Here is a 72,089-nt window from a genome sequence, read left to right on the forward strand (position 1 = left end):
TTTAAATGGATTCCCCAGCCTCACAAACTACACAGGTGAGATCCCCACACTCTACAGTATTTTACTTTTACCCAACTCTCTCTAAGTGAGAGTTCTTCTCTCTCCCATTGAGTTTTCAGAGTTAGGCAGGGTTTAACCACTCCCAGCCAAGATTTGCTGAGGCCAAACCCAGGCTGGGCTGGGGCAGCACTGAGGGAACAGCAGAGCACAGGGATGAGGGATGGGGCGTTCCACACGTGGTCGGACCAGGGCAGGAAAGGGCTGGAGATGCTGTTCCTGCTGCAGCTGGATGGGATGTTGGGATGCTGGTCCTTGGCAGCTGAGCTGTGTCCTCGCCCTGGGAAAGAGCAGCAGCCTGGCCCGGCTAAACCTGGCCAGCTGTTCAGAATGGAGCAGGAATGCACTGCTTGGGAATGCCTGGGGACAAAGAATCAGGGAATGCTTTGGGTGGGAAGGGACCCCAAACCCCCCCAGTGCCACCCCAGCATGGCAGGGACACCTCCCACTGTCCCAGGTGCTCCAGCCCCAATGTCCAGCCTGGCCTTGGGCACTGCCAGGGATCCAGGGGCAGCCACAGCTGCTCTGGGCACCTGTGCCACCTCAGGATGGTCATGGAACCACCCCGGGTCCAAGGAAAACTCTGGGACACGGAGCAGGCTGGGTGACAGTGACAGCCTGTCCTTCAGGGCAGCCCCGTGAGCAGGGGCAGCCGAGCCCGGCTGGAAGGATGGAGCTCTGGGTTTATTTTCCCTGGAAGGAGGGAGCTCTGGGTTTGTTCCCCTGGAAGGAGGGAGCCCTGGGTTTGTTCCCCTGGAAGGAGGGAGCTCTGGGTTTATTTTCCCTGGAAGGATGGAGCCCTGGGTTTATTTTCCCTGGAAGGATGGAGCTCTGGGTTTATTCCCCTGGAAGGAGGGAGCTCTGGGTTTATTTTCCCTGGAAGGAGGGAGCTCTGGGTTTATTCCCCTGGATGGATGGAGCTCTGGATTTGTTCCCCAGGCCCTGGGGCTGCAGGGGGAGGCAGGAGCTGAGCAGGAGGCAGAGCCAGCTCAGGCCTCAGCATCCCTTGTCACAGACATTTTTAATGAATAATCTTTCCCTTAGCGTGTTTCCTCCTGAGAAGCTGGGAGGCCTCAGGAACAAAATGCAAACAATGGTTATCTGCTGCTGTGGGATGCAACAGGTGCATCTGGGATTGGTCTCATGGGGTTGTTTCTGATTAATGGCAAATCACAGCCAGCTGGCTCAGACAGAGAGCTGAGCCACAAACCTTTGTTATCATTCTTTCTTTTTCTATTCTTATCCAGCCTTCTGATGAAATCATTTCTTCAATTCCTTTAGTATAGTTTTAATGTAATATATATCATAAAATAATCAATCAGCCTTGTGAAACATGGAGTCAGATCCTCGTCCCTTCCTCATCCTCAGAAGGATGTGGACACGGTCACACATCCCCCATCCCAGCCCTGCCTGCCCAGCCCATCCATCTCGGTAATTGCCAAGGCCATTAGAAACAGCAGGGGCTGCCACCTAACGCAGCGCAGCTTTTATTTACCTGCCTCAGAACGCCAAATTCAAATTACCTTCATTTGAATGGGAATGGGATGAGCGAGGATGGTCGGCAGCCAGCAGCTGGGATGTGTGGCTGGGCTGTAATTATCCTAATTGCTGTTTGCAGAAACAAGCGGGATGAACTCTGAGCACTGGGGTGTGAGGGGGCCGGACAGACCCCCAGCTAAAGCTTTTCTGACTCATTTGTCTGAGCCAGCTGGTCCAGCCTCAGCCCCAGGGTGCAATTCCCACAGTTCCCATGGGAGCTTCATTCCAGCATCATTCCAGCATCATTCCAACCCTCTCCTTGCACCAGAAGTCTTTTCCGGGCCCCCAGAGGTTTTACAGGCAGCTGCAAACACCCCTGTACATTTCTGTTCTGCCATTTACCAGCCTCTGACCAAGATTTACCAGTATTGCTCCCTTTACAGACACCACTGAAATGGGACACATCGGAATCATCTTTGTTCCCACAAACTTGGTGCATTTTAAGGACTTTGTGGCACCACAGTGATGAGTTTTCCTCGCTGTGATTGGGAACTGGCAGCAAATGGTGTTCACCTAAAATTAGTGCCCCGAGCCTCCCAATGGAGCCCTGTTATTGCACTCAGACATCACAGGATTAAATAACATAAAACTCTTTTCAGAACTGCTACAGTAAGGATTTCATGCTGTAGAGGAAACACAGAAATAATTGCTCTAGACCAGCTTTAAATGTCAGTACTAAGGCAAGCACAAAATTTCTGCAAGACCTCCCAGAAAAGGTGTTGGATAACTTGCAGAGCAGCTTTTGTCAGATCACCTGGGCTGGAAATAACCTAAAACCAGGACCTCCTTCACCTTATTGACTACCACGGTTCTGGGGATTTAAAAGTGTCATTACCTGAACTTATCCCTTGGCATTGGTATTTCCTTTCTATAATTTAGGGCAAGGAGAAGCAAATTTCCCACTCGAAGAACAAATTCCTCTAAGTGGAGGACACTTCTCTGCTGAAACATTTCAGCTCCCAATGTAACTTTTTAGTGCAGCACAATTACTTGTTTGGCAGAAAAATTAAATTTCGGGGTGGTTTCCACAGCCTGAGCCACTGCTTTTGGGATAGGGGGCAGTGACCCTGCTCAACCCCGAGTTTGCGAGGATGGAGAAGGGAAAACCAGCCTGGGGATACTGATATTCCATTGGGATGGAGCAGGTTAAACCAGCCTGGGGATACCGATATTCCATTGAGATGGAGCAGGTTAAACCTGCCCGGGACACTGACATTGCACCGGGATGGAGCGGGGATCCCGCTATCCCCGAGCAGCTCTCCAAGGTCCTGATCCCGGCTGTCCAAGGTCCTGATCCCGGCTGTCCAAGGTCCTGATCCCGGCTGTCCAAGGTCCTGATCCCGGCTGTCCATGGTCCTGATCCCGGCTGTCCAAGGTCCTGATCCCGGCTGTCCAAGGTCCTGATCCCGGCTGTCCATGGTCCTGATCCCGGCTGTCCAAGGTCCTGATCCCGGCTGTCCAAGGTCCTGATCCCGGCTGTCCAAGGTCCTGATCCCGGCTGTCCAAGGTCCTGATCCCGGCTGTCCAAGGTCCTGATCCCGGCTGTCCAAGGTCCTGATCCCGGCTCTCCCATCCCCGATCCCGGCTCTCCCATCCCCGATCCCGGCTCTTCCATCCCTGATCCCGGCTCTCCCAGTCCCCGATCCCGGCTCTCCCAGTCCCTGATCCCGGCTCTCCCATCCCTGATCCCGGCTCTCCCATCCCCGATCCCGGCTCTCGCATCCCCAATCCCGGCTGTCCAAGGTCCTGATGCCGGCTGTCCATGGTCCTGATCCCGGCTGTCCAAGGTCCTGATGCCGGCTGTCCATGGTCCTGATCCCGGCTGTCCATGGTCCTGATCCCGGCTGTCCAAGGTCCTGATCCCGGCTGTCCATGGTCCTGATCCCGGCTGTCCAAGGTCCTGATCCCGGCTCTCCCATCCCCGATCCCGGCTCTCCCAGTCTCCATTCCTGACCCGAGCAGGATCTGGGCTCCAGGGTCTGTGATGTCCAGCCCAGGTCACTGCTGGGGCTGTGGATAAGAATAACAATAAAAATAATGATCAATATCAGGCTAAAGGCAATGAATGCCCCGGAGATCTGGGCTTTGGAAAATATTGTGTGGCAGGATCCTCAAGCTAATCTCCGCACAGGACTGCAGTGCTGGCTTAGGCTGAGTGTGGAACAAATGCTCTGGCTCCTGGAAAATCTCCCTATGAACAGATATTACCAGTATTGATCAGCACAAATTAAATATCAAATTAAAGCCTCCCAGATTACTGAGCTCAGGCTTTAGGAGGCACAGAAGGAAGCCAAGGAAGATTTCCATCAAATCACTTTTCCCATGGCAGCTCTGGGGCTCCTGGTCCTGCACAGCTCCATGAAACCCCCACAGGGATCCAGGGCAGCCACGGCTGCTCCAGGAATCCCATCCCAGTCCTTTCCACCCGTCCAGAGAACAATTCCCAATTCCCAATATCCCATCCAGCCCTGGCCCTGGCAGTGGGAGCCATTCCCTGTGCCCCATCCCTCCATGACATAGAATAAACTCCATTGCATAGAAGCGAGCAGACACACCTGGGACAACACCCTTATTTTGGGAACAGATCTCTCAGTCAGTGCCCCATTCCCACCCTGGGGAACCACAGCTGCTCCTCTCCCTCCTCCTCCCCAGCTCTGGGAGGGACACCTGCAGCAGCCAGCTGGGGAATTTCAACCCAATTACCTCGGCAGGCACAAAGGGGCAGCTGTCATTAAGGTGTTGACTAATTGTGTTTCCAGTATTCCGTGTGACATTGAAAACTTCAGCAGCTTTGTCACCAGCACAAACCAAGGGCAAACTGCAGCCCCTCCCAAATCCCCCCATGCCTGTCCTAAGTGTGCTCTGCAGACTTCAGACTGGAAAATTTTGAGTTTGCCTTTTTTTGTTGGAGGGCTGTTGTAGTGTTGGGCTGTAATGCTGAATTTGAGGCTGGGGGCAGAGCTCTGTGTTCCAAATCCCAGCTCCACTGAGGGATGGGGCTCCTTTGTGCCTTCCCTGAGGCTCTGCCCTCCCTGTGGCACAGGGGACAGGGTGGGACTGCCCCAGCCCACCCCATCCTGTGTGAATGTGAGCACAAACACCCCAGCCCCTCTCTGCAACCCAGGGACCAGGACACACACCCAGCTTGGGCCCTGCTGCTTCTCCCAAACTTCCTGTCCCATGCTGGACTTCAAACCTGGATTTTGGACAGACACCAGACTGTCCCTGGCTCCTCCTGCAGGTGAGCAGGAGCTGAGGGAGAGGGGGAGGCTGCTCCTCACCCACCTGGGTGTGCAGCTCTTGAGCCCTGAACTCGGTGCCAGGGGAGAATTCCTGCTCTCCAGGGAGCATCTTTTCCCGGGACCACGGAATCCCAGATGGTTTTGGTGGGAAAAGACCTCGAAGATCAGCCATTCCCACCCCAAATCCCACCCATCCCCACCCCTGCCATGGCAGGGACACCTCCCCCTGCCCCAGGTGCTCCCAGCCCCGGTGTCCACCCTGGCCCTGGGCACTGCCAGGGGTGCAGGGGCAGCCACCAACACCCTGAAAAAGCGTTGCTGTTTGGATTAAAATGAACTTTAGGGGCTTGTCACAGAACTGTGCTTTGTGAAGCGTTGCTGTGGCTGTGCTGAGGAGCAGCTCCCTGGGGAAATCTGCATTTCAGGAAAAATCTGCAACTGTTCCAGCGCATTCTTGCTTTATTCCTGAGATCCAAGCTCCTAGTCTGGATAAGTCACTTAAGGCAGGAGAGTTTAAAGCTGCTGGCAGCAGTTTTGTTTAATGGCCCATTGGGCAATGTCAGCTTAGCCCATGCCGTTCATTGTTAATGAGCTGTCAGCTCCTGCTACCTCTGCCTCAAACACTGAGCAGGGCGAGCTCGCTGGAATCCTTCCCTGAGAGCCAGGAGGAGAGTTCAGCTTCACCCCCACAGAACCTGGGAAGGGCTGCAGTGGGAAGAGCCCTCCCAGGCCAGGCCAGGGCTCCAGGTGTTCCCAGCTGTGGTTGTTACACCAGCAGGGTTAGCAGGTTCCAAATGCAGGCCTGAGGAATTCTGTGCATTTCTGACACCCAAACCTCAGTGAGCGAGTCCTTCAGAGCACGGCTCCCAATCAGCACGGTGCCATTCCTAATTAAACTGATCCGTGGCAAACAAATCCCAGGATCGCAGGTCCTTTAAATGCCACTTGTCACACGTCAGGTTTCTCTCATTCTCGGTGGGGCTGGAGCACTCAGCCAGGCAGGAACAGCCCTTCAGGTGTCATTAAATCCATCTGGAAGTGCCCAACACAAAATAGCCTTGAGCAACCCGTGCAGCCCCATCACTGGGGCCAGCGTGGGCACACCTCAGGAGACAGCTGGGGGAAAAATGGGGATTTTTGGCCAGGAGGTGAAAGCCAGCTCTTTTCCACAAACCTGTCCTGTTTATGAGGAGGTGGCGGGTCCGTGGTGTGTTGGGGCCCCCAGGAATATCTCCTGTCAGCAATCACAGCCAGAGCTGCAGCCCAGGGAGTCTGTGCTGTATCTGGGCACTGCTGGCCTGAGGGCAGAGCTGGAAAATCCCCGTGGTGCCCACTCAGAGCTGGAAAATCCCCGTGGTGCCCACTCAGAGCTGGGAGCTCAGCAGCAGCACAGGGAGCAGAGGCAGCCCCCAGGCTGTCCTGAGGCTGGGCAGTCGCTGCTGAGCACGGACACATGTTCCAGGCTGCAAGGCAGGACGTTTTCCATTCCCATCTGTATGGCAGTTGTCTTCTGTCAAGTGGGCAGTTTGCCTTATCTCTCTGAGTGATCACAATCACACCTCCCTCGGGAGGGGACATTGCTGATAACAGCTATTGAATGTCCCTGCATGGCTGATAAGAACGACAGAATCCCATTGGGAGATGCGAGCCCAGAGGGAGGAGCCAAGCATTGCTGCCCAGATATAATCCAGGGGGAGGAGCCAAGCATTGCTGCCCAGATATAATCCAGAGGGAGGAGCCAAGCATTGCTGCCCAGATATAATCCAGAGGGAGGAGCCAAGCATTGCTACCCAGATATAATCCAGGGGAGGAGCCAAGCATTGCTGCCCAGATATAATCCACAGGGAGGAGCCAAGCATTGCTACCCAGATATAATCCAGGGGGAGGAGCCAAGCATTGCTGCCTGGATATAATCCAGGGGGAGGAGCCAAGCATTCCTACCTGGATATAATCTGGAGATTCTGGAACACCAGCACAGCTTCTCCCCTGGATTCCCGGAGGAACAGCAGCTGCCTCTCCTTCCCCTAGATCTTCAGAGGAAGAATACATCCTTCTCTACAGATCCCCCTTGCTCCAGCAGAACCACCCCTGACACTGCAGGAGGGCTGAGCCACAATTGCAGTGGGACTGCTGCCAACACCCTGACCCACAGGGTGTCAGGCTGTGTTCTGACTCTGGAAGGCTGGCTAAGAATAGAAAAAGAAAGAATGATAACAAAAGCTTCTGTGTTGGACAGAGAGTCTGAGCCAGCGGACTGTGATTGGGCATTAATCAGAAACAACCCCATGAGACCAATCCCAGATGCACCTGTTGCATCCCACAGCAGCAGATAACCATTGTTTGCATTGTGTTCCTGAGGCCTCCCAGCTCCTCAGGAGGAACAATCCTAAGGAAAGGATTCTTCATAAAACACATCTGTGACAGTTTGGGCTGGAAGGGACCTTGGAGATCACCCAGTGCCACGGGCAGGGCCCTTCCCCTTCCCCAGTGTCCAGCTTGGCTTTGGACACTTCCAGAGCTCCTTTCCACCCCTCAAGGTCCCTCCCAGCCCAGCCCAGGCTGGGATTGTGTTCCCCTCTCCCAGGGATGTGACACAGCCCCAGCTGTGCCAGGAAGGAATCCTGGGGGCTCTGGAGTCCGGGGCTGACTCACATACAAGGTGAGTCACTCTCCTCTCAGGTAGGAGCTATTTTTAGGACAATTACTCACTCCAAGTGTTGATGGTTTGTATGAAACAGTAAGGCATCTAAGTTCAGAGTAAAATATTGTAGAAGCCTAGCACAAATACCGTGTTTTCCTACTTTTGAGGCAATTGTCTGAAATTAATTCACATGCGCTCAAAATCCGTACACAAAGCTTGACAGTTACAAGAATTTAAAGCTAAATTTAAGGGCAGCATTAACAAAATCAGGGAGCATGGAGCATTCACAGGAATATCCAGGCTATGGAAGTGATTTAATAAATGTGGCTCGAGAGGGCAGCTCCAGGGCCTCCTGTCCTCACACTGCCCCCATGTCTCCGGCCACCCAAGGATTACAATCTCCTGTTTTAGCTGCAGCAGCCTCCCTGGTTTTTATAATAATAATTTTCCATAGCTGGATCTGATTCCATCATTTGGAGATAGCAAGGGAGCACCCCAGCCCTGGCCTTGAAACACCCTAAAAATGCACTGAAAATATCCTAAATTGCACTGAAATATCCTAATAAATGCTTTGAAACACCCTGATAAATGCATTATTCCCATCTGGCTCTCCAGAAAAAAAAGCAGCCATGCCAAAAGAAATATTTCTCAGGAAATAAAGCAACAGCACAAGGGATTACCTGGATGAAGTTTCCCAGAGCAGCACATCCATTGCCAAGTGCCAATTCCCATCCCAGGGCTTGGCTCCAGCAGCTCCACCTGGGTTTGTGCTCCTTCCTGGTGAGCATCCAACAGGCTGAAACACACAAGGGATTCATTTTAAAGTGGGAAGAGGCAAAAAAGAAGGAACCCAAGTCCTGGAGCAACTTTTGAGCAGATAGGAAATAAAACAAGCAGCAAAAGTCAGGCAGGAAATCCTGGGACTCAATGCCTTAAAATTAATGATTCAGAATGGCTTTCAACATTTTTATCAATAATAGACTAGGGAGGCGTTAATGACATTGTTGGCCTCTTCTACCAATCTAGCCAAATGAGAAGAGGAAATGGCCTCAGGTTGTGCCAGGAGAGGCTCAGGCTGGGTATTGGGGGCAATTCCTTTTTTCTAGAACCAGGAAGAGGGGGAGCTTTAAGATGGGGTTTATTGGGTATGGGGGTATTTGGGTGCAGAGAGGGAGCTTTGAGATGGGGTTTATTGGATATGGGGGTATTTGGGTGCAGAGAAGGAGCTTTGAGATGGAGTTTATTGGATATGGGGGTATTTGGGTGCAGAGAGGGAGCTTTGAGATGGGGTTTATTGGATATGGGGGTATTTGGGTGCAGAGGGGGAGCTTTGAGATGGGGTTTATTGGATATGGGGGTATTTGGGTGCAGAGAGGGAGCTTTGAGATGGGGTTTATTGGATGCAGTGGGATTTGGGTGCAGAGGGGGAGCTTTGAGATGGGGTTTATTGGATATGGGGGTATTTGGGTGCAGAGGGGGAGCTTTGAGATGGGGTTTATTGGATATGGGGGTATTTGGGTGCAGAGAAGGAGCTTTGAGGTGGGGTTTATTGGATGCAGTGGGATTTGGGTGCAGAGAGGGAGCTTTGAGATGGGGTTTATTGGATATGGGGGTATTTGGGTGCAGAGAAGGAGCTTTGAGGTGGGGTTTATTGGATGCAGTGGGATTTGGGTGCAGAGGGGGAGCTTTGAGATGGAGTTTATTGGATGCAGTGGGATTTGGGTGCAGAGAAGGAGCTTTGAGGTGGGGTTTATTGGATATGGGGGTATTTGGGTGCAGAGAAGGAGCTTTGAGGTGGGGTTTATTGGATGCAGTGGGATTTGGGTGCAGTTTGGGATGATGAGCTGGGGTGTTTTCTCCACCCTGGTGATGCTGTGGCTCCATGAAGCTCCCCCTGCTCAGGTGTGGGATGGTGCCAAGGACAGAGCTGGTGCCAAGGACAGGCTCAGAACCTGTCCCCATGCCCAGGGACACCAGGGCAGGCTCAGAGCTGGCGGAGGGCACCTCTGCCAGGTGGAGAAAACAGCCCCAGGTGCAGCCAGGCCCCCATGACAGGGCTGTGAGAGGACAGCTGGCCTGGAACATAAAAAGAAAAGCAGCTGTAGTCCTACTTTTGTCCTTTCTCCCTGCCTTGAAAAGCCTCCACACATCCCACACCTTCATTAGGGCTGCAGCTCATGGGACCCGAGGCCCCACTTCAGCTTTCAACCGTTCCAGACACAAATAATAGAAAATTTCTAACTCAAAAGGATAATCTCCTGTCAGAAAGAGAACAGCAGGCGCGGTGAACACTTTAAAAGCTTTGGAGATATAAAGATTTATTGTATTTCCCAACAAGCCAGAAGCTTTGATTAAAGGTTAAAAATAGAAAATAGGGATGGAATTAAGTTGTAAAAGATCCCCCTCAAAAAATAATTTTTATACTGTTGCTATGGTTCGAAATGTTTTCACAGTAAGCCTCATTTTTCCTTTTAAAATTGATCAGAATTAATTTTTTAATCGACTCATTGAGAATTATTTCCTAGATTCAGGACAGATTTTGCAAAGAACAGAAGGGTTTTGCAATATGACACAGAATCACAAGCCCAGGGTCCAATCCCAGCTCCAGGGATGCAGTCCCACCCTCCCAGGCTGCTCTGGGCACTTTTGGGGCTGAAGCTGCAGCGCTGTCCTTGGTTCTGGGGCTGGAAAGGATTGCTGTGTGTGCTGGGCTGTGGGCAGAGCTGCTGGCACTGGGTGTGGGGTGCAGGAAAGGATTGCTGTGTGTGCTGGGCAGTGGGCAGAGCTGCTGGCACTGGGTGTGGGGTGCAGGAAAGGATTGCTGTGTGTGCTGGGCTGTGGGCACAGCTGCTGGCACTGGGTGTGGGGTGCAGGAAAGGATTGCTGTGTGTGCTGGGCAGTGGGCACAGCTGCTGGCACCGGGTGTGGGGTGCAGGGTTGTGATGGCATTCACAAGGGTCTTATATTGAGGGAAAAGACGAGGATCTGACTCCATGTTTCACAAGGCTGATTCGTTATTTTATGACATATATTATATTAAAACTATACTAAAAGAATAGAAAGAAAGGTTTCATCAGGAGGCTGGCTAAGCTAAGAATAGAATAGAAAAGAAAGAATGATAACAAAGGTTTGTGGCTTGGCTCTCTGTCTGAGCCAGCTGGCTGTGATTGGCCATTAATTAGAAACAACCCCATGAGACCAATCCCAGATGCACCTGTTGCATCCCACAGCAGCAGATAACCATTGTTTGCATTTTGTTCCTGAGGCCTCCCAGCTTCTCAGGAGAAAAAATCCTAAAAAAAGGATTTTTCATAAAAGATGTCTGCAACACACGATTCTCTGACTCTGCCCGCCCAGCCTTCCCTGAGGGTTTGGGGCACTTGGGCAGGCACTCAAACCCTGTTTGTGTGCACAGCCCCTTACTGTGCCCACCTGACCCCAGGTAGGAGCTCAGAATAAATGGGAATAGAAGCCCTTACTGTTCCCACCTGACTCCGGGTAGGAGTTCATTTCCCTGGGATTATATATGTGTATATATATAATTTCCCTGGGATTTTATATATATATTTCCCAGAATAAATGGGAATAGAAGCCCGTGGGTGGCCCCTGAGGGCAGCACTGCAGCGAGGGCGTGTGCAGGGCCCTGAGCTGGCACAGAGCATCGCTCACCAAAGCTGCTAACACAGCCTGTTTTCTGCTCAGGCGAGCAGGATATCCTCACAGGAGGGCTGGGGCAGCTTGGAAATAGCAGATTCTTATGCATGATGTAATTCGCTGGAAGCGCCTGACCTTTTGATCTTTGCCAAATAAATGAGCAGCCCCGGGGAAGCTCAGGAGCTCTGTGCCCTCCGTGCAGGACAGGGCACCTGAAGGCATGAGGAGGTAAAGCATTGCTTTTTGTTATTTTCACTTTAATGAGCAAAGACTTGGGGGGAAAAACATGCAAGAACATATTTTAAGTGTTGGTCAAAAAATCCCGTTCAAAACACATTTGCCCAAAGGTTCAAAGAGGTGTCTGTGCAAGGTGGGAAATTCCACATGAACTGTGCTCAGCTATTAACTGAGATTGGAGAGAGGAGGAAAGGGATGTTTTTAGCCATCACATCTGCTTTCATTGGCCATCTAAAAAAGGTAACTCTGCTTTCAGAGTGATGCTGTGTGAGGATCTCTCTTCTTCCCAGGAGAATTCCTCGAAAAAGGAGTTGTGTAAGTGCTCCTGCCTCCCCTCCAGGTCTATTCCGAGCTTCTAATCTGACATCTAACACTGATTGGTGCCTCTTTCCCTCTCATGCATTTGAATTCATGCCAGATATAAAAGGAAATGGAAATGAAAAAAAAAAAAAATCTGGTTCTGCCTAGTCAGTCTTAGGAATTACCTGAAACATAACCCTGGTTGTGTCTGCAGGACTGAGGGCTGCATTTGCAGTGTTGGCAAAGCCATTATCCCAAACCCAAACCCTATCCCATGGGATCATCCAGTTCTGTCCCATTGACACTGGCACAGTAGCATCTGAGTTCCAAACCCTCTGGGTGTTCCTCATGGGCAGCTCCCCAAGCACTGCCTCTTCCTCCTTCACACAGCACCCAACTGACCCCAGCTCCCTTCTCAACACCACCCCACTCTTCTATAGCATCTTCTTCTCATTGGGTACAGCTGTGGCCTGGTAAAGTCAGGCCTGTTCCTCATCTTTGATAATTGCCCAGCTGCAGCTCCTTAGGGGTGAGATTACTTTCTACACCATCTTTATTTTCTTATATTCTATCCCCCTACATGCAGGCAATAAAAAACAGGGCCTGTCACCCTTTCTGCTGGACACCAGGTCCTGCTCATGGGGAAAATCCACATTACTGAGAGAGCTCAGCCTCCTGGTTTGGAAGGAAAAGCGAGATGGGAATGTGGGCTCAGCCTTCTGTGGGTGCTGCTGTCCCACCACGGCTCTGGCACGTGGGGAAAGAACCTCCCCACCAACAGGCATGGACCATGGAAAAGAGGGAAGAAGGGAAAACCAAACAGATCTGAGACAACATGAGAGGAAACCACAGGGACAGCAAATACAGCTGAGGATTCTGCCTGCTGATGATCACCCTCCCTTCCTCCCACCTTAGCAACACACAAAGAGCCCTTAAACATCAGCCAAGGCACTTTGGTGCTTATTGCTGATTTCTTCCTATGGTTATTTAAGTTACAAACAGGGCTACTGATTCTAAACCTGAAGTGCTAAAATGATTCCAAGTAATGCATGTCCAGCTCTGAAATCCTGAAGTTAATTTTAACAGTCGCTTTCAGAAATAGGCTGCCTTGTCCTGACAAATCCATGTGGGCCATATTGTGAGGAGAACTATCAATATTTGAATAAATTTTACATGCAGGCAAACTAAAATTATCTTTACATCGATTCGGCAGCAAGTGCTCCAGCAGGGGCTGGATGGAATGGCCAATAAATTGACAAATCCACAAAACAGCATGGGAGGAACATTAAGAAAACGGGCATCTGGCTGCTCCCTGCCATCTCCCATTTCCTGTTTAATGCACTCAGGCTGTGTGTGAGCAGAGCAGCCGTGGTTATTGCATCCCTGGGCTCACCCAGCCCTGCCCTGGCGCCAGGCTCAGCCCAGCCCCACGGATCTGCTGCTTCCAGAACTCCCTGGGCACCCTGTGCTGGGAACTCTGCTCCTCTTGGGCTGGGGATATTGCCTGCCTTGGGCTGGGGATATTGCATGCTTTGAGCTGGGAATAAATCCATGCTTTGAGCTGGGAATATTGCACAGTTTGAGCTGGGAATAAATCCATGCTTTGAGCTGGGATATTGCATGCTTTGGGCTGGGAACATTACACGCTTTGAGCTGGGAATAAATCCATGCTTTGAGCTGGGATATTGCATGCTTTGAGCTGGGAATATTGCACACATTGAGCAGGAATAATCCCACCCTTTGAGCTGGGAATAAATCCATGCTTTGAGCTGGGAATATTGCACACATTGAACTGGGAACATTGCACGTCTTGGGCTGGGAACACTGCATGCTTTGAGCTGGAATAATTCCACACTTTGAGCTGGGAATAAATCCATGCTTTGAGCTGGGAATAAATCCATGCTTTGAGCTGGGAATATGCATGCTTTGAGCTGGGAATATTGCACACTTTGAGCTGGAATAATCCCACCCTTTGAGCTGGGAATAAATCCATGCTTTGAGCCAGGAATATCCCACACTTTGAGCTGGGAACATTGCACGTCTTGGGCTGGGAATAAATCCATGCTTTGAGCTGGAAATATGCATGCTTTGAGCTGGGAATATTGCACATTTTGAGCTGGAATAATCCCACCCTTTGAGCTGGGAATAAATCCATGCTTTGAGCCAGGAATATCTCACACTTTGAGCTGGGAACATTGCATGTCTTGGGCTGGGAATACTGCATGCTTTGAGCTGGAATAATTCCACGCTTTGAGCCAGGAACAATTCCACATTTTGAGTCGGGAATGCTCCACACATTGAGCTGGAATAATTCCACGCTTTGAGCTGGGAACATTGCACATCTTGAGCTGGGAATAATTCCACACTGAGCTAGGGACATTCTACACTTTGAGCTGGGAATAATTCCACACTTTGAGCTGGGCAGTATTCCATGTTTCGAGCTGGGAATACCTCACACTTTGAGCTGGGAATAATTCCACACTTTGAGCTGGGCAGTATTCCATGTTTCGAGCTGGGAATACCTCACACTTTGAGCTGGGAACAATTCCACACTTGGCGATGGGAACAATTCCACACTTGGAGATGGGAACAATTCCACACTTTGTGAGCTCAGTGCAGGGCACCCAGAGCATGCAGGGCGAGGTGATTCACAATAAAACACTGAAAACACCACTTCAAACAGCCATTCCCTAATTCTCCATTAGAACTCACAAGGGCCCAGCCTGGGTTGGGATGGAGGGACCCCAAATCCCCCCAGAGCCACCCCTGCCATGGAAGGGACACCTCCCACTGTCCCAGGTGCTCCCAGCCCCAATTTCATTTTGATTTTTATTTATTTACACAGTCCAGTATTTCTAAATATTCAATTCAAGCATACCTTTGACGAGCAAAGCTCTCCATGCTAATAATCTCCAAAATATCCCAGGCTCCCTAAAATCTGAGCTTCAGGGAGAACAAACAGCACTGCTGCAACCTGCAAAAAGTTCATTTTTTTCACGCTGCTGCCTCTTCCATTTTCCAGCCCTATTTCTATTCCTAATTAAGCAAACTTGAGTGTGATCCAGAAACACAAGGAGGAGCGGTTGAATTTGGAGACATTAAGAGAATTTTAAATGCCGTGCTTTTAGCCTCAAAACTGAATTCAGGTGAGGAAAAAGTAAGTAGAATATATATTTTTAATCCTCCACATACCCCTCTATTAACCACAATTACAACACTTCAAAGCACATTAATTTCCTGCTTTCAAGTTCTCTATAGCAACAGTTTGTTGAAAGAGTTTGATTTCATTATATTATGCCAATACTACCCCGGTAGAAATTTCAATCTCTTTAGACAGAAAGAAGTGCAAAAAATTACATTAACAACAAACATAAAGAAAGGGAAGCTCTCAAGGCCTATTAATTTATGCCATTTTCCTGCTGGTTTTTTTTAAACTTTTTTTCCCTACCGGCTTGGTGCCGCCTCCTGAGTGCGGTTTGTGTTTCACAGGGCAGCAGCTGAGAGCAGGAGGGAAACACAGGAGTGAGCAGGGGGTGGGATCCAGGGATCCTGCCATACCTGGGGGGAATCAGGGCTCCAGTCACACCTGGGGATCCAGGGGGGTTCCAGGGCTCTCTCCTGTCACACACATCTCTTATGGAAAATCCTTTCCTTAGGGTTTTCCCTCCTGAGAAGCTGGGAGGCCTCAGGAACAAAATGCAAACAATGGTTATCTGCTGCTGTGGGATGCAACAGGTGCATCTGGGATTGGTCTCATGGGGTTGTTTCTGATTAATGGCCAATCACAGTCAGCTGGCTCGGACTCTGTCTGAGCCACAAACCTTTGTTACCATTCTTTGCTATTCTATTCTTAGCCAGTCTTCTGATGGAATCCTTTCTTCTATTCTTTTAGTACAGTTTTAATGTAATATATATAATAAAATAATAAATCAGCCTTGTGAAACATGCAGTCAGATCCTCATCTCTTCCCTCACCCTGGGACCCTGTGAACACCATCACAGCCACCTGCTCAGGCTTTAACAAGGCTGTGTCCACCTGGATATCTCTCTGCAGGTTCTGTATCCAGCCCAGGATCCCCAGACTCAAGAAGGATGTGGAGCTGCTGGAGAGATCCAGAGAACATCCTGGAACTGCTGCAGGGCTGGAGCCCCTCTGGAGCCAGCCTGGGACACCTGGGGGGGCTCACCTGGGCAGGAGCAGCTCCAGGGAGAGCTCAGAGCCCCTGGCAGGGCCTGAAGGGGCTCCAGGAGAGCTGGAGAGGGACTGGGGACAGGGATGGAGGGACAGGACACAGGGAATGGCTCCCAGTGCCAGAGGGCAGGGATGGATGGGAGATTGGGAATTGTTCCCTGGCAGGGCTGGATGGGAGATTGGGAATTGGGAATTGTTCCCTGGCAGGGCTGGGTGGGATATTGGGAATTGGGAATTGTTCCCTGGCAGGGTGGGCAGCCCTGGCACAGGTGCCCAGAGCAGCTGTGGCTGCCCCTGGATCCCTGGCAGTGCCCAAGGCCAGGCTGGGCATTGGGGCTGGAGCACCTGGGACAGTGCAGGGTGTCCCTGCCATGGCAGGGGTGGCACTGGGGGGATTTGGGGACCCTCCCACCCAAACCATTCTGGGATTCTCTTCCTTCTCTGCCCCTCTGCATGTGCTCGCTGTTACAAGAGGGACAGCAGGGACCAGGGCAGCCCTGAGCCCCCAGGGGACGAACAAAGACCTGCAGCACTCAGTGTCACCCTAACTCAGCAGATTAATTGGCAATGAGTTCTGCTTAACCACTTCTCCTAAGACAAGCTGGAAAAAAATTCAATAAAACTTGTGTTAAGCTGATTCCACGCTGCAGTACAAACAAAGTGTGAGCAGCCTAATCCTCTTACACCAGGGAACAGGCTCCTAAAGTCATTATTTAATAAGATTAAATACTGCAGGTCATAAAAATTAATTTATACAGCTGCCATGGTTTAAAAACTACTTGTCTGCAGAGTGGGACAGATTTCCTTGCCTTGCAGAGGCACAGGTGAGCACAAGGTGAGGCTGTCCTGGATCCCTGGCAGTGCCCAGGGCCAGGCTGGGCACTGGGGCTGGAGCACCTGGGACAGGGGAAGGTGTCCCTGCCATGGCACAGCACTGGAACCTCCTCTTTGAATTCAAACATTCACTTAAAATTGTCCCTAAATTGTTTTTAGAAGTCCCTTTCAGGCACAGAGGTCCTGAACTCCCTCCCAGCCACACTGATTTCACCAAAAAGGAGGAAATGAAAGGCTTAGACTTCACGAAGCCTTTTCTCTACTTCACCCAAACCTCGCTTAACCTTTTTATTCCTTACCCCAATTTACCACATTTTGCTCCTGAGAGCTAAAAGAGGGAGGGAAGAGAGGATAAATGCACCCATCATCACACTGCTGCTCACTCATGGAACTTCAGGTACTACTGTGTTAGTCTCTGAATCCAGAAAGAAAAAAAGCATTTCTTACGTTAAAAAAAGAAGCAATATAAATACATATAAATATATAAATACATATATAAAATATTTAATTATATCTAATTATACAATAGCTCTGTTTTCAGAGATATTGTATAATTATATATCATTAAATATGTTATTTATATAATTGTATAAAATATATATTATACTATTATACACTCTCTCTATATAAAATATATATATTATATATATAAATATATATGTGTGTGTATATATATATGTGTATATATATATATATATATATATGATATACAATAGCTCTGTTTTCATTTGGAGACACCAATCCCAACCCCTAAAACCCCAATCCTAACCCAGCCCAAGGCTGCCCCAGTGCTGCCAGGCGCTGTTACCTGAGAACACCCCCCAGCATAGGCAGAGCTCTGGCTGCTGCTGTGCTCCATGGAATCACATGGGAGGCTGGATGACCCTTCCCAACCACCCAATCCAGCCATTCCCAGCACTGTCCCTGTCCCCAAGTGCCACATCCCCAAGGCTGTGAAAGCCCCCAGGGATGGGCACTCCAGCCCTGCCCTGGGCAGCCCTTCCCACAGGTAAATAATTCCAAATATCCAACCCAGACCTCTCCTGGCCCAGCCCGAGGCCGTGTCCACCCTCTGACCCACCCCAAAGAGAAATGCAGCTCTGTCCCCAATTAAAACAATCCATCATTGTTTGGGCACCGCACATGAAAGAGCAGAGGCTGCAGGCACAGGCAGGATTCTCAGCACTGGCATTTTCTGAAGCAATATTTCAACCAGAGGAAAAAGCTTTCCATCACCTCCTGGAAATGCCAGCTCGCAGAGAAATAAATATCTCTTTTGTATCAAAGCGATTCCCAATCCCTTTGATAAATCTTACCACTGTGCAGTTGAAACAACCCCATGAAGGGCTGGAAGGATCATCTAAATGCATCTGAACAACTCTGTTTATTTTGTATTCTGGAGCACATCGTGCCAGCCTGCAGAGCTCCTCCATTACTCTTTAAAAATAGTATTAAAGGACATTTCCGTCTATTTAAATTATGTCTATTTTCATTTAAATGAGTTGCTAAATAACAAGCTCCATGCCAGCGTTATGCTGGAGTGTGTGACTGTGAGAAATACACTTCAAACAAAACAAATTAGGGAACCTGGAAATTGCTACAGCAGAGCAAGGACATATTTTTGGGCAAAAGTAAACAGAGAACTACGGCAAGTCATCAAAAATATGGTAATGAACCCCCCCGTGCTCCATGTGTGAGGAACAGCACATAAGGGGTGGCTCACTGCGCTCCTGTGAGGGCTTTATTTATAAAACAATGCACAGAGATGGCACTTTGCTTCCTGAACTGGAGAGGGGTTGAGTCCTCAGCCTTGGCAGGTCACTGGGAATTCCGAGCTGTCCCACACCATCCATCCGTCCATCCATCCGTCCATCCATCCATCCATCCATCCATCATCCATCATCCATCCATCCATCATCCATCCATCCATCCATCCATCCATCCATCCATCCATCATCCATCCATCATCCATCCATCCATCCATCCATCCATCCATCCATCCATCCACCCATCCATCCATCATCCATCCATCATCCATCCATCCATCCATCATCCATCCATCATCCATCCATCCATCCATCCATCCATCCATCCATCCATCCACCCATCCATCCATCATCCATCCATCATCCATCCATCCATCCATCATCCATCCATCCATCCATCCATCCATCCATCATCCATCCATCATCCATCCATCCATCCATCCATCCATCCACCATCCATCCATCCATCATCCATCCATCCACCCATCCATCCATCCATCCATCATCCATCCATCATCCATCCATCCATCCATCCATCCATCCATCCATCCATCCATCCATCCACCATCCATCCATCCATCATCCATCCATCATCCATCCATCATCCATCCATCCATCCATCCATCATCCATCCATCATCCATCCATCCATCCATCATCCATCCATCCATCCATCCATCCATCCATCCATCCATCCATCCATCCATCATCCATCCATCATCCATCCATCATCCATCCATCCATCCATCATCCATCCATCATCCATCCATCCATCCATCATCCATCCATCCACCCATCCATCCATCATCCAACATCCATCCATCATCCATCCATCCATCCATCATCCATCCATCCACCCATCCATCCATCATCCATCATCCATCCATCCGTCCATCCATCCATCCATCCATCCATCCATCCATCCATCCATCCCTCCATCCATCCATCCCTCCATCCATCCATCCATCCATCCATCCATCCATCCATCCATCCATCCATCATCCATCCATCCATCCATCATCCATCCATCCATCCATCCATCCATCCCCCAGCCCAGCCCCAGGGCTCAGAGTGGCCCAGCAGAGCTCCCCTGGCCAGCTCAGGACAGGAGGGACAGTTCTCCATGAGCTCTCCCCCCTGGAGGTGTGGGATTTCCGGGAGCTGAGTGGAGTAAAACAGAAACAGCCAACCCCAAGGAACCTTGGCATGAAGGCTGGGACGCCCAGAGCTCACCACCTCTGCTGCCATCACTTTTCTCCAGCTGGTAAAAAATATTGGGATTGAGCTCTGTAGGACTCAAAGCTCATGAGGATAAAGCCTGGCTCTGCTGGCTTAGGATCAGATTCGTGGAACCACAGAATTATGGAATCAGAGTTATGGAATCCCAGACTGATTTGGGTGAGAAGGGACCCCAAATCCCCCCAGTGCCACCCCTGTCACCCATGGCAGGGACACCTCCCACTGTCCCAGGTGCTCCAGCCCCAATGTCCAGCCTGGCCTTGGGCACTGCCAGGGATCCAGGGGCAGCCACAGCTGCTCTGGGCACCTGTGCCAGGGAACAATTCCTTCACTTCCCCAAGCTAAAGAAGCATCAAAGTTTCCTTTAAACTAAAAACCCCACTACTATACATCAGGAACTGGTAATTATCAAACACATCAGGAGCAGGTTAGAGAAGCAGTGCTTCACGTGAGGCACCGCTCAAACACCCCTCAAGGCACAGACCATCAAACAGCAGCCCTGGGAAGCTCCCAGGGAAACGTGCCTGGAATGTGGAGCTGCCAGAGCAGCTGGGCACAGCCACCCACCCCAGCAATGAGCCCTGGCCCTGGCCCTGGCACTGGGATTTTCATCGTGCCAAACCACACAGCTCCTCCCGCTCTGCAGCAAGTTCAGGCCAGGGCCTCGCTCAGCCACCTACTACGTGTTGCTTGGATATGGATTATTATTTCCCGAGCAGGATGTGGAATATTTTATTTTTGTACCAACGGATCTTGCTCACACGCAATCATTTGCATTCTTAAGGAGCCAACCCAGTCTGCTTTGTAACTCCTGTGAGCCCAGAAAAAGCATCCCCCCACTCCCTCTGTCTTGGGAACGGAATTTTCACAGCACACTAAGTATCTTCTGATTAGAATCTTGGGGTTTTTATAAAAATACAGCTCTGGCATGCCGAGGCACATTAGGCAAGACAAGGAACGAAGTCACACAGTAACAATGAAGGTCATAAATAATTAATAAATCTATGAACTGAGAGCAGGGATCAGAGCATGTGTGAGTGTTTGGGCTCAGGACAACACAAAAAGTGACTCACACATGAAACCACCCTCTGCCATGGCTGCAAGGCTGCCCCTCTCCCCTGGCAAAAAAATTCCTCCTAAAACACATAAAGGTTTTTTAACTCTGGAAGGGTTTCTACAAACTGGAAAGGTTTGGGTCTTTTTGCTGATATATTTCCAAAGGAATAAATCCATCCTCTGTAAACGGAAAGTGTAGGAAGTTTTCCCAATATAGGTAATTTGCATATATATTTACCCTCCAGAATATTGCCAGCTCCGGTGAGATGTAAAGAAACGATTCAATGTATGCATTTGGTGCTCTAGCCACGCCACAAATCATGTGCACTTAATTCAGCAGGGCCATAAACCCCAGAACTACAGGAGTAATCAAGAACCTACTTAACCTTTCCCCAGCAACCCTGCAAAAAGTTAGTGTGAAATATGTGACAATCCCCTAAAATTATAACGAAAGGGCAGCGAGAGAGGTGTGCTGTAAAGCACAATTGGCGTGAAGGCGAGGAAAAACTGGGAAAATAGAGGAAAAATTAGTTCTGGAGTCATGCTCAGTAACGGCTGATGTATGCTCACAATAAAATGAGATGCAGAATGCAAAACTCCTCGAAAATAAAAGCATAATTTCAACAGGATTCAGCCAGCAGGTCTGAGAGTTACAGGATTCCCGTGGGTTGGAGGAGAAAGGAAATGGAACTGTAACACAGAATCCCAGAACCTTAAAGGCTGGAAAAGCCCTCCAGCCCATGGAGTCCCACCGTGTGCCCAGCCCAGAGCTCTGGGCAGCCCCTGCCAAGGCCTGAGCCCCCTTTCCATGGGGAAAAAATTCCTCCTAAAACACATAAAACACATTTTAATTTAAAAAAAAAATTAAACCCAAGATCATAAAAAATTCTGAATTAATGCTCAGGTATATTCCGTTAGATTGATGGAATTGCAGGGCAGAGAAAGAAAGCCCCGGGCAGTTGGGAGGAGTTTTCAGCCAGACATGGAAGCTCAGGTGGACACAGCTATATTTCAGTACTTATACATATATTTATATATAATATCTCTATATCCGGATTCTTGCAGAAAGCTCAGAAGTTTTAATTTCTCCAAGATAACCCGGAGCCAAGTGCAGACTCTCCCCACACAAAGTCCTGAAGGCTTTCACCAGCAGCGTGGTGCTGTCCCTGCATGCACTTTTAAAATAAAGAAATAATGTAATATTTAAAACTGCAGCTCCTCAAAGTCAGACCTCAAATCTACACTTGGAAAATTAAATAGTTTGCCTCATCACAGAAGTCCCAAATGGTGAATAATTTCTGTCAGCCCACACGTCTCTTTTGTAGAAGAGGAGAATTAAAACATTCATAGGTATTTGTAAGGCGAAATACAGATTGACTTGCAGAAAATCCATGGCACAGCATGGCTGCAGGTGGCACTTGGAGGTAATTACTGCAATTTCTTCTGCAATTGCACAGCCAGGTCAGGGAACCTGTGCATTATTTAGTACATTTAGTGTGGGAAATGTGTCCTGCTCTCAGGGCTGGGGGGGTCTCAGGACAATCCTGCAGCCAAGGCAGAGCCCAGGGCTGAGATGCCAGAGCACACAGAGCACACAGAGCACCCCAAAGCAGCCCAGGGCACCCCAAAGCAGCCCAGGGCTGAGATTCCAGAGCACCCCAAAGCAGCCCAGGGCACCCCAGCCCCAGTGCCAGGAGCAGGATGTGCCACAGGAAGGGTGGGAAGATGGGAACAGCCACACTCAGGACAGCACCTGCCCACGGGGTTTGGCTGCCCAAGCACTCAGTGATGGAACCAGGAGCACCCAGGCCAGCTCCTGTCAGTCCCTCTGAGCCAATCCACTGACAGGCTTAACCTGGAATGGGCTGGAGAACGACAGAAAACTGTTTAAAAAATAAATAACTCGGTCCGGTGTTTGCCTCTCACCTCTGAGATACTTCTCTTCTGAGAAGTCTCCTAATTTCCCAGCCTTTCAAATTTTATCTCTACAAGTCTCCTCCAAACCTTGAACGGCAACAATTAAAATCTACTTGTTAGAAGTGCATTAGGAACAAAGGGAAATAGGAAAGGTCAGGGCTGAGGAGCTCGTGAGCCTCCCCCAGAGCAGGTAAGGAGCTGCTTTGACAGGAGGCTTCATCTCAGCTAAATAATGCGTTCTGTTCTGGAGTGGGGCACAAATGGAAGCATGCAGAGCTCAGAGTCTGGGGGTGGGTGGCTTTGGGCTGTAATTTTAATTAAGTGCTCATCCCTGCATGCAGTGCTTGTATTTCTGTGCTGTTGGAGGCAGATTTGGGGTGGTTGTGCTGCCATGCCAACCCCGCCGCTGGGAACAGGAGCAGAACACAGGCAGGGAGCCCCTGGAGCCAGCACTGACCCCCTGTGCCAGTGGCCAGCGCGCTCTGCTGTGCCAGGGCATCCCCTTGGGGTGGAATTGCCTTGGGGCAGCAGAGCACAGCCCGAGGCTCCCCAGCCCCAGGGCCACCAGCACCACTGGGACCGTGTTCACAGGGCTCTGGGGGAGAGGGGAGAGACCAGGATCTGGCTCCACGTGTCACAAGGCTGATTTATTATTTTATGATATATATTACATTAAAACTATACTAAAAGAAGAAAGGATTTCATCAGAAGGCTGGCTAAGAATGGAATAGCAAAGAATGATAACAAAGGTTTGTGGCTCGGCTCTCTGTCCCAGCCAGCTGGCTGTGATTGGCCATTAATCAGAAACAACCCCATGAGACCAATCCCAGATGCACCTGTTGCATCCCACAGCAGCAGATAACCATTGTTTGCATTGTGTTCCTGAGGCCTCCCAGCTTCTCAGGAGGAAAAATCCTAAGGATTTTTCATAAAATGTGTCTGCAACAACTTCCAGCCCTGCCCCATCTCATCCCATTTCCATCCCAGCGTGGGGGTCCAGGGGAGCTGGCCAAGGGCCGGGGCAGGTGGAGGATTTGCTCTCCATGGGTTTCCCCAAGCAGCAGCCCTCCCATGGTTTGTGGTGCCCCCAAAGCCAGGAGGAGCCTCCACAGCTGAGCAGGGCCAGGAGTGATCCCAACCTTCCCAAAGAGCCAGAGCCCAGCCAGGGCAATGTCCTACCATTCCTTCATCACCAAAAAGGGCTCTGCTGGATCCTGGTACAAGCCATTCCCATCCCAAACACCCTCTATTTCAGTGCCAAACCCTCTCCTGGGCACAGCAGGGACAGAGAGCCTGGCTGGGCACTGGGATCCAGGAGCAGCTGTGGCACAGCTGGGCTGAGGATGCCCTGCCGTGGCACAGAGAACACACAGGAGGTCAGGGCACAGCCAGGGCCTTGGGGAGGCTGAGCTGGAACAGAGCTGGGCAGAGCTCCAGAATACAGCAGGGATTGATTCACAGCATCTCCTCCATGGATGCACCTTGGGCAGCACCAGAGCCCAGCCAGGGCTGCACCCAAGATGAACCAAAATGGCCCCAAAATGCACGGCCGGGCACGGGCTCTGTCCCTGGGATCAGCTCTGCTCCATTTGCACCTTGCAGTTCATTGTCCCATCCCAGCTTTAGCCCAGGCAGTCCCACCCTGCTTGTTTTTCTCTCTGCAGCCCACGGGGTTTGTGCTCCTGGGCTGAGATTTGGGTCATTTGTCCTTGGTGCCCAGCTGGAGCAGGAATTGTTTTGTGTCCCTGCTCTGTGCACAGAGCTCAGCATCCCTGATGTGAGCCCAGCCCCACACACTGAAGCAGCACAGAATGGGAAACAGAGAAAAGCCAAACCTGAGCAGCCCTGCGTGTGCAGTCACACCCAGGAGGGGCAGGACGTGCCACATGGCACTCTGCTGACCCAGCAGCTCTCAGTAACTCACGGGCACAGCTCAGGCCTGGGCACAGCCCGGAGGGTGCCCGCTGCTGCAGCACACTGCACTGACAGCAGAGCTGGAGAGGCTGTAAATAAATGGATTTTATCCTCTCCTGTCAGTCTCCCAGGGACAACACGGGCTATTTCAGGAACACCTGCAGCATCAAGGACCACTCGGAGGGAAGAGGGACGGGAGGTGCTCAGAGAAGAGCGGGAGCTGCCACGCTGCTCCTCAGCGGTGATGAATGGATCCAAGAGCTGCCCAGCCCCTGCCCTGCGCCACAAACTGTGACAGCACAACAACACTGTTACAGACACATTTCATGGAAATTCATTTCCTTAGGATGTTTCCTCCTGAGAAGCTGGGAGGCCTCAGGAACAAAATGCAAACAATGGTTATCTGCTGCTGTGGGATGCAACAGGTGCATCTGGGATTGGTCTCATGGGGTTGTTTCTAATTAATGGCCAATCACAGTCAGCTGGCTGGGACAGAGAGCCGAGCCACAAACCTTTGTTACCATACTTTTCTATTCTATTCTTAGCCAGCCTTCTGATGAAATCCTTTCTTCTATTCCTTTAGTATAGTTTTAATATAATATATATAATAAAATAATAAATCAGCCTTCTGAAACATGGAGTCAGATCCTCATCTCTTCCCTCATCCTGGGACCCCTGCGAGCACCATCACACAACACAGGTGATTTCTATAGTGCACACAGCCTTTCCCCTTCAAAGATAACCAGAAAAACCCCCACTTTGTTCTCTCCTCACAGAAACCACTCATTTCCCAGCTCCAGAGACATGAATATTCATGGCTACAGTTTGCAGGGGGGGCTCCCCTCCACTGCATCCCAGTTTCTGAAGTGAAATCTAAACTTCTGCTAAATTGCGGACATCCAATGGATAGTTTGCTTTTAATTACTTTCCAAAGTGCTTGCTGTCTGACACTGAGGGATGCATTCTTCAGCTGGGTGATGCATTTATTTACTGCGCTGTGCTTTTGGAATGTGCAGAATGTTTATAATTAGGCTGTGTAACCATGCGAGCCTTCAGCTGGTGTTTGCTGGGTTTAGAGCAGGTTTGTTCTGCGTTTCCAGAGCAGGAGCCGCCGCCACACGCCACGAACGTTGTGCACTAATCTCTGTGCTTCCAGGCTAGGGGAAAATAAAACACTTTAAAATTCCAATTGTGGCACTGGAATGCTGCCAGGTGCCGGGCAGAGATGCCAGATCCAGCCAGGGAGCTGGGGCATGGCAGAGCTGTGACAAACAGTGACACCAGCATGGCTCAGAGGGACCCGGCAGCTCCAGCTCCTCCTGAACTGGGATGGGAGATGGGCAAAGACCTCTGTGGCATCAGGAGCACGGCCCGGGCTGCAGAAGGTGTCCCTGCAGGGGCCTCTGGGGTCCTTTTCAAGGCAAACACCCTGGGGTTCCAAAGGCGAGCCTCCCTTCCCTTCCCTGGGCTGAGCCCGGCTGGTGGCAGCGGTGGCAGCAGTGCCAGAGGTGACAGCAGTGTCCCAGCCCAGGGATAAGGCTTTCCCTGCTCTCACAGGCACAGCACAGCTCAGTTATCTCACCCAGCCCTGCCAAAGCCATTTCAGGCACACACAGTGCCTGCTCTCCTGCCCAGCAGAGGCACCGGCACCCCTGGCACCAGCCTGGCACCCTCTGCGCAGCTCCTGCAGTCACAGCACCCCACAACAGCCTAATTCCTTGCAGCTAGGTAATTTGTAATTTATATAAAGGATGGGCTCGTTTCCCTCATTATTTCACACGCCCATTATTTTTAAATTGTTCTTGTTGGTTTCTGCTCTAAGAAATCCACATTTGGTGTCAGGTTGGACCATCTGTTAACACACATGTGATTTCAAAATTCTCCCTCATGTCATCCTGCAGCAGAGTCCCCACCCATATGTGATTATCTCAGCACACAAATGTTCACTTGCACCTCCCCAGCTCCCCGTAGCAGTGTCCTGGTGAGTGCTCAGGCTCTGCGTGAGCTTCCCTTAGAACACAGGCTAAAGTGAACCCAGGCCACAGATATAACACACAAATCAAAGCTTTGCCACCTTCCCATGCTGCTCTTACAGCTGGAGCCAGAGTTATGCAATATGTGACTTTTCTGCTCAGGAACTCAAAAATTATTAATGGAATACCATCTTCATTAATAATCACTTTTTCCTCCAAAACAACCTCACAAACCCCCTCCAACCCCTCCACAATCCAGCAGGACCCTTCCTTTGCTGGGGCAGCAGCTTTGCCCCTCCTGGGACAGAGCTACTGCTTTGAGCATCCTCCTGGGAATGTCCCACAGCTGCAGGATCCCAAATGGTTTGGGTGTGAAAGGACCCCAAATGCCCCCCAGTGCCACCCCTGCCATGGCAGGGACACCTCCCACTGTCCCAGGGTGTCCCAGTGTCCAGCCTGGCCTTGGGCACTGCCAGGGATCCAGGGGCAGCCACAGCTGCTCTGGGCACCTGTGCCAGGGCTGCCCGCCCTGCCAGGGAACAATTCCCAACTCCCCATCTAAATCAATATCCCAATATCCCATCTAAATCAGTATCCCACGATCCCATGGATCCCTCCTTTGCTGCCCCATCCCATTGCAGCTCCAATCCCCTCCCAGGCACAGCTCTGGGGCTCTCCAGGATTTCCCCCTGAGCAGCTGGCAGCAGATGGAGGAGCTGCAGAGCCCGAGGGCTTGGGGAAGGGGTTTGGCTCTTTGTGGCAGGGACAAGGTGAGCTCGGGGCTGAGGGAGCCCAGGTCCCTGTGCCAGCCCTGGGGAACAGCCCCAGCCAGGAGCAGTTCCTGCAAAGCCTGCAAGTTCCAGGTGCAGGCAACGACACTCCATCATTTTCCTTCTCTCCTTCTGAGATTTAAATAGGTCAAGTCCCTCGCTCAGCGCGGCGCAGGAAATTGTACATCGCCACAATTGCGTTGCAGAATGGATAATGGGCCCATTTAAGTGTTATCATTAGAGAAACGACAGCAAAATACAGCTGGGCGAGTCCTCCCCCTTCCCCACGCACTCCTGTGCTCTGATGCCTGTGAGTTATTCCAATCTGCAGCTCTTTGCTTCCCATCACTGCCTCTCAAGCACACCGACGAGAAATTGGATTAGATGACGTGCTGGAGAGAGCACTGTGCCCGTGCAGCCGTGCTGAGCCTGCCAGTGAGCTGCACGTGTGCCCAGGGGAGGCACAGAGCCTGCTTGGGTGTGTGCAGGGATAAAACCTGCCCAGGTGAGGCACAGAGCCTGCCCAGGTGTGTGCAGGGATAAACCCTGCCCAGGTGAGGCACAGAGCCTGCCTGGGTGTGTGCAGGGATAAAAACCCTGCCCAGGTGAGGCACAGAGCCTGCCCAGGTGTGCAGGGATAAACCCTGCCCAGGGGAGGCACAGAGCCTGTCTGGGTGAGGCACAGAGCCTGCCCGGGTGTGTGCAGGGACAAAACCTGCCCAGGGGAGGCACAGAGCCTGCCCAGGTGTGCAGGGATAAAAAACCTGCCCAGGTGAGGCACAGAGCCTGCCCAGGTGTGCAGGGATGGAAAACCTGCCCAGGTGAGGCACAGAGCCTGCTTGGGTGTGTGCAGGGACAAAACCTGCCCAGGTGAGGCACAGAGCCTGCCCAGGTGTGCAGGGATAAAAACCCTGCCCAGGTGAGGCACAGAGCCTGCCCAGGTGTGCAGACACAAACCCTGCCCAGGTGAGGCACAGAGCCTGCCCAGGTGTGTGCAGGGATAAAACCTGCCCAGATGAGGCACAGAGCCTGCCCAGGGGTGTGCAGGGATGGAAAAACCCTGCCCAGGTGAGGCACAGAGCCTGCCTGGGTGTGTGCAGGGACAAACCCTGCCCAGGTGAGGCACAAAACCTGCCCAGGTGAGGCACAGAGCCTGCTTGGGTGTGTGCAGGGATAAAAACCCTGCCCAGGTGAGGCACAGAGCCTGTCTGGGTGTGTGCAGGGATAAAACCTGCCCAGGGGAGGCACAGAGCCTGCCCAGGGGTGTGCAGGGATAAAACCTGCCCAGGTGTGCAGGGACAAACCCTGCCCAGGTGAGGCACAGAGCCTGTCTAGGTGTGTGCAGGGATAAAAACCTTGCCCAGGTGAGGCACAGAGCCTGCCCAGGTGAGGCACAGAGCCTGCCCAGGTGTGTGCAGGGATAAAAAACCTGCCCAGGTGAGACACAGAGCCTGCCCAGGTGTGCAGGGACAAACCCTGCCCAGATGAGGCACAGAGCCTGCCCAGGTGTGCAGGGACAAATACTGACCCTGCACAGGGGACAAAACCTGAGCCTGCAGCAGCTTTACAGCACCACCACGGTGAGCAAAAACCCACAGATCAGGGGGGCAAAACCCCAAAACAGAGCAGTGGGTCCTCTCACAAAAATAACGAGACAAGGAAAGGAGACAGTAAAAGAGAAGCAAACTCGCATCCTCACCTCACTTGGTCTGAGGCAATAGCACTCCCTCTTAAACTGCACCCCCATCCAAACCAGCTGCTCACACACAGCTCTGTCACAGGGGAGGCAGGAAGGAGAGGGAGATCACATTAATGAGAGCTGAGAATGTTTAACCGGATAGTGTTAAACAGGAAAAATGAAAGGCAGAGCTGTCACCACAGGGCCTGGCGAGCCATGGGCTGGAAGGGCTGGGGATGGAAACAGCTCTGAGCCACAGGATAGGGAGCTGTGGGATCCCTTCCATGGCTCTGGGACCACAAATCCCACCTCAGGGACACCTCCCACTGTCCCAGGTGCTCCAGCCCCAGTGTCCAGCCTGGCCTTGGGCACTGCCAGGGATCCAGGGGCTGCTCTGGGCACCTGTGCCAGGGCTGCCCACCCTGCCAGGGAACAATTCCCAATATCCCACCCAGCCCTGCCAGGGAACAATTCCCAATTCCCAATATCCCATCCAGCCCTGCAGGGAACAATTCCCAATTCCCAATCTCCCATCCAGCCCTGCCAGGGAACAATTCCCAATTCCCAATATCCCATCCAGCCCTGCCAGGGAACAATTCCCAATTCCCAATCTCCCACCCAGCCCTGCCAGGGAACAATTCCCAATTCCCAATCTCCCACCCAGCCCTGCCAGGGAACAATTCCCAATATCCCACCCATCCCTGTCCCCTGGCACTGGGAGCCATTCCCTGTGTGCTGTCCCTCCATCCCTGTCCCCAGTCCCTCTCCAGCTCTCCTGGAGCCCCTTCAGGCCCTGCCAGGGGCTCTGAGCTCTCCCTGGAGCTGCTCCTGCCCAGGTGAGCCCCCCAGGTGTCCCAGGCTGAAGCACCAAGGCCAGCAGGTGTCCAGCCCCGTGGCCAGCAGGTGTCCAGCCCCGTGGCCAACACAAACCCCAGGACAGCAGGGCTGGGCTCCCACCCTGCTGCGCCTCCCCAGCACAGGGAGCACACCTGCCCCAGGTGTTCCCTCAGTGGGAGCAGCCCTGGGGAAGGAGGGGCTGCAGGCAGCTCTGGGGCTGCCCCGGGGACGGTGCCAGCCCAGGAATTCGCCCCCGTGGGTGCCGGGGCTGTGGGGAGCTGCCCCCACCCCGCAGCCCTGGCAGATGCACACGGAGCTGCAGCAAAGTGTGAAATGAACTGTCAGTCAGCAGGGCTCAGCTCTGCATCCTCGCTGCTGCTCATACCCACCAGCTCCCAAAAACAAAACCCTGCTCACAACCAACAGGGCTGCCGGGACATTGGATTGTGGAGCAGGTTTGGGACGCAGCGGATTTGGCTTTGCCACTCCTTGCCAAAGAGAGCTCCAGTCAAATCCTCTGCACTGATCCTAATGGAAAATGCTAAAGGAGAGAAAATGAGAATGTTAAACCCTACTAAACGGATCCAGCTGATTTGCCATGCAACGGGGTTTATTCTTTAGTGATACTTTTCCTGACTGAATAAATTAGGACGCTTAAAGGCTGCATCCCAATGATCCTGATTAGCTGTGTGACTCGAGGGATGTCTGAAGGATTCAGATAACCAGCACTTGGGATTACACTGAATTTCTGGGTGAATTTGGGATTCAGGAGGAATTTCAGACGATCCCCAACGTGGATAATGAGGCAGCACATGTTCAAGGCTCGCCTACATCAAGGAGCTGCCCAGGAGCCAATTCTGCATTTTCTGTGTGATGCACCCACAACAGAGAGTGAGGGTGAGCTAGTAATGCTGGAGAGAAGCACAGAGCGCCTCTGGGGAAGGGTTTGGTTTGTAATTCAGGGACAGGAGCAGCACACAGCCCTGCTCCTGCTCCTGCTCCCCAGAGCCCCCAGCTGGGGTCACCCCACAGCACCCAGGGAGGAGATGGGTGGGAAATGATGGAGCTGGGGGAGCTCCTGCCCCTCACAGCCCCCAGAGGGCCCAGACAGGCTCAGCCCTGGGTACAGGTGTGGGGCTGGGGTTCCAGGGGAACAGGACCCAAACCCACTCCAAGAGCTGGGGAGCATCACAGAGCAGGGGCCCAGGAGCTGGAAAAGCCCTCAGGCCACGGGGTCCACCCCTGCCCCAGCACTGCAGACACATTCTGACCTCCAAATCCTGGGCATTGTTGGCATCTTATCGCAGGGGTTCCATGCTGCTGTCTCCTTATCACAAAGGTTTCATACCTGCTTGCTGTTCCCCATGGGCAGCTCTCAGAGCACTGACTCTTCCTCCTTCACACAGCAGCCATCCACCCCAGCTCCCTTCTCAACACCACCCCACTCTTCTGTAGCACCCTCTTCTCATTGGGTACAGCTGTGGCCTGGTAAAGTCAGCCCTGTTCCCAATCTTTGATAATTGCCCAGCTGCAGCTCCTTAGGGGTGAGATTACTTTCTGCACCATCTTTATTTTCTTATATTCTATCCCCTACAGGGCATTGTGGTAAAAATAACAGAGAGCAGGTCCCAGAACTCTAAACCACAAAGCAGGGAGTTACAGAGCCAGGCCAGAGCAGAGAGGGGGCACCCAGGGTGGCAGGGACACTGCCAGTGACACAGCCCTGCCACCCCACCTGTGTGACACCAGGGACACGGGCCCTGTCACCTGGGCAGGGCCAGCACCCCCTGTCACCCAGGCTGGGCAGGGCCAGCACCCCCTGTCACCCAGGCTGGGCAGGGACACTGGGGAGAGCCCCCAAACACAGGGTGAGGACCTTCAGAGCAGTTTGAATGAACCCAACCCGGGTACACACAAGGACAGCTCGTTCCCACCAGCCAAAGCCCCGGAGCTGCCTCTGCTGCTTCTCACAGCAAGAAAAACCAACCCCTGTCGGAACTCAGTGCATCCCTCCGGGTGTCCAGAGCTGCCAGGGGGCTCAGAGACCCTGGCACACAGCCCAGAGCACCTGGGGATGTGATTGTGGCCCCTGGAGAAAGGTACCAGCTTTGTATGGGGACCTGAAAGTCACAGAAGTTTAAATAGTAAAATAATAAAATGATCACAGGTGAAAATGTAGATTTTGGGATTTTTGGAATGGGGGTTATGGGGACAAGATGGAGGAACTTGGGCATGTCCAGCCTTTCTTCTTCTTCTTCTTCTTCTTGTTCTCCATTTCCTGCAGTGATGTTGGCACTTTGGGATTGGTTCAGAGTAGAAGTGCAGTAACACAGGTGATGGGTATTGGGAATTAAGTGTAAATATGTTATACGTAGTTTGTAGTACAAAAGGACAACACAGAGTGCCTGTGGCTGCCCTGCTGAGCAGATCTGGGCTGGGCAGAGAGAAAATTTTATAGACAAGAATTAATGAACAACCTCAGGACCAACAAGTGAAGAGCTCAGACTCGTTCTTCATTCACATGGGCTGAAGCAGAGACACCCTGCACATCTGGGGCAGCAATTATCAACCAAATACCAGGGAAATCCCAAGGGAGCAGCCCAGAGCAGAACCCGGGTCAATGATGATAAAACCACTGGTTTTCAGTACACCTGGGAGATCCCCCCTCACTCCCAGAGTTTCCTTTCCCAGGGGTGCAATAGCATGCACTTCCACTGCTGGCAATCACCCTGTTTCAGAGGTTAAAGTGCCATTTTTGTCAGCATTTGCTTACTCCAAGTTGTGCCAGCTTTTGATATTTTTATCAACTTATAATTTACATGTTTTCACCTCTCGCTCTCAAACAAATGCATCATCTTCAACACCATCACTTCCCACTCCACCACAGCACCCCAGACCATGCAGGCCACATGGAAACCTGTCAAATCCCCTCAGGAAGGAAAGGGAGCAAAGGAGAAGGCGGCTTTAAATAGCAGGAAATTATTTTCTCATTAAGCAAATAGATGGGGTGTGCCAAGCCAAGAGTAATCGTGGTTCCATGGGATGGAGGTTGAGCTTGAGCGGCTGAAAAATTGGCCTTGAGGAGGAGCTGAAGCCCAGTCCTGCTTGCTCTGCAGGCAAGAACAACGCTGAAGGTACAGCCAGGTGAGTGAGTGCAGCCAGGTGGGAGGGCAGGAGGAGGGGTCTGCACAGCCCAGCACGGAGTGGGACAGGGCAGTGACCCCAAACACAGCTGGGATCCCTAAAGGCACCTGAACAGCAGTCAGGGTGCCACAACAGCCCCACAGGTACCAACACACAGGGCAGTGAGCCCAAACACAGCTCCTGGCCCCAAAGGCACCTGAACAGCAGTCAGAGTGCCAGAACAGCCCCACAGGTACCAACACACAGGGCAGTGAGCCCAAACACAGCTTGGATCCCCAAAGGCACCTGAACAACAGTCAGAGTGCCAGAACAGCCCCACAGGTATCAACACACAGGGCAGTGAGCCCCAAGCACAGCTCTCCTGTTCCCAAAGGCACCTGAACAGCAGTCAGGGTGCCAAACCTGGCACACAGGGCAGTGAGCTCCAAGCACAGCTCCTGGCCCCAAAGGCACCTGAACAGCAGTCAGGGTGCCAAACCCGGCACACAGGACAGTGAGCCCCAAGCACAGCTCCTGGCCCCAAAGGGAGCTGAACAAACACCAGGACATTCAGGGGAAGCTGTGAGCAGGGCAGGGGCTGCTCAGCTCAGGAGAATTTCCAGGGTGCTGTGGCACACTGTGGTGCACAGGACAGGGAACTTGCCAGGGTTTGGGGGCCAGGGCAATACTGAACACAGACCTTCAGCACATGGCCAGCAACAATTAACCTAAACAAGTCAAGCTGCAGTGTCACAGACATCTTTTATGGAAAATCCTTTCCTTAGGGTTTTTCCTCCTGAGGAGCTGGGAGGCCTCAGGAACACAATGCAAACAATGGTTATCTGCTGCTGTGGGATGCAACAGGTGCATCTGGGATTGGTCTCATGGGGTTGTTTCTAATTAATGGCCAATCACAGTCAGCTGGCTCAGACAGAGAGAGCCGAGCCACAAACCTTTGTTATCATTCTTTCTTTTTCTATTCTTAGTTAGCCTTCTGATGAAATCCTTTCTTCTATTCTTTTAGTATAGTTTTAATAGAATACATACCATAAAATAATCAATCAGCCTTGTGAAACATGGAGTCAGGTCCTCTCTTCCCTCATCCTGGGACCCCTGTGGGCACCATCACAGGGCAGGGTCCCAGGGAACCACAGAGCTGCCTGGAGAAGCCTCTCAGAGCCCTGAGCCCATCCCTCCCAGCCCATCCATGCCATGCCATGCCAGCCCGTGTCCCCAGTGCCACCTGCCCAGGGCTGTGCCATCCCCAGGGCGGGCACCAGGCCCCTCACAGGGGGCACAGCCTCGCTCTCCCCACGCCAAAACCTCTCCCATACCCCCAGACCAGGAAAGGCTCTGCTCAGAAAGGTAATTTAAAGGTAATTTAGGTCAGTCTGATGGATTCATGTCACAGCACAGATCGGTTTCCACAGGCTGCATCCAAAAGCCAAAGTATAAATGGAATGCTTGAGGAAATATTATTTACACGTTGTGTTTTCAGAGAGCAGCACAGCATTGTTTTAAAATGATGTTTCTAAGCCCTTTTGATAAACTGTGTATACAAAGAATAAATATCAAGTCAGGTCCGTGACGGCTGTCAGACCCACAGCATTTATTTACAGCAAAGAGGAACAGTGTTTTGACTTCTCCCGAGCAGCCTTTCAGGAAGGGGAGCTTTCTGTGACTTAAATGCACCCAGAAATGCCACATTAGTCAAAGGTCTATTTCCCCACCACGGCAGCAGCATTATTTGGCAGTGACCTCCAAGTGGCCTCTATATTTCAGCAGGGTGGCACCAAGGGCAGAGCCGAAGGCACCACAGCCCCCACAGCCCTGCCCAAACTGCATTTCGGAGGGGTTTTCTCTGCTGGGAGATGGAGGAGCCACCCCTGGGGCTCTGCAATCTCAGATTTCCCTGCCCTGGGGGGCACAGAGCCCCTCGTGTGCATGGGCAGAGTTTCTGCCCTAAAACCCAGCGAGGGAGAGGACACAGAACACAGAGGAGCCGGGCAGGAGGTGCCTGCAGCAGGCAGGGACACAATGGCACCAACAACTCACAGGACAGAGCCTCCGGGGCCAGCAGGGGCAATTTCCATCCAGCAGCACAAACCCACGCTCGAGAGCCAGCAGAGCTCTCCAGAGGGAATGGAGCCCTCCTGCTGCCTCAGGGACACTCCACGGAACTGGAGGGCTGGGTGAGGATCCTGCTCCCCAAGCACACAGAAACCAGAGCAGGGAGCACCTGCCTGCAGGGACACTGCTGGTGCCAGGCAGGGCTTCAAACACAGCTCCCGAGGGGCTCACCTGGGCACCCTGGCACCTGCTGGGGCACCTGACACACCTGGGCTGCGCTCGGTGTCCCTCTGAGGGCACCTGACGCACCTGGACACCTGAGACACCTAATTTTTGAACACAGCATGACCTCATCAGGTGATTGTACAGAATAATTCAGGTGATTGTCCCCTGACACCTGATTCTGTGCTGCACAGCTTGTTCTGCTCCTCACACAGCCCTCACCACTGGCTGAGGCACAAAATAAAGCAGTGTAAATTAATCTTTATCTTCCCATCTTTTATGGAAAATCCTTTCCTTAGGATTTTTCCTCCTGAGAAGCTGGGAGGCCTCAGGAACCCAATGCAAACAATGGTTATCTGCTGCTGTGGGATGCAACAGGTGCATCTGGGATTGGTCTCATGGGGTTGTTTCTGATTAATGGCAATCACAGTCAGCTGGCTCAGACTGACAAGTTTTGTTATCATTCTTTTCTTTCTATTCTTAGCTTAGCCAGCCTTCTGATGAGAACCGTTTTTTCTATTCTTTTAGTATAGTTTTAATGTAATCTATATCATAAAATAATAAATCAGCCTTGTGAAACATGGAGCCAGATCCTGGTCTCTTCCCTCATCCTGGGACCCCTGTGAGCACCATCACACACACTCAAACCCCAAAGTGCCTGCTCCCCACCACAGCACCATCCCCTCCTCCTCCTCCTCTCGTGAGCCCAGGGCTCTGCCCCTTCCCCACACCAGGGTGGGCGAGGGGGGCCCTTTCCCAGCCCCAGCACCTCAGGCAGACCCCAAGGGAGGGAGCTGTGCTCAGCTCCATCTCCTGAGGCAGAAGGGATTCACACCCTGCCCTTCCACATTCCATCCCAGCAATTTGCCACCAAACTGTTCTGCAACGCAGAGAAGGAATTGAAGGGAAACAAGCAGCACATGCTCTCTCAGGGTCATGCTTCCTGGGTCACATCTGGCAGGTTTGATGGAATGCGCTTTGAGAACAGTGAGAACAGTTCATGCCCGAGCCTGGTGGGCAAGGGGCTGTTTGCTGGGTCAGCCTGTTCAAAGTGCAGCTCGGGAGCTGGGAGAAGAAAGCCAAAGCAGCAGAGGCCTCTCTGCAGTTTAATGGGGCTGCTCCAGGCAGAGGCTTCCGGAATATAAATATATAAATGCATGAAAGGTGTGCACTGCGGGCCAGACTGGCTCCCACAGGCTCCCCAAAACCCCTGCAGGTGGGTTCATCCCTGGAGAGGAGCTGCCCCAGCCCCACTGGGGCTCTGCCTGCTCATCCTACATCCCAGGGACACTCAGAGCCAGCCCAGCCCTGCTGAGCATCCCAGCACTGTGCACTGTGCCACTGCTCTCAGCTGGCATGCGAAAAACGCCAATCACTTGCATTTTTTTTAAATTTTAAAAGTTTTATAGTAATAAAATGGTTATAAAATTAGTAATACTATTAGAGTAATAATAATTTGGACAATCTGAATTATGACAATATGAGACAGTAGAGACAAAGAGTTACAGACAGCCCGGGTACCTTTCCTGGGCAGCAGGAGCCCGAAAAAGGCCCCACGTTAACAGAGGATTAACCCTTAAAAGCAACAGCCTGTTGCATATTCATACACCTCATCCACGATGCATAAATTCCATTCAAACACAGGATTCTGGCTGGGCAGTGTCAGCTCCTTCCTCTGAATCCTGACGGCACTTTCAAGGCAGGAAGAAGTTCATTTCTCCTGATAATGGAGCAATACATTCTCTTTCTCTGAAAGGTTCAGGTGTCCTGTGGCTGCTGTCTCAGTGTGAGTCCTCTCTTTAGAAAAAAAGTATCCTACATAGCATAGTTTCTATTTTAACATTTTGTTATAACCTAAAACTATAACACACTACTTAAGAGAATTAATACAGCATCACTTTCTAACACAACACATATAATATTCATTTGAATATTTGCCAAAAGCCAACCATAAAATACACATTTTTCACATGGCACTGGAGCCCTCCTGGGCTGCCACCCCAGCGGGAAAAGGCTGACCCAGAAGTGAGGGAACACCAGGAAGGTTGCAATGACATTTAGGCCTTCAGGCTGCAAAATGCACTTCCAGTGAATCCTCATTGGGGTTGGGGTTTTTAAAAATAAATAATGCAAACTGCTGGTGGCCCAGGAGCAGGAAACAAGAAGTGGCAGGTTGCAGTAAAAGTGCTCCTGGTAATGGTGGCTGTGATTTCAGCGCAGGATCAGAGGCACCAGGAACAGGCTCCTGCCTCCACTGAGCTCATCATAAATAAATAAATACAGAAATAAACCCCAGCACAGAGGCAGCACTCACACAGGGGCTGGAGGAGCCGCTCCTGGGCAGGGGATGTGCCTTGGAGCAGCAGCCAGAACCTGGTTTGTGCTGATCCATAAACCTGTCTGGTTTTCTGGAGGCTGGAAAATGTGAGCAGAGATGGCTCTGGAATGAACCCTGGGCATGTGGGAGACAGGAGAGCAAAGAGAGCAAGAGGGAGAGGGAGAGCAAGGGGACACAGCCTGAGGAATGGCAGGGAAGGATGAGATGGGAGAGGCAGAACACCTGATGGAGCAGAGATGGGAGAAAATCAGAGAAAGAGAAGAGCTGCATAACATTGGCACAGACAGGGATTTGAGACACAACCATAAAACACCACAGACCTGCTGCTAACATTTTCTAACAAGGATTGCACTTGCCAAAGTGTCCCTCAGCCTGTGGCCACAAACTTTGTTGGGAAGGATGGAGGTAAAGAGAGGCAGGAAAACAAGGCCAGAGCATCTCCAGCTGCACTGCCCCACTCCAGCCACAGCAGCCCTGGCTGCCAAAACCCCTCATCCACCTCCTGCAACCTGCCTGGAGCCCCACTTGTAATTCCGCTCTGGAATCTGCTGGCATTGACCCTGCAGTCTGCTGGAGCTGGAATACAAATTAATCCCGTGCAGGAGAGGGCAAACCCACTGTGCCCCAGAGCAGCTCCACCTCCAGCAGCCTGAACCCTGCCCTGCAAAACAGGGGCCAGCCAAGGAATTGAATGTTCCCGAGGGCCAGGCTGAAACGGGGACAGGAGTGTCTCAGAGGGGTGTCATGGACGTATTTTATGAAAAATCCTTTTTCTCCTGAGAAAACCCTTTTTCTCCTGAGAAGCTGAGAGGCCTCAGGGACAGGGGAGGACAGAAAGCACAGAGGGGAGGACAGAGAGCACAGAGGGGAGGACAGAGAGCACAGAGCTGCCACCTCTTCTCTACTCCCAGCACAGCCACAGAAAAGGTTCCTGTCTCTGTAGCCCTGCAGTTTGTGCCTGACACATGGGAAGTGATGAGCAGATAGACTGGAAACTCTTCCAGCACAGACCAAATGTTGCTCGGTGCTCAGCTGAATGTGAACAGCCTGGCCAGGCCACGGGAGAGGGGCAGGAGGCACGGGGAACAGATTGAGCTCACCGAGAGTGACAAGAAACAGGGACACAGCTCACCAACAAAATGCACAAACCCTGCCGGGAGGGCATCCCTGCGAGCCTGGGCAGGGCTGCACGGCCCTCGGCAGCACAGAAACCCCAGGAACCTTAATTTCCAATAATAACTCAGCACAGAGACACAGCAGAGCAGAGCAGAAGCACCTGCTGGGGTTTTCTGCAGCATTCACACTGGGTATTTTTGCAATGCTAAATAAGACCTCAGGAAAATCAAGCTCCATCTCTACCAGGCTGTTCCACGGGCAGACCCAGGCACTTGGCAAGGAGGGGAAAATCAAGTTGACTTTCCCTGGAACAGGAACGGATTGCTGAGCCCGGGCAGTCATTTTGGATTTACAGCAGTGTGGGCAAGGAGAGCAGGAGCTCAGCTGGGAGTGAGCTGAGGGCAGAGGCAGCCAGAAAGGGGAAGGAAAGGGAGGAATTCACCAGGCAGGAGCACCCAGCGTTTGCTGCAGCACTCTGGGGAGTGAGAGCACAGAATCCACCCAAAAAACAGCAGAGCTGCCAATAGGAACAGTCAATACCCAACACACTCACAGCCAGAATGTACAACCCGGCCTGACAAACGCACCCAAGGGCAAAAATAAATGGTAAAAAGCAGCTGGAGAGGGAAGGGGAACCCCAACACTTCCCCCAGCACAGCCTTTCCAGAGCCTGCTTGGCTCCTGTGAAACTCATTAATGCAAATAACAGAAACTGGTTGGAGTTTAAATGAGGGAAAAATCCACAGAACATTCTCAATGGTGGATTCTTTCATTATGCAGCTTCACAGTGTAATTTTGGAGTAGCTGGTCAAGTGGCAATTAACAGCAGAATAAAGAGATGTTAATTCAGCGCCGGCTCGTTTTAGCTTAGCCAGATAATCTGCAAGGAAATTCAGACCCTCGGGGGAAAAGGGGCCTGACAGCCAAGTGCAGAGGAGGGAAAGGCTGCAGAGAAAAACAAACACAGACTGAAGAGCGCACTGTGGGGCCAGGCTTTACACAGCACCCCAAAGCACAGCCCCAGTGCAGAGCCACACAGAGCCCGGGGGCTGCACCCACACACCTGAGCTGGGGGACGCAGAAACCTTGGCAAGGGTTTGGGACAGGGAAAAACAAACAAAACCACAAAACCAACCAAGCAAAAACATCACCAAATAAACAAACCGACCAAAAACTCCTACCAAACGAACCGACCCAAAAACTCCCGCCAAACAAACCAAAAACTCCTACCAAACAAACCAAAAACCCCTACCAAACAAACACCTACTAAAGAAACAAACAACCTGCCAAGCAACCAAAAACCAACCTGCAAAACAAACAAGCAAAACCCTACCAAACAAACAAAAACCCACAAAAACTTCAAAAAAATCTCCACCTCGAGAGTGGAGGTCTACACTCTTCCAGCAGCTTGCCTTCCAATGCTCAGATTTGTTAATGAATAAACAGGAACGTCATGCCTGTTGGAGTGATGCTGAGCTGCTCCTCAGGCCAGCCAGGGGCTCCATCCTGCCCAGCCCAGCAGTGACCTTGGCAGGAGCAGATTTCTGCTTTGGGATGAACTCTCTCCATTTGCCTGCAATACATTTGAGTGTTGGCTCCAATAAAACCAAAATGAGGTTTGGGAGTCAAAATCTGTTAAAACAAATCCTCATCAATTCCATTTAGCACTCCTATTTACAGTGTTGACATGTAATGATGCCCTCCTGAAAAAATGTTTTAATAGAAGAAAATAACAAGTTAACATGGATTAGAAATAATTTTCCCTCAGTTTCCTCTAACTTCTGACTTGTACCCATAAACTTCAGAGTCTCTGAGGCTGTAACAACCTTGGACCACTAAAACCACATTATATTATATTATGTTATGTTATGTTATGTTATGTTATATTATATTATATTATATTATATTATATTATATTATATTATATTATATTATATTATATTATATTATATTATATTATATTATATTATATTATATTATATTAATACTATATTATATTATATTATATTCATATCTATACTAAAGAAAGAGAAAGGATACAGACAGAAGGCTTAACAAGAATGAATAATAAAAACTCATGGCTCCTCAGAGTCCAACACAGCTGGCTGTGATTGGCCATTAAGTTAAAACCATTCACATGTTGGATAAACAATCTCCAGACCCCATTCCAGAGCAGCAAACTCAGCAGAAGCTGAGGCTTCTCAGCTCCCCAGGAGAAAATCCCAGGCAAAGAAGATTTTTTCAGAGAATATGGCAGCGCCACCTCCCAGCTGCCACCCTCTGCTGTCCCCTTAGGGTCAGGAATGAGGGCCCTGGATGCTCACCCATGAACCTGTGTTTGTGCCTTGGGGTGTCTAAGGGATGTTACAGGGGGCAAATAAAAATCCCATCTTCATTACTGGTGTTAATCTAAAGCAAAGCTTTTATATTGCCTGCCAACAGCTCCCTTCTATCAGCTGGAATTTACTTTTTAATTATGCATATTGCTTTTTTTCCATGTGAAACTCCAGACTAGAAATATGTATCTCATTATATTTTACGTTATTCAATTGACCTAAACACAAAGGCATTTTTCTTGAATACTGAGTGCTGATGTACCTTTTTAATTAAAGCTTAAAAAGCTTTTAATTAAAACAATAAATCACAGGCAGCAGGCTCTATCCACATTGTCTCCTGGCCCCGGTGTATTTTTCCTTTTGTGATCCGATTGACCCAAAAGGTAAAACACAGGTGAAAGGGCTTTCACATTTAATGGCTGCAGTGTAAAATGCTCTGCTCTCTCCCTTCCTTTCCCCTTTCCTTTCCTCCTTTCCCATGCACTAACCAGATATTTTTGGCCCCAAGATTACAACTACTTCTCAAAATCCATAAATTCCACGTGTTCTAAACATCCAGGACTCCCACCAGTCAAGGTTTGTGCTTACATAACAAAGACCCTTGCAATTATCATTTTTAAAGTACCAAGGGGATCCAGTGAGTCGTTCCCTGAACTGAAAATAAGAGTTCATTTGCCGCCACTTTTCTCGTGACAGTTTTCTAAAGGAACCTGCCCTGCTCAGGCTGGAAATAGGAATGTTTGTGTTGCCCCCAGAGCGGGGCAGACAGAAAAGCAGAGAGCAGTGAGCAGAGAGGGGCACAGGCTGGTGGGAGCTGGGGTTCCCTTTATTCTCCACCCCAGCCTCAGCAGCAATATTTGACTGCAGCAGCCCCAAATAGAGCCCTGCATCTCCCTGCTCCTGCGAATCTCATCCTATCCAAGGAGAAATGAAAAGCAAAATTGCAAGGGGAAAAAAAAAAAAAACAAAAGAGAAAAAAAAAAAAAACAGAAAAGAAAAGGCTGGGTGACTTCAAGGAGAAACACAATCTCCCAATAAAGTCGGCAGTAAACTGCGAGTGCTCGGCTGGAAGTGCCAGGCAGTAAAAGCACAGAGCTGCTGGCTCCCGCTGCTGAGATTCCCTCCTGGAGGTCAAGAGCAGGGGGGCACCAGGGCCAGGAGCCCTCAGCTCCTGCTGCCCTCCCAAAGTGTCCGTGCAGGGTCCCCGAGGAGCATCCCTGCCCACTGAGCATCCGTGCCAACTGAGCGTCCCTGCCCACCGAGTGTCCCTGTCCCCTGAGTGTCCCTGCCCACTGAGTGTCCCTGTCCACTGAGTGTCCCTGCCCACCGAGTGTCCCTGCCCACTGAGCATCCCTGCCCACTGAGTGTCCCTGTCCACTGAGTGTCCCTGCCCACTGAGTGTCCCTGCCCACCGAGTGTCCCTGCCCACTGAGTGTCCCTGCCCACTGAGTGTCCCTGCCCACTGAGTGTCCCTGTCCCCTGAGTGTCCCTGTCCCCTGAGTGTCCCTGTCCCCTGAGCGTCCCTGTCCACTGAGTGTCCCTGTCCCCTGAGTGTCCCTGTCCCCTGAGCGTCCCTGTCCCCTGAGTGTCCCTGCCCACCGAGTGTCCCTGCCCACTGAGTGTCCCTGCCCCATGCTCTGCACAGCAAGGCTGGAGAGGCGTTATCTCCCAAACCTCACCCTTCCCTCGGTGCTGTCCTTCCCTGAGCCCTTTCCCTGTTTATTTCAGCTCCCAGTGCTGAGCTCAGCTCCTCTGGGTTTCTGTATCCATCCCTGTTCCTGTTCCGACCCCCAGGCTGGGGCCGCCTGTGTTTGGGAGGAGTGAGAGGGACCCTGAGGGGGCAGGGAGGGCTGGCCTGGGGCAGGCACGGCCCCAGCTCATCCCAGTCCCAATCCCAGCTGTGTTCCCAATTTCCAGCACATCCCAGTCCCAATCCCAGCCCTGTTCCCAGTTCCCAGCTCATCCCAGTCCCAATCCCAGCCCTGTTCCCAATTTCCAGCACATCCCAGTCCCAATCCCAGCCCTGTTTCCAGTTCCCAGCTCATCCCAATCACAATCCCAGCCCTGTTCCCAGCTCATCCCAGTCCCAATCCCAGCCCTGTTTCCAGTTCCCAGCCCATCCCAGTCCCAATCCCAGCCCTGTTCTCAGTTCCCAGCCCATCCCAGTCCCAATCCCAGCCCTGTTCCCAGCTCATCCCAGTCCCAATCCCAGCTGTGTTCCCAGTTCCCAGCTCATCCCAGTCCCAATCCCAGCCCTGTTTCCAGTTCCCAGCCCATCCCCATCCCAATCCCAGCCCTGTTCCCAGCTCATCCCAATCCCAGCTGTGTTTCCAGTTCCCAGCTCATCCCAGTCCCAGTCCCAGCCCTGTTCCCAGTTCCCAGCCCATCCCAGTCCCAATCCCAGCCCTGTTCCCAGTTCCCAGCCCATCCCAGTCCCAATCCCAGCCCCGTTCTCAGTTCCCAGCCCATCCTAGTCCCAATTCCAGCCCTGTTCCCGGTTCCCAGCCCATCCCAGTCCCAGTCCCAGCCCTGTTCCCAGCTCAGCCTGCAGCCCTGGGGTGCTGCTGTCTCTGCCCACCCTGGGGTGCTCACAGCCCCCATGGGGATGGGGTACCCACAGCTGGGCAGGGACAGAGTTCCCGGCTCCACCTTTCACCCCTCACAGCCATGGAAACCTCCAGACTGCTCCTGACTCCTGCTCTCCATCTGCTGCTCCCTCTCTCCTCGGGAAGGGTTTGAGAGCTCGGGAGCTGAGCATGGCAGACTTTAATTAAAGCCTGTGCTCTGACAATGCCTCTCCATCCCTCAGCTCTCAGACGAGACAATTCTCCCCAAACCAAAGCCCTCACAAGCATTGTCTCTGTTCTGCTGTTGAGGAGGATGAGAGAGGCCCAAAGGCCCCTCAGCTGCAGCAGGTGAAATTGTGTTTGCCTTGTTCTGCTTTGCCAGCAGCTGCCTCGTGTTCCTGAGAGCTCCTGCCTGTTCTCCAGGCTGATCCCAATCTCCTGGAATGGCTCCTGCCCACAGCACACGCTGCAGGGCCTGCTGGGGGGGACTGGCATGGGGACTGGGCTGGGATTGGGATGGGGATTGGGATGGGAACTGAGAATGGGGCTGGGAATGGGGCTGGGAATGGAATGGGAACAGGGCTGGGAATGGGGCTGGGAACTGGGAACTCGTCCTGGGGATGCTCAGAGCTCCCTGGGGCAGAGTTAAAGAACAAAGCAGGGATTTGTTCAAAGGAAATCATTCCCTCACAGGACACAGCTTGGGCAGTGGCTCCAGCCCAGCTGGGCTGTGGTTCAGAGATGGAGCAGGAGGAGAGGAGAAGCCACTCTGCTGCCTAGAGGGAGTTCTGTGCATGGAGCAGGTTTGCTTTCCCAGCCTTTTCCGTCCTTTCCCAGCCTTTCCCAGTCCCAGAGGGGCCAGGCAGAGCCTCCCCAGCACCAGGACAGTCCCCCCAGAGAAAGCAAAGCACAGGGAAAACATCAGGACAATGTATTCCACAACAATCCATTATATTATTCTAGCTCTGAACACTTCTTACGATTCCAAAGCTCTCCAAACCCAGAGCTGAACCCAGAGGCTGCAGATTCCCTCAGAAGTGGGGTCCTTTGTCAGCCACTGGCATTTTCTGTGTTCCCACCCCCTGTTCTGCTCACCCAGATCCCTCAGGACTCTTTCTCTCCAGCTATTTGTTTGTGCTCATTTGGGTGGTCACAGATGGCTTTTTCCCTTTTACACACAGGGGCTGCAAAGCAGCATTTCTCCCTCAGAGTGATTTGTGAGAAATAAAAAGCCCCAATGTTTGGTTGTTTGGTAAAGGATTAAGCAGCCAATCAGGCAGTTTTTTTCCAGCAGCAGTTATTTCATCTACAGCACAACAGCCACAAAGAGAGAAAATAACTTGATCATATCTCGGCCCCTAAATAGCAGCGAAAGAGGGTTTGTACTGGAAATCAAAAAATTATTGGTGGAGAGCTGATTTTTATTCAGTGCCTCGAATAGAGAAGATGTAAAAGCTTTTAGGGAATTCAGGGCCAGTTTCTTTCATTGGGATCTGTGGTAAATAAGCAGAACAGGCAGCTCCTGTTGGGACACAAAGCTGCATTCCCCAGCTGCTCCTGCAGTGAGCCTCACCATGCTCACAGGGTTTGGGGCTTCCAACACTCACCACAGCCCTTGGTGCACCAAAACATGGAAATTCATCCTCCCAGAGGACAGAGACAAAGCCCATCTGTGCGGTGAATCCATGTCACTCTGTGTGCAGAGTGCCCTGGGCTGGGGGAGCAGCTCCCACCCCAAACACACACACAGCGCTCCTGACCCCCAAAGGGACAGGGGAGGAACCTGCAGCATCAGAAATGGGCTTTGGACCAGGAAAATGCCTTCTACAGGGAGGGAAATGTCATTTCCACCTGGAACTGAGCAGATAATGGCACTCCTCTGAAAGAAACCGAAGGGCTGGGAATTGCTTATCCCAAAGCTGCTGTGACAGGGACACCCCAGATCCCAAAGCTGTGATGGGACACCCCAGATCCCATTGTGTGGGACAGTGACACCCCAGATCCCATTGTGTGTCACAGGAACACCCCAGTTCCCATTGCTGTGACAGTGACACCCCAGTTCCCACTGCTATGACAGGGACACCCCAGTTCCCATTGCTGCCAGGCACACCCCAGATCCCATTGCTGTGGCAGGGACACCCCATTTCCCATTGCTGTGACAGGGACACCCCAGTTCCCATTGTGTGGGACAGTGACACCCCATTTCCCATTGCTGCCAGGCACAGCCCAGTTCCCATTGCTGTGACAGGGACACTCCAGTTCCCATTGCTAACAGGAACACCCCAGTTCCCATTGTGTGGGACAGTGACACCCCATTTCCCATTGCTGCCAGGCACAGCCCAGTTCCCATTGCTGTGACAGGGACACCCCAGTTCCCATTGCTGCCAGGCACAGCCCAGTTCCCATTGCTGTGACAGGAACTCCCCAGTTCCCATTGCTGCCAGGCACAGCCCACACTCCTGCAGGGCTCACACAGACACTAAACAGCCACAATGAACACGTGCAGCCCCCTGGGCAGGCTGAGCTGGCACTGACAGCCCGGGCAGTGCCACGAGGAGCAGCTGCTGCTGAGCCCTCACAGGATGGTGCAGCGTTCCCTGGGCCTCAGACCTGGGCCAGCAGCACTTCTAAATGCCTTCCCCTCTCAGTCCTCCCCCGCTTCCTTGTATTTATCCTTCTGGGAACAATGAAGTGTGAACAAGTTAAATTTATGGAAGGAAGCACGTAGCTCTGTCTATGCAGTGAATAAACAAGCATTTTGAACTATCATTTTCCTGCTAACTCATAAAAGCAGCCGTATCTGCTTGGTGTGTGCCTGATTTCCACTTGGCTGAGTCCTTCATTGTGTCCCTGGGAACAGCATGGTCAGGGCAGGCAGCAGCCATGGGTCTGTCTGTCCTTGCAGCAGCTTTGGGGGTCTGCAGGGAGGGCAGGACAGCAGCAGCTCCATCCCACCCATGCAGAGACCCCAGAGCACCCCGTGGCACCCCGTGGCATCCCCAGGCTCTGCAGGGCACCCCCTGTGACGGTGCTCACAGGGGTCCCAGGATGAGGATCTGATTCCATGTTTCACAAGGCTGATTTATTATTTTATTGTGTATATTATATTACAACTATACTAAAAGAATAGAAGAAAAGGTTTCATCTCAGAAGGCTGCCTAAGGATAGAATAGAAATAAATAACAAAGGTTTGTGGCTCAGACAGAGTCTGAGCCAGCTGACTGTGATTGGCCATTAATTAGAAACAACCCCATGAGCCCAATCCCAGCTGCACCTGTTGCATCCCACAGCAGCAGATAACCATTGTTTGCATTTTGTTCCTGAGGCCTCCCAGCTTCTCAGGAGGAACAATCCTAAGGGAAGGATTTTTAATGAAAACATGTCTGTGACACCCCCTGGTCCCTGTGCCCAGGGGTGATGGCCACAGAGCCTCTGTTGGGCCACCCAGAGATGAAAGGTGCTGATTCCACCCTCCCTTCACCCTGAATCCCTCCCCAGCTGGAACATCCCAGAGCAGGAACGCTGCAGAATCCGCAGCAGAAGCTGTGGGTGCCCCTGGGTCCCTGGAGTGTCCCAGCCAGGCCGTGGGCACACCCTGACACATGGAGCTGTCCCTGCCATGGCATGGGCTGGGACAGTCCCCACGGTTCCTCCCAGCCCAAACCTCTCTGGGACTCTGATTGCACAGTGCTTCAGCTGTTCTGTAACCCCAGCTGGCACTGGCAGCACTTAAACTGATATTCACACACAGCATTTCATCCTTGCCAGGGAAGCAAAGCTGCTCTCGTGATGGCACGTTTGTTGAGAATGCCATCAGTGCAATGAAAATGCAGTTGTAGGTAATGGCAAAATATTCCTAACCTATGGAAGAAGGGGCATAACTTTCTATTGCCTTAATGACAGGCACTAAAGCTCTGCCATAAAACCTTCCACGAGCTCCACACCACCTCTTTTACAGCGTTAAAGGCACTGAACAGAGCTGCTAGCATCCTTGGTGCTTGCTCAGGCTGTCAGTCCTGCTCTGATCACAGCAGTGCCAGCAAACAGGGGCTGGGGGATTTGGGCTCCCTCCCACCCCAACCCACCCCATGGCATGATTCCATAAATTCTGTGTGCCCCTGCTGCTCACACCCACCCAGCCAGGCTGGGCAGGGACGCAGGGGGCACACCCCACCCCTGCCGCTGGGTCTGAAAATGCTGCACTCAACTGGAACATCGGAATAAAAACAGTTGGAATTCTTTTACTCCACAAAAATAATTGGAACTGTTTTATTCAACTAAAATAGTTGGAATTGTTTTACTCAACAAAAATAATTGGAACTATTTTATTCAACAAAAATAGTTGGAATTGTTTTACTCAACAAAAATAATTGGAATTATTTTACCCAACAAAAATAGCTGGAATGGTTTTACCCAACACTTTGCACCTATCTGTGTCCTTGGTGTAGTTGTACATTTGTCTCTTAGGGGTAATGCTTTAGGTATCTCAGTTTATTCTGGGAGGCAACAAAGCTGCAGCCCCCCAAGTGTGTCAGGGGAAAAGTCACGGCAAGGGTTGTAAAGCATTGGAACAAAGTGGGGAGGGGTCCCCATCCCTGGAGGGGCTCAGGAAAGCCTGGATGTGGCACCTGGGACAGGGACAGTGCTGGGGGCACTGCATGAACCCAGAGCCTTTTTCAGCTTTAGTCATTCTGTCACTGGCTGAGGGCAGCTCCAAGAAACAGCAAATCCTAGATTGGCCAAGGTGACACGTAGATATTCCACAATTTGTGCTTCTGTGGCCCCCACACTCCCATCACCATCAGCCCACCTGGGGAACCCTCCCAGCCCCACAGCACAAAATACACATTTATGGAGTGACAGGAGGGGAAACAGCACTCCTGCCTTTCCATCAGCACAACCAGGCAGCAAACACTGCGCTGTTAATCTGCTTTCCCTCCCCCAAACAGGGCTGAGATCAAGCACAGCACTCTGCCTCACTTAGTCTGCAAAATCCGCTGCTTCCCTTCTGGCAGGAACAGCAGAGCATTTCATTGTCTCAGATAAATCACAAACAGCCCTGAAAACTCTGCTGCCAGGGAGCTCTGAGTGCCCTCTCTGGGGAATTTCAGCTCTGAGCACAAACTGCCTCGCTGAGCTGCTCATGGGTGGTGGGGCGAGGTCCCAGCATGAGGTGGGAAAGGAGAATCTGAATCCAAGGTCTCAGAAGGCTGATATATTATATTATATTATATTATATTATATTATATTATATTATATTATATTATATTATATTATATTATATTATATTATATTATATTATATTATATTATATTATATTATATCACATTATATCACATTATATCACATTATATCACATTATATCACATTATATCACATTATATCACATTATATCACATTATATCACATTATATCACATTATATCACATTATATCACATTATATCACATTACATCATTCCATATTGTATTACATTACCTTATATTACATTACATTATGTTAAAAGAAATTATATACTAAAACTGTATTAAAGAAAGAGAAAGGATCATCAGAAGGCTTGACAAAAATGATAATAAAAACCTGTGACTGACTCCTCAGAGTCTGACACAGCTGGGCTGGGATTGGCCGTTAATTAAAAACAATTCACATGGAACCAATCAAAGCTGCACCTGTTGGTAAACGATCTCCAGACCACACTCCCAAGCAATCAGATCATTATTGTCTTCATTCTTTTCTGAGACCTCTCAGCTTCCCAGGAGAAAATCCTGGGCAAAGAGGATTTTTCAGAAAATACCATGGTGACACTCATGCACACAGCCTGGCTGTGCCCCAGTGACACACAACAACAACAACAGCAACAGCAAGTCTGGTGATTGTGAATAAAAATTACCCCACAAAGGATATGAAAAAAGGATGATATTTATGTACCAGTTAGGATTTATCTCCCTGAAAGAAAAATAGTGTCATAATCATTAGTGGGAATGGTGCTAGAATGTAAAATAAATTTGCATCAAGGCTCCATTTCCCTCAGTGCAGATTTTCCTTCCTGCCTTCACTTCAGAGAACTTTAAAGGAAGCTCTGAGGGTGGATGAGCCGTTTATTAGAGACAGTTCTGCAGCAGCTCAGCCCCAGGATGCAAAACCCCACTCACAAATCCCACCCAGCACAGCTGGGAGAGGAAACAGTTTCTGGGTGCTGTTTGGAATGAGCACAAAGCCGTGGTGAAATTACATTCTGAGTTTTAGCATTGTAATTAATTATTTTAAATAACTAAAGGGTTTGATGGTTTCCCCACCTGGGTACCCAGAGTTTATTGCACCTGGGGCAGGAGGAATTCCTGACTGGGCTGATCTCCCTCCTGTGACCCCAGCCCTGGTCAGGCACAGGGAGGTCCTGCTGCCACAGGACTTGGGGCTATTTCCTTGAGCAGCTGCATCAAATAAATGAACTTTATTGTTTATATGCCCATGTGCATGCAGATGGACACACTGTACATGTTCCCATTTAACCTGCCAAAAGGTGTGCTGTATTTTAATAATGACATTTTCATTTAAAACCCAAGGCAAAGCTGTTCAAACAGACTTTTCATGTTTTCCCTTTCCTCTGCTGAGGAACAGTCAAAGCTTTATTTTATTTTATTTTATTTTTTATTTTATATTTTATTTTCCTTCACAGGCAGCCAAGTGCCAGCAATTATTGCAGATGTAGCAGGTATTTAAATACACACACTGCAGAAATTAGCAGAACCACTACACTTTTATTAGAAATTAGCAGAACCACTACATTTCATTAGTGAGTATCCTGGGGTGCTCTGTACTCCAGTTTTTCCACTGGCATTAAACTGCCCACACTGACTCTCTGGAGCACCGAGTGCAGCCAGCCCAGCCGTGCCCATGTGCCCAGTGCCACCTCCCCAGGGCTGTGAAACCCCTCAGGGATGGGCTCCAGCCTGGGCAGCTGTGCCAGGGCTGGGCAGCCCCTCCAGGAGGAATTTTCCTTTCAGCCCCTCCATTTCCTCCCCAGCTCTGTTCCTTCCCTGGACATGCTCCATCCCACACTCCAAATGCAGATTTTCTGCTCCTGGGTGGATGGAGGAGATCTCTGCTGTGTTTTGCTCACAGGTCTGCTCACCTGGGCTCACCAGGAATGGGAATTCTGTGCTGCAGATCCTGGAATCCTGGAGCAGAGCTGTTTGTGCCCCTCTGGGCTGACTGTCACAGACATCTTTTATGGAAAATCCTTTCCTTAGGATTTTCCCTCCTGAGAAGCTGGGAGGCCTCAGGAACACAATGCAAACAATGGTTATCTGCTGCTGTGGGATGCAACAGGTGCATCTGGGATTGGGCTCATGGGGTTGTTTCTGATTAATGGCCAATCACAGTCAGCTGGCTCAGAGAGCCCTGAGACACAAACCTTTGTTATCATTCATTCCTCGAAATGCTGCAAAACAGGGAAAAAAGAAGGTAGAACAATTGTTTTATTTCGGCAAGAAAACTCAGCCCATTTTCCTCTTAGTCCAGCTCAAAACATGATCTGATTTCCCTGGTTTGATATTTGCAGTGAGCCAGGAACAATGAGGGTTCTCCTGGCCTCAGGTGGGGCTGGGAGCTGTTCCTGCATCCATCAGGAGGCTCCCATGGGTTCTGGGCTCCCTGATGCTGATCCCAATTTCCAGCAGTGCAGAAGGACCCACCCAAAGGGAATGAATGACCATCAGATGAGAAACCCTGAGTCTCTTTGCCATTTACTTATTTCTCCCTTCCTATACCAGATACAATTTTAGGGTTTGAGAGCTGAATGCAGTTCTTGTATTGTCACCATTCTAGAAAGCAGCAGAGAAAAAAAATATAGTTCCAATTATGAGCTTCCTCCATCTTTTCCACTTGTAAATCTGTGAATTTTAAATCAAGTTTTATTTCTGTCCATTATAGACATCCAATAAATCTTTGATTTATATAACCAAATACGTTGTGGTGTAAAAACATCCATTTAATTAACATTCCACACTCTTAGGGGCCTGCACTCTCCTCCTGCTTAGGTGAATCATTAGGGGCTCATCTGTCATTGAAACTAAAATATTCTTTAAATTGAGATACAATATTTAAGGCTGCTCACTGTAAATCCAACCCTGAAATATGTCTGTGCTCAGAAGCCTTTTGTTCACCAAGCCCTGACAATTAAAATGTGCTAATGACATGCAGATTATTACAAAGTCATTATGCAGAATTTGTGTTGATGAGAGTCTGAGCAGACACTGAGCCATCACCAGAGACAGGCTCTGTGAGATGCCCAATTCCTGGGGTGCCAAACCCCACGGAGCCCTGTGGGGAGGGAAACCATGAGGGCAAAATGGACAAGGGGGCCCTGGCACAGCTGCCCGGGGAGGTTTGGAGTCCCCATCCCTGCAGGGATTTCACAGCCCTGGGGATGTGGCACTGGGGACAGTGGTGGCCCTGGCAGGGCTGGGGAGGGTTGGACTGGATGTTCCCAGAGGGCTTTTCCAGCCTCAGCTATTCTGTATTCCATGAAATTGGTGCCCCTCAGTGCTCCCCCATTCCCCTGCCAGCACGCAAGCAGGACATTTTCGGGGAAATCTGTAGGGCCAAGGTTCTCCTCAGCCTTCTCTCCTGGCCAAGGAAGACCCTCCCCTGCTAACTGGCTTCTTGGACTGAAGCATTAAATCCGTTTCCACTCTTTTTTCTCTCCATAACTCAGACTCTTGAGGCTGAGAATTTCTGTGTTAATCTTGGCTGCAAATCAGACCCTGCATCCTTCCCCGAGTTGGGATTCAGCCATACAAACCCACAGGGGCAAATCAGACCCTGCATCCTTCCCTGAGCTGGGATTCAGTCACACAAACCCACAGGGGCAAATGGGACCCCCCATCCTTCCCCGAGCTGGGATCCAGGCACACAAACCCACAGGGGCAAATGGGACCCCCCATCCTTCCCTGAGCTGGGATCCAGCCACACAAACCCACAGGGGCACAGGGATGGGTCAGAGCCCAGCAGCTGAACCAGGGCACAGCCTGGGGCTTTGGCTGCAGCTGCTCCAGGGCTCCCAGAGCCTGATTCCCTCCCAGGGAGCACCCAGGAAATGAAAACTCTCACGCAGCGTGGGAGAGGGGAAAAGTGAGAAATGTGCACGCTTCAGGCTCTGGTTGCAGAAAAAATTACTGTGAAAAGTATTTGCAGTTGAGCTGATTAGGGAGCAATTTGTTTCCCTAATTATTTGTAAGTAATAAATGGTTAAATACCTCATTTGATAATAAAGCAGCTAATTTTCAGGGTTCTTTGCTCGATTTGTAGAGTAACAGATTTGTTTGAAGCAGTACATCAATATTTCACTCTCAATAAATGATGTTACACATTCTGTGTTCTTCAGAGGGCTGGGCTGCATTTCCAGGTGTTTGTGGGGCAGAACATCTGCACTGACCCTGTGAGAGACCCCAGAACCACCAGGGCAAGGAGAAACCAGCAAAACACAGGAGCAGGGCCAGATCAGTGCAGAGATGTGTAAATCACAAATAATGGATTCACCCAATGGAGCTGACCCAGCCAAGGCACTGATTTGTCTCTTTTGTCCCATTTCCCTCAGAGTCCTGAGGAGCTGCTCAGGCAGGAGGGGAGCAGGGCTAGATCCCAGGAGGGCAGTGTGGGATGGGGACAGCAGCAGAGCATTCCCTGTGCCCAGCACCCCCAAAGCCCTGCAGGGCTCAGAGCTCTCCCCACCCTGGCCTTGCCCTGCTGTCTTGGTTTGCAAAGACAGGAGTCTGCTAAGGAAGGCAGGAGCCTCCCCTGAAATGGAGAATGTAAACCCTCCCCACCCCTCCCAATTGCTATACATTTTAAATTAAGGGGCTCTCAGGCAAAAATATGGGAGCAGGAAATAACAGTTCTTTAATAGGGAAAGGAAAAAAAAAAAAAGATAAAATAAACAATGCAGTACACTAGAACAGCACTGCCAGAGTCAGAACCCAACCTGACACCCTGTGGGTCAGGGTGCTGGCAGCAGTCCCATTGGAATTGTGGCTGCAGTGTCAGGGGTGGTTCTGTTGGAGCAGAGATCCTATAGAAGGATGTGTTCTTCCTCTGAAGATCCAGTGGAAGGAGAGGCAGCTGCTGTTCCTCTGGGAATCCCGTGGAGAAAGCTGTGCTGGTGTCTCAAAACCTCTGGATTATATCTGGGCAGCAGTTCTTGGCTCCTCCCCCTGGATTATATCTGGGTAGCAATGCTTGGCTCCTCCCTCTGGATTATATCTGGGTAGCAATGCTTGGCTCCTCCCCCTGGATTATATCTGGGTAGCAATGCTTGGCTCCTGCCTCTGGATTATATCTGGGTAGCAATGCTTGGCTCCTCCCTCTGGATTATATCTGGGTAGCAATGCTTGGCTCCTCCCCCTGGATTATATCTGGGCAGCAATGCTTGGCTCCTCCCCCTGGATTATATCTGGGTAGCAATGCTTGGCTCCTCCCCCTGGATTATATCTGGGTAGCAATGCTTGGCTCCTGCCTCTGGATTATATCTGGGTAGCAATGCTTGGCTCCTCCCCCTGGATTATATCTGGGTAGCAATGCTTGGCTCCTCCCCCTGGATTATATCTGGGCAGCAATGCTTGGCTCCTCCCCCTGGATTATATCTGGGTAGCAATGCTTGGCTCCTCCCCCTGGATTATATCTGGGCAGCAATGCTTGGCTCCTCCCCCTGGATTATATCTGGGTAGCAATGCTTGGCTCCTCCCCCTGGATTATATCTGGGTAGCAATGCTTGGCTCCTGCCTCTGGATTATATCTGGGTAGCAATGCTTGGCTCCTCCCTCTGGATTATATCTGGGTAGCAATGCTTGGCTCCTCCCCCTGGATTATATCTGGGCAGCAATGCTTGGCTCCTCCCCCTGGATTATATCTGGGCAGCAATGCTTGGCTCCTCCCTCTGGATTATATCTGGGCAGCAATGCTTGGCTCCTCCCCCTGGATTATATCCGGGCAGCAATGCTTGGCTCCTCCCCCTGGATTATATCTGGGTAGCAATGCTTGGCTCCTGCCTCTGGATTATATCTGGGTAGCAATGCTTGGCTCCTCCCTCTGGGCTCACATCTCCCAATGGGATGCTGTAGTTCTTATCAGCCATGCAGGGACATTCAATAGCTGTTATCAGCAATGTCCCCTCCAGAGGGAGGAGTGATTGTGGTCACTCAAAGAGAGAGATAAGGCAAACTGCCCAAATGGCAAAGGCAATCTGCCATACAGATGGTGATTGAAAACACCTTGCATGGCAATCTTCAACACCTGCCCAGGCTCCCAGATCCCCCCAGGGCTCCTTGGCAGGAGGGCTCAGCTGTGGGTTTGGAGGAGGAAAGCAAAGCCAAGCCCCAGGGCCTGGCCTTGCCCTGCCCAGGTGGGAGTGGAGAGGGCTCTGCAGGGTCTGAGGCACTGGGAATTATGAATTTTACTCGCCCTTACTGCCAAAAGTGTTTCTCACTGGGTCTGTACCAAAAGGAGACCAAATGAAGAGCAACATTTGGGTTTTTTTGGGAAGCACTGACCAGAGCACATCACAGGGATCAGGTGCTGCTCTGTGGCAGCTCAGGATGGGATCACAGTGAGCAGAGATCTGAAAACACAGCAGATGCAATTAAAATTGAGAAAGAACATCCAAACATGGCCCAGAGTGAGCAAACACGGGGTTTTCTATCTCAGCCACTTTATTTCAGCAATATTGCCTAGCAAAGAGTCTGCACTGGCAGAAACCCACCTGAGAGATTTCTGGATTTGCTGGAAGGCGATCTTTGGGAACCCTGAGTGCTGGTAGGTCTGTTCCTGGCTGGCTGCTGCCCATCCCCTGCTGGAGAGCCGTGAGCCTGCAGCAGGGTCAGCAGAACCTGCCCGAGTCCCAAAACAAGAGGCTGACTCACAGCAGCAGCCTGCAAAGCAGCAACGCCCCCACAGCGATGCCAGCACTGCCAACGTGGGTTTGTGTTCTCTAAAGAAACTGCTCCCAATTTGCCTCTAAATTGGCAGCATGACAGTGATGTTTGAAAACTTGAAGTGCTGATATTTAAGGTGTATTTTGCTGCCACGTCTCCGTGCCAGGAGCACAGTGTGTGCTGGGCTGGGGCTGCGTTGGAAAGGTCGAGTCAAGCCCAAGGTTTAGCTCTGGATGGGGACCCCACATGAGTCATTCATCCTGAATTACACATTTGGACAACATTTTATTGCATTAATGTAATGGCCACCCACTCACCCTGCTACCAGCAGGACCTGCCTCTCACAGCAGTATTTCTCATGGGTCTTCCACACTAATGTTCAACTGCTTCTGTGTTTTAACACTTGGGGAGGGAAAAGCCAAGCCAGACCTGTGTGGAATTCCAATTCCCTGCCAAAACCTGTTTCAGTTGGCAGTGTGCAGCCTTAATGAAAGGTTTTGTGATAGTTGGGAGCCTGGCACTCCAAGCAAGGCTGAATTTTAATTTTGAGTTATTCTACAACAGAGTCAGGCACACATTAACAAAAAAGCAATTACTCCTGACATCTCAGCACTTCCCCCATGTCATTCCAGAGCAGAAATGGGAGATGAATGGGGACTTCAAGTTACAGAATGAGGGCTGAGGAGAGCCAAAGTGCTGCTTTTCATTCCAAAAAGGTGGCTCCAAGGTTTCAAAGCACAAGGGACACAAGGACAGTTAATGTTAAGCAAAGTTTAGGCTCCCACTTGTCCAATCAGTGAATTTTTCAAAGGCAGAATTAATGACAAGCTGTCTGGGACGGGCACTGACAGAGACCTTGGATATGTGAAATAAGGAAAAAAAAATAATGTCCCTTCTCCTCCTGTGCTTCTGGGTACAGAGCAGGGAAAGGGCTTGGGCAGGGACTGGGAGGTGGGGTGGGAAAAGGGGATGGAATGGGATAAGGTGATGGGATAATGGGATGGGATAATGGGCTGGAATGGGATAAGGGGATGGGATATGGGGATGAAATAATGCGGTAGGATAATAGGATGGAATAAGAGGATGGGATAGGATAATGGGAGTGGATGAGGGGATGGGATGGAACAAGGGGATAGAATGGGATAATGTGATAGGATAAAGGGATGAAATAATGGGATAGGATAATGGAATGGGATAAGGGGATGGGATAAAGGGAAGGGATAAGGGGATGGGATGGGATAATGGGAGGGAGCAAGGCTGTAGTGCCAGGGAAGTGCTCATTCCCCAGTCTGCTCCCATGCCCAGACACTCCAAAGTGTCCACACTACAGCAAAGGCAAAATTTATAATTCCCAGCGCCTCCAACTCCATCAATTCATCCCAGTGAGCGCCATCAGTGGATGAATTAATGGGATCTCCCTGTGATGTGCCACCTGGAGGAGCTGAACTCCGGCAAGGACCTCCCAATTACAGGTGTATTCCCGGCAGCTTCAAAGGGGCTGCTTTGAGGAGGGGAGAGCTGAGGCTTGCGGGGCGCATCCTGAGCCGAGGAGGAGCGGGGCTGTGGCACCTCCCCACACAGCCCTCCCGAGCACGCTGCTATATTTAGATCTGCTATCTGCATGTATGCATAATCAAGTGGCTGGCTATATTATTCACGGGGATATGCAAACGAGATTTACGTGCCCTGCATTTCCCAGGCTCTAATTTGAGAAATGCGTTTGGGCAAATTCCGAGCGGGCTCCGGTAGGAAAGGGAGCCAACCTGTAAACTGGAACAAACTACACAAGTAATTCTTCAGGAATTATTGCAGCCTCAGACTGGCACACAACTGGGGCTGAGAGGCCGCTGAGGGAATAACCAGCACGGTGCTCACAGTCTTAATATTACTTAAAAGTTTATTCTGCTCACATTGGCCTGGCTTAGCCCAGGAATCACCTAATTGTCTGATAAGTACATGCAAAATTACTTCTAGTGGGTGCCGTGTCATATGCAAATCGAGCCTGTTAGTGGCTTTTCAGTGATAGCAGTCAAAATAATTATATTTGCTGCTCACAGGAACAGCCACTGAACACCACTGGGCAAAATGAGGTTTTATGAACAAGATAAAAAAGGGACAAAAAAAAAAAAATCCGTGTTTTCTTTGCTGTTCAATATGCATAAAAGTACCTGCAGGAATATTGTGCTAAAAATCTGCCAAGCAGCCCCACAGAGCACACTTTTAATAACAATTGTATCATCACCCGCTAATCCAAAACTGACACTGTTTGTCCTCAGGTATTTGCAGCATTCTGCTTTATCGCTCCTGATTGGAAAAATGCAAATTATGCTTTTTTTCCTTCTATTTCTGTTCACATAGCAAGTGAGAAAGCCTTTCTAACTCATTAAAAAGCTCATTTGTCACATTCCTTTTCAATTAACTTTGCCCCTTTGTTTCCCATGTTTAATCCATTTCTGGAAGGCATTGCTTCCGCCCAGCTCCAAACCGTGCCTGCTGGAGAAGGGGCTGATCCTGACCCACTGGTGTCACAGGGAGCAAACCCTTCCTGCTCCCTTTCCCTCCGTCCTCGACCTCAGAGAGAGCCCAGAGGAGGCTCCAGGACAGGCAGGGATGGGGCAGCTCTGCTGGAGAAAGGCTGGCACAGCTGGCATTGCTCACCTGGGCAGGAGAGGATTTGGGGTGCCCTCAGTGTGACTGGGGACCAGGGATGGAGCTGATGCCTCAGGTTTGGCTTTTCTCTGTTTCCCATTCTGTGCTGCTTTAGTGTGTGGGGCTGGGCTCACATCAGGGATGCTGAGCTCTGTGCACAGAGCAGGGACACAAAACAATTCCTGCTCCAGCTGGGCACCAAGGACAAATGACCCAAATCTCAGCCCAGGAGCACAAACCCCGTGGGCTGGAGAGAGAAAAACAAGCAGGGTGGGACTGCAGGGCTAAAGCTGGAATGGGACAATGAACTGCAAGGTGCAAATGGAGCAGAACTGATCCCAGGGACAGAGCCCGTGCCCGGCCGTGCATTTTGGGGCCATTTTGGTTCATCTTGGGTGCAGCCCTGGCTGGGCTCTAGTGCTGCCCAAGGTGCATCCATGGAGGAGATGCTTTGGATAAATCCCTGCTGTATTCTGTGACTCTGCCCAGCCTCTGCTCTGGGGCAGCCTGAACAAGGGATGGAGGGACAGGACACAGGGAATGGCTCCCAGTGCCAGAGGGCAGGGCTGGGTGGGATATTGGGAATTGGGAATTGTTCCCTGGCAGGGCTGGGTGGGATATTGGGAATTGGGAATTGTTCCCTGCAGGGCTGGATGGGATATTGGGAATTGTTCCCTGGCAGGGCTGGGTGGGATATTGGGAATTGTTCCCTGGCAGGGCTGGGTGGGATATTGGGAATTGTTCCCTGCAGGGCTGGGTGGGATATTGGGAATTGGGAATTGTTCCCTGCAGGGCTGGATGGGAGATTGGGAATTGGGAATTGTTCCCTGGCAGGGCTGGGTGGGATATTGGGAATTGTTCCCTGGCAGGGCTGGATGGGATATTGGGAATTGGGAATTGTTCCCTGCAGGGCTGGGTGGGAGATTGGGAATTGGGAATTGTTCCCTGGCAGGGTGGGCAGGCCCTGGCACAGCTGGGGCTGCCGTGGATCCCTGATCTGGCCGAGGTCTCCTCCTCCCTCTCACTGAGGATTTTTGGCAGCAGAGATGTCCCACGTGGTCACTGCAGACAGCTCAGGAAGAAATTTCTGTTTTAACACAGGTGGAAATTGGCCTTGCACATTCCTTCCCTACTGGGCTTGCGCAGAAAAGGTCAAAGTTTCATTTCAGCGTTTATGAAATATTTGGTAGCCTTGGAAGGAGAATGCCCTTCACACAGAAAGCATCTGAATGAACCCCAAATCATTGAGCATAGAATCTGCTAAAATGGAAATAACATCCTCAGGAAGCTATAAATGTTTGAACTTCTGGTGTCTCCAAGCTGCTGGAGATACCGAAGGCATTGAAACCAAGGCTCAGGCTGATAGGCAGCTCTAGTGCTAAATGAAGAAGTCCCATTGCATCCACGCTTTACTGCTTTTAGATAACTCTCCTTTCTCTCTCTGTTCCTTTGTCTCTCCCTGAGTGTTTGTGTCAAACTGCCTGTGAGGTCAGCAGAATGAAGGACAGCTCTGTGTCCCCTGTCAGTGCACACAAAGCTCTTCACAGAAGCCACAAGTGGAAGTGGGATATTTTATTATTATTGTTGTTGTTTGTTGTTGTTGTTGTTATTATGGGACCACTCAGAAATGTTGGCTGAAACCTGGATCAGAAAATATTTTGTTCCTGTTCCTCCAGGTTTTTTTTCCCCCAAAAAGCTCAGTACAAAGCTGTTTATGGAAATTAATTCTAATGGCCTCATAGAATCTTCTGTTCCCACTGTAACACTTCACATTACACAAGTCTCGCCACAAAGGAGATAATAGGCATGGGATATATTGAATTAGTAGATAAAGTTCTTATCTGTTCCTCTACATTACTTCCCTGGGTCTGAAATGACAAGTCATAGTTATTAAAACCATGGCAAATTGCCTGTGATTAACAAGGAAATAAATATATTATCCTAATAGAATTATCTCCTCCATCTGAAGCCCGTGACAATTTCTGACAATGTCCCTGAAAAACACTTTGCATCCCAGTTCCAGAGGTCTGAGGAGAGCATCCTGAGCCGTTAATGAAGCCACCTTGCAATTAAAGGTTAAGCTGTTAATGAACCAACCTTGCATCCTTGGAGCTGGGTCCCTCCTGCTCTGGGGCCTGGGGAACTTCCAGGTGTGTCCTGGAGGGAAGCAGGAGCTCACCAGTGAGGCACTGGGGAAGAGCAGCTGGAATTACCAGGAAAGGGTGCTAGAAAGAGTCTCTGAGCGGCACCACCCGTTATTTTGGTGATGCCAGGTGAGTTTGAAAGCCAGCTCCACATTCAGACCCTGTTCTTCCAGCCCTGCCGAGACTGAAATGCTCTCCAGCAGGGCTCTGGGAGAGGGCAGCCAGCAATGCTTCACCTGCAGCTGCTCAGGGCAGATACTCACACAGGAGGCTGCTCTGAGAAAGCAAACCCAACCTGTTATTGCTTGGAGGGAACTGCTCCTGTCTCCAGCCAGGCCTGTGCAGGGATATTGCTGCTGTGGGCAGCACTAACAGGATTTGTTCCACAGAAGCACCAGGAGCATTTTGGAAATGATTGTCAGGATGGTAACTCTGGATTTCTGGGCACCAAACAAACAAGCAAACACACAGCAACCAGTCTATTCCTAATAACAGGAAATTAAAGCTGGAAACGGGAACTTCAGGGAGAGATGAGCAGCATCCAGCCCCCGTTCCAGCAGGGCCAGAGTGGCTGGGTCAGGCAGCAGCAGGAGCCAGGGCTCACCCACTGCCAGCAGAGGATGTGTGGAGCACCCTCACCTCACATTTACCACTGCAGGGACAGCTGGACAGGCAATGAAAGGAAATGAAGCCTGGGTGAGCCGCGGCTTTGGAGAGCAGGGGTCAGAAATCAGTGGGAAGCCACATCCCAGCACCCCAGGGTGCTGCTGCACCTTTGCCCTCCTGGCACTGCCCAGGGTTCCCCTTTGGGCTGGAAACCATCAGTGCTGTGGCACACAGACACTGCTTTGTGCTCTAACACCTCCTAAGTACAACCAAAGCCTCGCAGAAACTTCCCAGCCTGACAAATCCGGCTTTCCCCCAGCCTAGCCAGCCTAAATAACAGCCTCTGCACTCCTTTCAGGAGGCTTCCTTTAATATTTAGACCAAAATATTATGATTGTAGTTATTAATTAGGCGTTCCCTAAGTGCTGTTTATCTTTGTATTTGAGTCATTTCCTGAGAGTGTCTTCATGAAAGCACCTGCCAATTCAGCTCCAGAAACCACAGGCAGAACCAATCTGCATTTCCCAGTCCCACCCCTTCTGCTCTGAGTAATGACAGCCCAAATCAGTCCCCAGCAGCGTGGGGCTGGCAGGGCGGGAGCACTGACATGGAAATCCGTGTTTGCAAATGGATCTGCACTGGGGAGGGACCCTGAGGGCACAGCCAGGGGCTGCAATTACAGCAACAGGCACTGCGCAGCAAACCAGACACAGAAACACAGAACAAAACCCAAAACACACAGTAACAATTAAAGAAAACACCCCAGCACAACTCCCTAAACTCAGCAGAGAAAGGAATAATCCCGTGTCTAATTCACCCCCTCCAAGTGCCACCCACCTGCACGTTACTGAGCAGTGCACCAAGTAACCCTTGTAATCAAAGCTGGCAAGGAGAACAAATGATCTAAGGAACAGATCCAAGATTAATAAAAGGAAAAAGCCATTCTAAGCAGAAGTTTTTATTCTTTTATTTCCGTGTGTTGCTACCAAAGCAGCTCTGAACTGGAATGCCTTCCAGATCACCTGGCACTTACGGCTCAAAAACATCCCTGTGCTAACACAGGTGTAAAATGGTTGTTGTAACTGTTTAATTGCCCACAAGAGAGGTTATGCTAGCATACCTTTTATTTTAATTACGGTGCTGAAGTCCTGGCCCCTGAGCCTCAGCCCAGGTGGAGCTAAGGAGGCTCAGGGGGCCCTCGTGGCTCTGCACAAGTCCCTGCCAGGAGGGGACAGCTGGGGGGACAGGCTGGGGACAGGGACAGGAGGAGAGGCAATGGCCTCAGGAAGGGCCAGGAGAGGTTTATTTCCAATACTGGGGGAATTTCCCCATGGAAAGGGCTGCCCAGCCCTGGCACAGCTGCGCAGCGAGGGTTGGAGTGCCATCCCTGGAGGGGTTTAGCAGCCCTGTGGATGTGGCACTGGGCACAGGGGCAGCGCTGGCCTGGCAGGGCTGGGAAGGGTTGCACTGGATGTTCCCAGCCCCCGTGCTTCTGCAGCTTTGTGATGTCCAGGCTTCCCAAAGCACGCCAGAGGCTCCCTGCAGGACAGGTGCAGGAGGGGCAGGAGGCACATCTGAGCCACAGCAGTGCCAGGGGAAAGGGACCTCTGGAGATCACCCCGTGCAGCCCTGGCTCTGTTTCCAGATGGGTCTGTGTACAGATGGCTTTATTTGCAGATGGGTTTATTTACCGACGGCTCTGTGTACAGAGAGGCTCTGTCTCTGCAGCTCTCGGATATTCTGAACAGGTGAAGAGTGAGGAGTGCTGCAGAATGCCTGCATCAGCTCCCTGTGCCCCCTGAGCTGCCAGGCTCAGCCCTGGGGCTCTCAGCTGGGCTGTGACCCAGGTGCCAGGGGTGGCAGAGCCCCAGGGGCACCAGCTGTGCCTTCCCAGCCTCGGGACCAAGGACAGACACCCCTGGGATGGAGGGACAGACAGACCACATCCCAGCCAGGAGAACACAGCCTGGGTCAGCACCTGCTCAGCCAGGGAGAGCATCAGCAAAACCAGATCATCCAGCAGCTAAATTTCACCTGTTCACCTCCTCGCACCTGAATCCCAAACACACTTGGGATGAAGGTACAAACTGCTGAAGGCAGTGAATTCTGTACCAGGCTGGAGGCAGTGAATTCTGTCCCAGGTTGAAGGCAGTGTGTTGCAGACACCTTTTATGAAAATCCTTTCCTCAGGAGTTTTCCTCCTGAGAAGCTGGGAGGCCTCAGGAACACAATGCAAACAATGGTTATCTGCTGCTGTGGGATGCAACAGGTGCATCTGGGATTGGTCTCATGGGGTTGTTTCTGATTAATGGCCAACCACAGTCAGCTGGCTCGGACAGAGAGTCTGAGACAACTGCCTTTGTGATCATTCTTTCTTTTTCTATTCTTAGCCAGCCTTCTGATGAAATCTTTTCTTCTATATTTTTAGTATAGTTTTAATATAATATATAGAATAAAATAATAAACCAGCCTTCTGAAATGTGGAGTCAGATCCTCATCTCTTCCCTCATCCTCAGACCCCTGTGAACACCATCACAGAAGTGAATTCTGAATTCCCCCTTCTGCCAGGAGGGCAGCACAGGTCAGCTGGGCCCTGCAATGAGGAGAGGATCATGCAGCACACACTCTGTGCCCGCCACAAAGAACATCCCAACCTGCTCCAGGTGGCACCCGCAGCTCTAAAACATCACATTTGTATTGGATTTGTCAGGTATCCATCTTCCAATCAATACCTCAAACACAAGTGTACTGAAATTCATTTCTGTAGCAAATCCAAACATCATGTACACTGCAAAGTGGTTTTTTGAAACAAAATATGATGTACACTGTTTGAAAAAAACCTTTGTTTTAGAGGGAGTTGTACAGTGTGCAAGAGGAAAATTAATATTACTGAAAACCTTTCCAGTGTGAGTTCTCTGGTTTTGAACAAGAGCTTTGAGCAAGGTGCCAAGGGAACACTCACAGAATTCAAAGTATTGTTCCAGCTCTGGGGGTGGCTCAGTTTCTCCATAAACCAAAATGACACCGGAGGCAACCTCGGCCATGGATATCCCACCTGCTCATCCAACCCCTCAATGGCTGAAAAATCCAGGTGCCAGCATAAGGTGGTTTTAAATTCCCATCTGCATGAAGGAGAGCTCATTTGTGGGGGGAAATAACATTGGTGTGCACAGGCTGGGGCAGGGCTGAGGCAGCACCAGGTGAGGGCTGGAGGAGAAAACCTCTGGGTTAACCACCAGCAGTGCTGTGGCAGAATTAAGCTCTGCAAGAAGCCAGATCTTCTTCTAAAAGAGGAATTGAGAATTTAAACTGCCAGAGGGCCGGGCTGGATGGGATATTGGGAAGGAATTCAGTCACAGAATCTTGGGAAATTCCCAGGATCCCAGACTGGTCTGGGTTGGAAGGGCCCTTAAACCCCATCTCATCCCAACACCTCCCGCTAGCCCAGGTTGCTCAGAGAAGAATTTAACTTCATTTTCATGAGCACTTATCTTTCAATTTATCACCCAGACTTCCTTATGATGGCCTATTATGAGCTGAGCTTTATATAATTACCAATTTTTGCACAGTTCTGTCTCTTTCCCCCTCAGTCAGATAAGGGCTTATCTCGCTCCAGCAGGCAGGGAGCATCCCTGGCCAGCAGAGCCATGGCCTGAGCAGCCCAGCCCTGGCTGTGCAGGGGCTGAGCCTCCAGCCCGGAGCCCTGTGCCCTGCTGCCCTGCCACAACAGCATTTTCCCAGCCTGAGCTGCTTTGTCCTTCTCCCCACCCTGTTCAGCACCTCCATCTCCTCCCAGCCCTGCTGCCTCACTTGTTTCTCCTCTGTGATCACCTTTTTACCCTGCTCACAGCCTGCACTCCTTCCTCTCTCTCGGGTCTTGGTTGATAATTGCTGCCCCAGATGTGCAGGGTGTCTCTGCTTCAGCCTGCACAGCTGAAGAACGAGTCTGGGCTCTTCACTTTTCACTCTTGACGTTGTTCATTAATTCTTATCTATAAAATTTTCTCTCTGCCCAGCCCAGATCTGCTCAGCAGGGCAGCCACAGGCACTCTGTGTTGTCCTTTTATACTACAAACTACGTATAACATATTTACACTTAATTCCCAATACTCATCACCTGTGTTAGACAGTGCACCTCTACTCTAACCCAATCCCAAAGTGCCAACATCACTGCAGAAAATGGAGAACAAGGAGAAGAAGAAGAAGAAAGGCTGGACATGCCCAAGTTCCTTCATCTTGTCCCCATAACCCCCATTCCAAAAATCCCAAAATCTACATTTTCACCCAGTGCATATTTTATTATTACACCATTCAAACCTGCGTGACTTTCATGTCCCCATACAAAGCTGGCAACTTGCTCCAGGGGCCACAATCACAACCCCAGGTGCTCTGGGCTGTGTGCCAGGGTCTCTGAGCCCCCCAACGGGGTCCTTGGCAACTCTGGACACCCAGAGGGACGCACTGAGTTCTGACACCCTCCTCTGTTCTCCACCTGCATCCTCAATCCCTCCTCTGGAAGCTGCAAAAGCCTCAGGTCCAGCCCCTCCCTGTGGCACAGGTACCCCAGCCTGGCTCACCTGAGCCTGCCCACCTGCCTGGGGCTCCCATGGCCTCAGAGCCCTGCAGCCTCAGCTCCTGCTCCACACCTGCCAGCCAGGGAGCCGCTGCAGGGGCTGAGCCCTGCCCTGCCTAATTAGTTCTGCTTGTTAAATAAATTGGTTTTTTTTCAAAAAACCACACCTCTCAATCCCACTGTCCCTGTGCTGCTTTGCTCACCCCCTCCTGGTGGTTTTCTAAGTGGTGTAACAGATTAATCAGTCCACGGCTTATTCTTTGGTCTGACTTTCTGGGTTTTTAAGGACTTTTATCAATGTTTAAGGTTGGATTGTGCAGCGGTACAAAGCACACAACACAGCAATAAGAAAACCTGAGAAAATAGTAGTTCACACAACTCAAACAAATACAGCATGGCGAGAGCAGGGTTAGAATTAGCACTTTGGGTAAACCCAGGAAAAGATGAGATTTCAGATGGATTTTTGAAAAGGGCAAATTTTGAAATGGCAGCGTGGCGGAGGGAGGAAATTGTTGTGCTGGCTGCAAGTGTCACCTTGCAAAGGCAAACAGGGATGGTCCGCTTTCCTTTAACCACAGAAACATCCCCTCCATTCAGCAATTTAATGCCAGCCATGAAGGCACAAAGTCAGGCTTTTTACAAGTTGTTTCTGTGGAAAGGGCAATTGCTGTCACAGCACTGCTGGGCGTTGTCTCGGGATGCAGATTTAAACATCAGGAGCAGAAACAACCAGGAAGGAATTGTTCCCTGGCAGGGCTGGATGGGATATTGGGAATTGGGAATTGTTCCCTGGCAGGGCTGGATGGGATATTGGGAATGAGGAATTGTTCCCTGGCAGGGCTGGATGGGATATTGGGAATGAGGAATTGTTCCCTGGCAGGGATGGGTGGGATATTGGGAATTGGGAATTGTTCCCTGGCAGGGCTGGGTGGGATATTGGGAATGAGGAATTGTTCCCTGGCAGGGATGGATGGGATATTGGGAATGAGGAATTGTTCCCTGGCAGGGCTGGATGGGAGATTGGGAATTGGGAATTGTTCCCTGGCAGGGCTGGATGGGATATTGGGAATTGGGAATTGTTCCCTGGTAGGAATGGATGGGATATTGGGAATTGGGAATTGTTCCCTGGCAGGGTGCCCAGCCCTGGCACAGGTGCCCAGAGCAGCTGTGGCTGCCCCTGGATCCCTGGCAGTGCCCAGGGCCAGGCTGGACATTGGGGCACCCTGGGACAGTGGGAGGTGTCCCTGCCATGCTGGGGTGGCACTGGGGGGATTTGGGGTCCCTTTCCCATCCCAACCCAGGCTGGAGCTGTGGCACCACACCAGGGGCACAGCAGCTCCTCAGGCTCAGCTCCACACACAGAGCTCTGCCCTCCCTTCAGAGAATATCCCTGCAATTCCTCAGAGATCACTTCTTGAATTTCACCAGTTCAGCCCCTGATCCAGTGCTGGTTGTACACGGAATCAAATTGCTGTTTTTCCTGTATTCAGAGCTGCATTGGTTAAAAGCAGCTCTGCATTTTATCCCACTATTGAAACTGTTTGATAGGCTCAGCTTTATTGGCTTGTCTTTGCTGTTTTAAATTAGATTTGTTTTCCACACACTCTCTGATCCCTCAGAGTTTGCTTGGAGTGTTCCAAGTTAAACCTTTAAAGAGACATTTTTTGTGTAACCCAATCCTGTTACCTCTTGGTGCTTTGGTGTTTGGGCACTTTTAACTCACAAATGAAGCACCTTAACTCAGATACTCTCTCTTTTCCCTAAATTAATCCTGTTAGCCAGTATGAAGCTGGAAGCATCAGGTTTCCACATGACCCTGCAAATCCAGGCACCAGCTGGGCAGAAATCCATTTTGGAAAAGCCACATGAGCATCCCAGGCGGGGCTCCATTTAATCTCCCATGGCTGCCCACAGACAGCAGCTCCCTCCACAGCCATCCCAGCACTCCTGGCCACTCCTGCCTCTCATTTTTCACCGTGCAAACCGAAATCCCCCTTCCAGACCCCTCTGATGAACCAACGCTCTTTAGTAATATTTCTCTGCGAGTTATTTTTGCTGCGAGTTTAAAGACATCTTTTATTTTTAATGCCTGTGCAATTGTCAATATGTTCAGTGGCATTTAAACTCCAGCAGGCCGGTGGGAAGATGAGATGAGCTCTAAATGAGGCAGCTCTGGCCATCTGTGTGAGAGGGCCTTGTTTGGAAACAGCAGCTCTGGGTGCTCCAGCAACTGTTCAGAGCCAAGGGGGCCCAGCTGCCAGCCTGGGATCCTGAGAGCTGCAGAAACTTGGGATAAACTCAGCTTTAACCAGGCCTAAATGGGCCCTGCAGAGCTGCAGAAACATGGGATAAACTTGGCTTTAACCAGGCCTAAATGGGCCCTGCAGAGCTGCAGAAACTTGGGATAAACTTGGCTTTAACCAGGCCTAAATGGGCCCTGCAGAGCTGCAGGTACATGGGATAAACTCGGCTTTAACCAGGCCTGGCTGGGCCCTGCAGAGCTGCAGAAACTTGGGATAAACTTGGTTTTAACCAGGCCTGGCTGGGAGCCTGAGAGCTGCAGAAACTTGGGATAAACTTGGTTTTAACCAGGCCTGGCTGGGAGCCTGAGAGCTGCAGGCACTTGGGATAAACTCGGCTTTAACCAGGCCTGGCTGGGCCCTGCAGAGCTGCAGAAACTTGGGATAAACTCGGCTTTAACCAGGCCTGGCTGGGATCCTGAGAGCTGCAGAAACTTGGGATAAACTCAGCTTTAACCAGGCCTGGCTGGGAGCCTGAGAGCTGCAGAAACTTGGGATAAACTCAGCTTTAACCAGGCCTGGCTGGGATCCTGAGAGCTGCAGGCACTTGGGATAAACTCAGCTTTAACCAGGCCTGGCTGGGCCCTGCAGAGCTGCAGGTACACGGGATAAACTTGGCTTTAACCAGGCCTAAATGGGCCCTGCAGAGCTGCCAGCCTGGGATCCTGAGAGCTGCAGAAACTTGGGATAAACTCGGCTTTAACCAGGCATGGCTGGGAGCCTGAGAGCTGCAGAAACTTGGGATAAACTCAGCTTTAACCAGGCCTGAATGGGATCCTGAAAGCTGCAGAAACTTGGGATAAACTCGGCTTTAACCAGGCCTGGCTGGGCCCTGCAGCCAAACCAGCCCTGGATGCTCTCTGGGCTCAGCACCCATCCCCACACCCTCGGGCTGCAGGCCTCCCAGGGGCTCTCCCATTGTTTTCACACCACAGCTGTTTTTGTGGGGTTTTCCCCCTAATGACATCAAGCAAAGCCAGGGGCATCGCCTTGAGGATTCTAACATAAGTCAGATGCATTTGTAGGTAAAATAAGTAATCATCCCTTCCTCCATCCTTCTGGACTGTCCAGCTACAATGGTTGAGCTGCAGCTGGTTTGAGTTTTGCTCCCAGCACAACCAAAAAAAGATGAATTTTGGAAGAAGTGGCTGTGGCTCCACTCCCCTGACACCTGAAGGCTGCAGAGTTTGGCTGAAACAGGAGCTGGAATCAAACCAATTTGGGAAAATGAGGCAATAAAGGGGGAAAAGGTCAAAGTGCCCTTAAGAGGTTATTAACTTGTAGCAGTTGTACTTGCAGGGCTACAAATCCAGGCTGCACCTGGGATCACAGCCCCAGCCCGCCCCGCTGCTGCGGAGATGGAGATTTGTCGGCCCAGTGAAGCGTTAGCGCTCCAATAAATGAGCAGTTTATTGACCTTTGGGCGGCTGAGCAAAGCTGAAAGGCAGAGAGGATCACTGCTGCAGCAGGCAGGCCCTGGGGCTGTGCTGGGAAGGAGCCCTGAAGGGCATGGGGAGCACGGGCACCTGCCCACAGCTCCTGCCAGGCGCCCATGGGCACTGCCCTCTGCTCACCTGGCTCCTCACCTGCTCTGATCTGCTCCTCTGCAGTGCAGGGGCTGCCAGGATCCTGGGGGGAAGGCAAGGCTGGTATCTCTCCATCCTGGGAGTGTTTCTGACCTGTCTGATAGACAGCAACAAAGAGCAAAATGCTTCATAATTTGCAAATTAAAAATGGAGATATGAGGGGAGCTTAAGGAAAGCAAGCGTGCTGGATGGAAGTAGCACAGGAATGGAGCTGGAGCAAGGATCCTGATTGCATTCAGGGGCACAGGGCACTGATCCTGCAGGTTAAGCACATTAAATCCTGTTAATGACCTTGTCCTTGCCCATTGGGACTCAGCCCCTGTTCTCACCACACTCCCAGGAAACCCGGGCTTTGCAGGAGGGATGGAAATCTGTGTCCTCTGATGAAAATCTCACCTGAGCACTTCAAGAACTGCTCACCTGGCCACTCAGGAACTGCAGCTGAGCCTGTCTTAGGTCCTGACCCACTGCCAGCCACACAGAGGCAGGAATTCTCAGTTCTGTGTTTTCCAGAGTGCAAGAACTGAACCCAGAGTCACAGCCATGTCACCTGCACGGACATCACAGCTCAGTTTTAGGGAATGAGGAGCTGCAGGAACGTCCTGCTTGGCCAGGAAAGGGCCAGGGGAGAGCCAGGGAGCACAGCAGGAGAAGCTGTTTCATTCAATGTCTTATACTGCCACCAGCTGAGAGGTTCCCACTCGTCCCCAGCCTCTGCAGGATCCCTGCAGCCCCAGGCCCTCCCTGGCACGGGAGCTGGGGCCGGGCAATACAGAGATCAGCCCAGGGTGAGCTGGGGAGGCTAAACCCGAGATGGGAGAGTCAGCCCGTCCTGCACGGGGGCCAGAGGGGACAGATGGCCCTGGATGTGGCACTGTGTGGTAATGGCTGATTGAAGCCATCACCCTGCAGGGCTCAGCCCGCAGTGCCCTCGCTGGAGCCTCTGTGCCAGGGCTGCTGGGGCACAGCTCAGCGGTGCCTCAGAGCAGCACTGCTCTCCTGTGCAGGCTGGGAACACCTGAACCCTCCCCAGACACGGCCCCAGCACACAGGGGCAGCTGCAGAGCAGGGGACACGGCCCTGGGTCTCTGCTCATCGCCAGCCCCAGCAATGCCCCAGCCTGGCTCAGCCCCAGACACAGCTCCAGACTGGGCTGAGCTGCACCGTGGGCTCAGCGGCCAGGGAAAAACCCTCTGTGATGGATACCACAGGGAATGAGCTGTGAGGAGGGGTCTCCCCAGCTGAGACAACCCTCCCACCCCTCACAGGACAGCAGCAGGGTCAGAGCCCCATCCCCATGGGGCAGGGCTGGCCCTGCCTGTCCCAGCCTGTCCCTGTTCCAGCACCTCGCTGGGCTCATGGAACCACTGATGGGGTTGTAGGGACCCCAAATCCCCCCAGTGCCACCCCGGCCATGGCAGGGACACCTCCCACTGTCCCAGGGTGTCCCAGTGTCCAGCCTGGCCTTGGGCACTGCCAGGGATCCAGGGGCAGCCACAGCTGCTCTGGGCACCTGTGCCAGGGCTGCCCACCCTGCCAGGGATGGATTTCTTCCCAAAATCCAACCCAAATCAACCCTCCTCCAGTTAAAGCTGTTGCCCTTTCTCCTGGCACTGCTTTGGACAGAAGCTGCTCTGAAGTTCCTGGGTTTGCCCCAGCAGTGACACTCCCCATCCCACAGCCACTGCTTTGATTACCAATGTCACCTTAATTTCTCTTTCAAAACACAAGTCTCTCTTGCTCGGGGATATTTCAGGATTGCCTTCAATAAATATGAATGCAAATTTATTCCTTCATGATTTGTCATTCACTGCGTTAGCACTGCCATGGAGCAAGAGAGACCTTCATCTCCAAACTCCTTGATAGGGATTTCTCCAAAGACAGGTCCTTGATCTCCCAGCACACCTTTTTGGCTTTTATAAAATAAATACATCAAAGTAGATATTATTCAGGCTTGTTTGATGTTCAGTGAGAAGGGGAGAGAAGTCATCCCCACCATGGGAAGACAGGAGCTACCAACCTGCCTCCACAGTCAAAAAGAGGAATTCAACCCTCCATCCTGGCAATCCTTTAAAAAATGATTTTCAGAGCAGCAAGGGCCATCAGGACCCTTTCCACCATTCAGGGACCTCATCACAAGGGCTCCCTGCTGGAAGAGCAGTGGACACGGAGAGTCATTTATCCCCTTAAGCCCTGCTCCTGCCCTTCCCAAGGCCCCCGTGCCAAGCCCTGCCCTCCTGCCCTGCCAGGGAGGGAGGTGCAGGGCAGCCACCTCTGGGGGATCACCTTTGTCTCCATCCCAAACCTCCTCACAGCAAACACAGACCCAAAAAACACAGTCCCAGGGCAGGGCAGGGACCCAGGCTTGGCTGCTGTTACCTGCTGGGTTGGTTCCTGTCACTGACATCTTTTCATGAAAAATCCTTTCCTCAGGATGTTTCCTCCTGAGAAGCTGGGAGGCCTCAGGAACAAAATGCAAACAATGGTTATCTGCTGCTGTGGGATGCAACAGGTGCATCTGGGATTGGTCTCATGGGGTTGTTTCTGATTAATGGCCAATCACAATCAGCCACAAACCTTTGTTATTCATTCCTTTCTAATCTTAGCTCAGCCAGCCTTCTGAGATGAAACCTTTTGTTCTATTCTTTTAGTATAGTTTTAATATAATATATATCATAAAATATAAACC

Source organism: Melospiza georgiana, chromosome 8, assembly GCF_028018845.1.
Source record: "Melospiza georgiana isolate bMelGeo1 chromosome 8, bMelGeo1.pri, whole genome shotgun sequence".
Taxonomy (NCBI): Eukaryota; Metazoa; Chordata; class Aves; order Passeriformes; family Passerellidae; genus Melospiza; species Melospiza georgiana.